We start from the raw sequence: 72,089 nt of genomic DNA on the forward strand, positions 1-72,089 counted from the left end.
TCCACCCCTCTCCCATCCCCTTTCCTCCACGCACATTTGGTAACATGACATTTTCCTCCACTACCGGTCTTATTTTCTCCAAGGACTTAGGGTTAGGGCTAAGGTTTTGACAAGGTTTTATTAGTTTGATGTGAGGATTTGGATTAGGTATGCAGATATTTCAAGGCTGCAATTGTCGCAGGAGCAAATGTCGTGGAAACCATATGTACTAATTGAACATGTTACATGAAACAACAATAACAAAATCGGGATAGCAGTGATTATACCATCTACCTTTCTAAATACATACATGTATATGTCATACCTACGTGTAGTAAACAAGATATCTTCGTCTCACTTCTCGAATTCAAATCATGCAGAATGAATAATGCTCCAACATCCGAATTCGCTGCTGACGTGGGAAGGAAAACAAGTCAGATGTCTCTCACAGGGAAAAGTCTTGCCAAACTAAGGTGAACCTTTGCCTAAGACTTGCCTTTCAACTGTTGGTCTTGATATTTACCCGACAAACCCACTCTGGGGTTATCATACATCTATACCTGTATAATAAATGATGGCAGCGTCAGTCAAACGCGAGGTCATGTCTCTTTACACGCCTACACTCTCTTTTCCCCGGTGTTCTAATTGTTGTTTTTGGATGAGAAAACATCACGATCTTCTTTAATAATATACACAGAATCACCTCAAGTTTAACGTTTATAAAGTAGAGCTACGGAAATGTCTCCACATTCTCTTCTTCTTCTTCTTTGTTCTATTTCATGCAGTTGGCTGAAATCTTCAAAGTTCAAACCATCGTGCCAGGCCGACCTTGAAGACGTCTCATCTGACAACGTCACGTACTCCCACCTGCCACTTCATGTAGTTCGTCTTCCCACCTACCCAGAATCAAAGTTCATGAGACTTCTTGCCCAAGGCTGCCAAGTCTTGCCAGAGTCTGAGGGAAAGCTTGTACTGGGAAACCCTCGGTTCAGTCCTAAATTGAATGGGTTCTGGCGTCAGCACGGCATTCCTTTAAAAGTCTCTTCAGGTGAATAGATAATCATAGCACTGTACATGTAAACCTGACACTGCTCGCGAGATAGTAGCACTAGGTTCGCACCACCCTTCCCTTCAGGGAATTTTGTCCGCATTCGCGTTCGTCTTTTATGATTTCTATTGCTTTATGTACACTTTGATACCATAGTCGCAGGATTCAGACATACGGTTCGGGTGCTACATTACAGTAAACAAAACGTGCACGTCAGACATTTGTTGGTGTGTTAACTCGTTGGAAAGCAATACTCACTTCCATTAATCAACACCATCTGCATAAATCATTCACACTTTAATAAGATTCATTTTATAAATGAAATGAGAATAAAAATAGTAAGAAAAACGATGAAATGAATAAAAACTGGAAAAAATGAAAATGAAATATGTACAGGCCTACAATAGGCAAATATGATTTGTAGGTATAAAATATACATTTTGTAGGTGTCAGTTGCCAAGTAGGCCTAATGCTCAAATTTTTGGCCACTGAATATTTTCTGATTATAAAAACAAGCAAGTTCTTAGTTACATGTATCTGTACTTGAAATCTGTTTTTTTTTTTTTTTTTTAACACGATATTTCTACAGAGATATACATGTAGGCCTACATTGCACAACAATCTACACACATCCATCTTCATTCCTGCAGAACCAACAAGTCGCAATACCATTGACGGGCCATGGACTTTTCCCATCCGCCCCGCCCCCCCCCCCCTCCCCCTCTCTCTCTCCCTCGATCTTTCTCGCTCACGTCCACATAGCCTCGCCTATTCAGGGTTGATATCCGTTTATATGTAAACACAACGAAACCTTCAGAATTTCCTTTACTAATGTCATTTTTATTCTTTTTGTCTTTTCATCTCTTAGTGGAGGGTGAATTGTGATAGACCAGATTTTATGTGATTCAAGTGCTAACAATATCGCACCATTTCAGAGTTCTACAATAGAAAGAAAACTGAGCTTGATTGAAGAAAACACCATAAGTAGCCACATCATGACTAGGGAAAGTAGAACCTCTCCTCGTAGGACACATCAACAACATGCAGAGAGTCAAGTGGAGTCATTTTAGATGATGTTTCTTTAACTCAATTTTGCCCCTATGTCTCCCATACAATTAATGCAGGGCTCTACTCGGTTGGGATTGCTATACATCTCTGCCAGCGAGTTCATGTGTACGGTTTTTGGCCGTTCCAGTTGTCTGCAGAGGGGAAAGCCGTTCGGTATCACTACTACGACCATCTCATCACCTCAAGAATCATTCACGACTTTTCAAATGAGTTCGGCGTACTAGTGAAACTGCACGAACTAGGAATCATCAAACTTCATGTCCAAAAATGCAAAGGAAATAGGTAGCTGCATATATGAGGAGTGAAATAACATAGTGTTATCAACAGGTAGGACATAATACACAGGTATCATTAGTTTTGGGTTTTCTGGGTACATTACAAAGTGGTTCTCTCAGTGACTCCTAATGTCACATGACTCCTAATGTCACATGACAAACAGCCACTCCTAATCGAAATTCTTTCCGACCTTTCACTACATACCAATAATATCCAATATGGGGTGGAAACTGGTGGTGATGATATAGATTTCATAAGAAATTAAAAGATTTTCATACAACAAATTACTGATTGTTGCATAGTGATATATACATACGTGTATGATTATCACATCAGCCATGATTATATTATTTCAAATTTAATGTAAACAGCCTTGATATGATTAGATGTACCTTCGAATGATTATGCCTTGCCATGAAAAATTGACGGGGTGGTCCATTTGTTTTCTTTAGTGTCCGTGTTAGATGCACTATGTAGGCTGCTTCAGTCTTTCATTGTTAGTACACCACATGCAACATACTTACATCCTAGTGAATGAAAAAAAAAAAGCAAAACGTCAATACAGATCTCTTTCTGTCATTACTCCTTGGTGTAATACGCAACAACATTTTCAACAATTCCTCCGTGACGTAGCATCCAAAATGAATAATTCTGGTGCATCTCCTTGTAGATGGTAACCATATCCCAAAGAGGTTGTACAATGTGTTTTAATAACAACTTAATTTATCCTCAAATCAGACAGAAAACCAAATCTTTTTCCATCACACATCTTGTTGCTATCCTTTGCCATTTTTCTGCATGGACAGGATGACTGTCGAAAATTTACTGTGCTTACTGTGCTTATTTAGACTTTGCCCCATCAAAAATCAAAACAACAACAAAAACCCACATATGAAGACTGAGACAGGAACATGAAACAAAATGAATAAAATCATCAATTCTACGTTGCCAGCACTTAATTCATTTCTTTTCTTTTTCACAGAAAAATATAGACATTTCACTGAAACACTTCATTACTTTACCAAGTTTGATAGAAACCATGATTGATGCTTCTAAGCCACCACAAAAACACTTGCCTTGAAGCAGTCACAGTGATTATAACTGGAATCTCCCAATCAGGTGAAAATCAAGTTTTGACTCGATTTCACCTTCTGTATAGGCCTAACTGGAAACACATATCATGCTTCCTTACGATATTCCCTATGATAGACATGTAGTGGTTTGCTTTGTGCATTCTACACAAATATACTTAAAAAAAAGAAGCAAAACCTTAAAATGCTGCACTTTCCTAATTAAAAGATTGCACAAGCTTGGTTCTAATTTACACATATGCAGTGGTGATCTTGGTGGCAATTTATTTCATCAGCTTTTGGGAGGACGTCATCCCTTAGCAGCTAAAAAAATGAGGAAATCCATGCTACCTACTGACAAATATTGTGTAATTTTAAGGTCTTTACAACTCCTTGAACTTGGGCAGGAATACATGCTCATGTCACTGAATGTTCTGCAAGCCATACTGTAGAGCAATCTTGTTGACAGCATTCCTAGTTGCTTCACATTCTGCTTATTCTGAAGTAAAATAATATTTCCATCTTGTGTTGTTTACCACTGCCTGACTTTATGTGTCACCCTTTTCCTGTGTGTGTGTTCTTTGTCAATTACACATCTTTAGTAATTTGGCCCACGTCAGCATTCATATCTGAATGCAGGGAGTCCCACAACCTTCAAATAGAAATACACTGTAGTTTACACAACTATCTTCTATCATCTACACAAAGCAACAGTCATATGAGTTTTGGATTTACAATACATTTAACTATTTTCCCCAGGGTAGCATCACACGACATCTGGCAGTGACCTGGTGACACTGTAATATAGGCACAGCATCCCATTTGCCATCTGTGGGTTGGAAAGATATAATTGAAGACAATAATAAAAAAAGACTTAACCAAAACATGGGTTGGCGCATTTAGTTAGTATTTACTATAAGAACTCATTCAAGTAAAAATTTATGGAATAGGGTCGTGTCTTGTGGCACAGAATGGAAAATCACAACAGTACTGAAGACAAGTTTGGATGAATTCAGTAGATGTCTTAACACTACAACGGCTGGGGGGGGGGGGTGCCTTGAATCACCCCCCTCGTCATTTTCCACGACCATTCCGCTGCACAATTTTTTTCTGACTGTGCCACTTGCTGACTTTTTACTTTCAAGCCTCGCACATCTTATGACACCATTTTCGGGAAAATTAGACATACTGTGCAACGCTGCACCACATTTTATAAATGCTTGTCAGACCGAAAATGGCTCAACAACGTGATTTTGGGTAAAAAGTCTAGGCAAATAGAGTTTACTCATATTATTCAAAAAGATCTGATTATTTTCACTTTCAATGGCTGAAATCAATTAATTATAGCATAATTATGCTTGAATTAGGTTCTGTAATAAACTTTGTGGAAAAAATATTAAAAAATAAAAAGTTAAAAATAAAGAAATACATAAAAATAAATACACAATAGAATACATAAGAAATTAATTCTTATACCAGATTTTTATTTCAAGTACATTGTTAGGGATGCTAGGTTAGAGCAAAATTTATGATTTCATGCATATTAATTTATATAAAATATTAGAAAATAAAAAATTCAATATTTTCTTTTACAGTTTGGTAGATTACGTGACAGGTAATGTGTGTGCCAATTTTCATGGTGATTGCGAGATTGACGGCCGAGATCTGGGGGGGGGGGGGGCAGTTGAATCAACCCCTCCCCAGCTACAGAACAGCCCAAAAAGCCCGGCCTGGTTAGGGTTAAACAAAGAAAATGACTCATATGGGTCATTCTTCTTAGCTCTTAGCTTTCAATTAGTCAAAGAATAGTTACCACTAAATCAACTTCAGAGTCTAGACTTTTATTCCACAACATTTCCCAAGAGTTTGCAAGAATGTGAAAATTTTGTAGGACTAAATGTTTTAAAATGATAGTGAGCTTTTCAATATACATGTACCTGTGTTACCATATGTATAATTGCTGCTGCTCAGTGAGGACTTGAAATAATGGAACTCTTCTCATATTGGGTGACACAATGTATTTTGACAAGTTTACTAAGATGTGTTTACATAGACAGAATGAGACAGAGGATACACACAACATATTTTTCATCAGAGTTTTACACAATATAAACATTGCCAAATTCAACTAATATACAATGTACAAAAAATCATTGCATATTATGATGACATGAAGTCAAGGGTATTCAAATGCATAAAATCAAATCTTTAGGCAGCCATGGAGACTATGTTCATTAAGAAATTTAATACAGTTAGCTAGTACAGACTGCATTATATTCTTCTGGATACCTGAATATCGCAAGCTAACCTTCCATGAATTCTTGCAGAATACTACAGTGCACTCACATTAAAAAGGAACACAGTTATGACGAAATTCCGGTTACAACTAAGTAAAAATTCAGGCCACAACATTACCCACTCTATGTGTTTTTATTGTTAACTTGTTCGGTTACAACAAAATTTCGATATAACGCAAGGAAAGTGCCGGTCCAGAGGACTTCGTTATAACGGGAGTCCACAGTACCTGAGAACATTGCAAACTTGGGGGCAGGGGGCAGCTTTGAGGGCTTCCATAGGAGTGTGATGTCCATTTGCATATTCTATTACACTGGTTAAAATACCTGCCAAGTACCCTGTATAAAAAAAAAAAAAATGATTTGGTAGTTTACAAAAGACTGAAATGTAAGAACTGCCCCCTCCCCCAATTGATCCCTTCCCAAACCCTTGATCTACCATAAATAACATTAAAAGTGCATTCACTAATGTATATACTATAGATTATTTCTGGTTTTTAAAGGGCAAGTTCACCTTCACATACATGTGGATTGAGTGCATGCAGTAATATTAGTAGAACACATCAGTGACAGTTTGAGGAAAATTGGACAACCCGTTCAAAAGTTATGAATTTTTGAATTTTCTGCTCAGTCACTGCTGGATGAGAAGACTACTACAGCTTGTGATGTCACATGTGTACAACCATATAAAGAGGACATAAAGAAAATTCAACATATTTTCACTTTTCTCACATAATAAAAGAACGCTTGACTTGCCTCTTTCAGAAGGCAGGGGGAATAATATTACCCCATACTTCAGTGACAAGTCAAGGAAATGTGCCCTTTTTTCAAAAAATAAAAATATGTGAAATTCTCTTCATATTTTCCTTATATTGTTGTACGCATGTGACATCATACACTGTAGTAGTCTTCTCATCCAGCAGTGACTGTGCAGACACTTTAAAAATTCATAACTTGTAAACAGATTGTCCGATTTTCCCCAAACTTTCACTGATGTGTTCTACTAATACTAGTACAGGGGAAACTTGATATAACGAGATGGTCGGGACCGAGTCGTTTTCCTCGTTATAGCCGATATCTCATTTTACCAGTAGGCATAAAAGAAAGCATTACATAAAGACATTAATTTGCACATGTGGGACAACCCATCATCTTTCAATCAATACTGATAACTTGGTAATGTGTGTGAGGGAATTGCTCATCTTTATGGGTAGGAAGATGTTTTTCGCCAATGAAATCCAATATCAAGAATGTGTTTCTTATTAATTGTAGATGTTTGAATTTGTAAATCTATATAGCTTGCGATTGTGTCAAGATGGTCTGTGGAATGGTGCATGTAGGAATAGCATTTGGTATGTGGTTATGGTATGGGTGTGTGTTGTGTGTGGAAAGCTAGAATATGCTCTGCACAATGCTGTATGTGTATGTGACACATTCTGTATGTACATTATGACTGTGTGTGTGTGTGTGTGTGTGTGAAGATGGGGAATTCCCTATACGTAGAAAGCCAATCACAGCATCAGATTGCCTCACACCTGCTAAACGTCATGATGTCTTGTATACATATGGCCGTCCCACCACATTTTCTGCATGTATCAGTGCGCGCGCACACACACACACATACACTTACAACATGCTGTGCTAGCTGTATAGTGCACTGAAGAAAGTATGTGTGTACAAGACAGTTTTTGGCGCACTGAGCTTTACAATCTCGGAACATGATAGCACAGGCAAAGTAAAGCTTTACCCGAAGAAATTTTGCTTTACCTCGCTATAACAGGTTTGATTGATGGCTATATTTTTCTTTGTTTGGAAATCACAAAATTTATCTCGTTATAGCAGTTATTTCGTTATAGCCGATCTCGCTATAAGAGTAGCATTTTACATAGACTTGTGTGGAAGGAAATTTGGGACCGGGAAAATTTCCTCGTAATAACCGATATCTCGTTGTAGCAGTGTTCGTTATACCGAGTTTCCCCTGTATTGCTGCATTCACTCATTCCACATGTATACGAAGGTGAACTTGTCCTTTAAGTAATTTATTCTATTTTGTGTAGTTTTGTTTTGTTTTGTTCAAATAGGGGGCTGAGGGGATGATACCCAAATATACATGTGGATTGAGTGATTGCAGCAATATTAGTAGAACACATCAGTGAAAGTTTAAGGAAAATCAAACAATCCATTCAAATGTTATGGATTTTTGAAGTAATGGTGACATGACCGCTGGATCAGAAGACTACTACAGATTATGACATCACATATGCACTACAATATACCGGTATATGTTTTTTAACTGAACTATATGTTTTTTAACTAAACTAAACTAAATTATGGCCTACTGTGCAAATTGAGATATTTGTATTCCTGCCTGGAGAGTGAAATAGAAAATGGCTAAAAGAGAAACAGAGCAACATACAAACCTGATCCTCGGTGCTCTGGGCCCATATACGTTTCAGCGAGACTTCAGGTTCTAAGATCTCTTCATCACACACAATGTCCACCTAGAGAAAGAAGATGATGGTTAGACTGACATATTCACTTCTCAGGATACCAGTGATGTAGAGTTGTTTGACTTGGAACTGCAATATGTACCATCCAAAAATCCTATGAAATTTGCCAGTGTGCACAAGGTTCCACTTCTCAGATTGCAGCAGAAAATACATCCACATATTCCCTACTAAAAAGTGGCAAAGACCTCATCAGTGCAGAAAAAAGGACACACCATTTACCCTAACCCTTAGTATACCCCCAAGAATGCAAAGATTAAAAAACAGCTACCCATCTTCCCTCAAGGAGTTGTATCACACGTTATAGTCTCATTGCTTGAGGTTGAACTTTGACCATACGATGCTTTATGAAAAAAAAAATATACTGTACTTTCACACTATTTCAAGGGTGCTGAATCCTAAATCCTATGATACATCTCTTGCATCCTGGAGGATTTTAGAATATTCAGATGCTGTCGACAATTAAATTATCAATATAAGTATTTCCTTATAAGCGGTTGAAAAAAATATCAGTATTTCAATCTTTGGTGACCATTCTGGATATCTAAATCCCTAAAGGATGTGAGTTTTGCTTCTCTCAGGTTTGGATTCAGCACCCTTGAAATGGGGGGAAACAATATTTTGTTTTTTGAATTGTTCCCTATTCATAAGGAATATCTAGGAATATCAGAAAAATGGTAAAACAAGGTTTGGCCCAAAACCTGACTTTGGCACCTAGACTAAACCTGTATTATCAACAGTGGTTTGTATCTGACATAACAAATATCCACCAGTCACTATGACCAGCAATCTTAGACTAGATATCAAAATGTACCTGTCCTTGCGAAAACTTGTAGCCTCTTTATACCAATTTACTGGCTGGAGTCTAAAGACATACACAACATGCACACACATATCAGCAAGCTGATGTTCCCGCACAAGATTCATACATATTTGGTGTTATTACTGAATATCCTGAACTGCACACAGAGTCTAACAGCTAGAACAATACTGGTTGAAATACTTTTGAGCTGCATTTTAACCATTTCCAGCAGCTGTTTTGTAAAAAAAAAGAAAAAAAAAGAAAAAAAAAAAAGAAAGAAAGAAAGAAAGAAAAAACCTTGCTAATTCATTCAGCTGCCTCTTACCTTGGAGTTCTCCCCCCCCCCCCCAAAAAAAAGTGTGCCATACTACTCCAAAAATTAATCTAATATCATTTATGGATTTTTATGTGACCATGCTGAGCTCAAGATCATTTGAAATTGTTCAAAGAGGTTAAGAGGGGTAAGTACATGCAAAAAAAAAAATAAAAAAAAAATATACACTCTTCAATAATTCCTGATGTCACAGTAGAAAATGAGAAAGGAGTATTTAAAGAACTTCACAAAGTTTCAAATGATAAGCATGTGATTTTTAGACCTGTGCTACAGAAAAGTTTCGGGAAGATATCCTTTTCCATACCTTTTGGAGAAAGTATGTTAAATGCTCTTTCCCTCTCCTGGACACACAAGTTTTGCATAAACTCCTTTCATTTTTTACACTATTCTATGTAATCAATGTATTATAACTTTTTAAAAGACTGTATGATTTCCTTCAAATTTTCACTGTGTTACTGAATTGTCTGCATTTGTTGAATCCACTTACTGGTATGTTTAGAAAAACTTTCCAATAAACGAGGCAAATGTTAAGAGATGTCTTGCCTGCATATTGCAATTTGTGTACATTGTATGGTTTGATAACTTGATGTGGCTTCCAAGGTGGGAAATATCAATAAGATCTGAAGAGCTGACCTTTTGACCATTGACATTGTCAAACCTGACCCATATTCACACTTGACCATCATCTTTAGGTAATGTACATATGGTACATTTCATGGTCACACGCAGCTCAAAGCTGTAGAAAGTTATCAAGGGAACACTTCAATATTGTATGTTTTTTTCAATGTAAGTTAATTGACCTTTTGACCTTTGACCCTGTCAGACTTTGCCACTATTCAAATTTGAATTGACCGGCATCTTTAGGTGATGTACCTGTGGTGTGAGTTTGGTGGTCATAGCTCAAAGCTGTGGAAAGTTTATTGAAAGTATACCAAATTGTCGCCGCAATCAACAACAACGAGCACAGAGAAGTGATGGCTATGTGCTGCTTCCGTTAGGCAGGTGAGACAAAAATGGTCTTTCTGCATCCTCATCAATCATTCTGTCTATTAATTCTGTCAATTAATTTTTTAACTGTAACTTGTACGACGCCGAAGGTGAAAATTAGACCAAATTTCAGCTTTTGGAGGACTGTTGACATCAGGAGGCAGTCTATCTTGACCGTCTGGCGCAGCGCAACTGAGAGAATGAAGAACTAATATCAAGTTTGCTGCTGAATGGAGTAGCTGAGGATCTCAAATATTGAGGTGACTATGTTGACGATGTATACTTCTGCCTTAGTCCCACACGCTGACATTACACGTTGGCTACTTGCATCTAACGTGGGATGGGCGCTGGTTCGTACCTATACCAGTTAAGTAGCCTCTAGGCTCTACCATTCTATTGCTACGAATCGCATGTGCTCTATTCATGATGTCTAGTTCCAGCACACCACCTAGTACCAGACAAACAGCAGCCATTACGTGTCAGGTCATGAAAGACCTGCTCAAGAACCAAGAATTTGTCACTCTCATGGAGACGATCGTCTGTAATGCTGTGGAGAAAAAAGTGGGTGAATGGATGAATAGACTTGAAGGTGAAGTGTTCGACCTACACAAAAAGCTAGAAAGGAAGGACAAAGAAATCTCAGCACTGAACAAGACCGTTTCAAACCTAGACAAGGAAATAAAGGTCCTCAACAACAGCATCAACGACATGGAGCAGTACTCCCGACGCTCAAGTATCCGCATATTTGGTGTGGAGGAGAAACCTGGCGAGAACACGGATGAGATTGCGGCAGATGTCATCAGGCACCGGAGTGGTGTTGCCCTTGAACCCAGAGATGTAGACCGGTCCCATCGCACAGGAAAGACAAAAAAACCACCAGCGGGGACAACTGATCGGGAAAACGCAAAACAACGCCATCGACCAATCATCGTGAAACTCGCTACGTACAAGAAGCGCCGAGACATCCTAGGAAACAGAAGGAAGCTGAAAGGTTCAGGGATATCCATCGTGGAGGACTTGACCTGGAAAAATCAGATCCTTCTTCAAAAAACACGTGAAACAAAGAAAGTCTTGTCAGCATGGTCTTCAGATGGTAGGATCATCGCTCTTCTGCCTGCAAGTGGGGGGAAAACTGTCAAAAGGGTGATAAGAAGTGACCACGACCTTGACATCATTTAGGTAACAGCACAGCAATGTATTGATTCTTTAAATGCAAGAAATTATTACCGGTACTGCCTTACATCATGGTACAGCTGTATCTTTATCTGTTCGATTTATAATCCTTGCTACCTCCATGCTACATATATTGTAATTTTATACTCTCTTTTTTTTGCAACTATTTTTTTTTCCTTCGTTTACTGTTAAACAGACGTATGTGTGAGTGTGTGCATTGCTTTACAAGTATTCCCTCTTCTAGTCAGTCATGTCTATGTGTAAATTGTAATTCCAATATTCTACCATTTAACCATATACTTGATGATAATGAATTTTTCTGGACAATGTATCAATTTTTTCACCTGTCTAAACATGTTGATATTGCCAAACTACAGTCCCTGAAATTGAATCCCTTTGTCATTAACTCAAAGCCACGTAATTTTGGAAATCATCACACCCTTGATGACGTAGAGAACAGTATTGACCCAAATTGCAAGTGTCAATATTTATTCACTGAAAATTTCTTGACTAAATATGCAAGAATCCAATCTCAATTGTCTTTATTTCATACAAATGTTAGAAGTCTTCAAAGGAATTTTGATCAATTTATTATGTTATTGTCATCCCTTGAATATACATTTGATATTATGGCAATATCTGAAACTTGGTTTACCCCAAATTCCAACACTGACTTATATCATATTCAAAATTATACCCTTGTACATTTATGTAGACAAGACAAGATCGGTGGAGGAGTAGCACTATATATTTCCACAGAAATGCAATATGTAACATGATTTATCTTGTTCTACCACAAATTATGAAATACTTTTTGTAGAGGTTACTCATTATAATAAATCTATTATTGTAGCCTGTGTATATAGGCCACCGAATACTGACATTTCTTGTTTTACTGATAAATTGAATAATGTTTTTGAATTATTGCAAAGTGAGAAAAAAGATATGTATCTTTAAGGGGATTTTAACATTGATTTGTTGAATTACGGTTCTCACAGCAAAACAAATGAGTTTGTAGATATGATGTTTTCTTATTGTATGTACCCATTGATAGACAAACCAACTCGTATTTCAGTAAATAGAGCCTCTTTAATAGACAATATATATACAAATAGATTTGAAAAGCAATTTCACTCTGGTATAGTTTATGATGATCTATCAGATCATTTCCAAATATTTTGTCTGTCTGAAGAGAAATTTCAGTGTAACAATAGATCATGTAAGTCTGAAAGATATCAAAAACAAATAGTCACTAAAGCTAATATGTTATTGTTTAAACAGGCATTGGAGTCAACTGAGTGGTTTGATAGTTCTGAATGTTCCCAGTATAATGTTAGTTATAATATTTTCATTGATAAGTTTTGTATTATATATGATAAATGTTTTCCATTGCAAAGGATTCAACACAGGAAAAGTGTTAAGTTAAAGCGACCTTGGATTACAAGTGGTATCGTTAAATCCATCAATCATAAGAATAGATTGTATAAAAAAACTCTGGGAAGCCACAGGTCTCAGTATATTCAGAAATACAAATATTATAAGAATAAGCTTGTTAATATTATTCGTAAATCAAAACAAATATATTATAAGAATTTATTTTCTTCACTGAAAGGCAATATGCAAAAAACTTGGAAAGAAATTAATACCATATTGGGCACTAAAAAACAACACAATTTTCCGAACCATATGTACATTGACAATATAAAATGTACATCAAAAGAAGATATAGCCATGCAATTCAATAATTATTTTGTAAATGTAGGTCAAAAATTAGCAGAAGCAATATCAATCTCGTCAAGTTCATTCAAAGATTATATTGCTTCAGGAAATGTTTCCTCCTTTTTTATGTCACCAACTTCTATTCACGAAATAATTGAAATAGCCTCTTTGTTAGATACATCAAAAGCATCTGGGCCAGATGATATACTTCCCCGAGTAGTCAAGGAATGTATTCATTATTTTGCCAAACCTTTGTGTGATATTTTCAATGCATCATTTAGCTGTGGTATCTTTCCAGAAAAATTGAATTTTGCAAAAATTATTCCATTATTTAAAAAGGGTAAGCCTGAGTATATTTCAAATTACAGACCTGTTGCAATTATTTCAGTTTTTGCCAAGCTGTTAGAAAAAAATTATGTATAAGAGACTTTATACCTTTCTGACAAAGAACAATTTTTAAATTCCTGAACAGTTTGGATTTATAGGAAAACTTATTCCACCTCATTGAGTATTATTCATCTCACTGACTATATATTACAGGAATTTGAAAAAGGAAACCTTTGTTGTGGAATATTTATGGATCTATCTAAAGCATTCGACACCATCGACCACCACATCTTATTAAAAAAATTGCATTTATATGGTTTAAGAGGAGTGGCATTACAGTGGTTTCAAAGTTATTTACATAACCGGAAGCAGTATGTGGTGGTCGATGGTGTTGAATCTGAATGCCTCAGTGTGAACATTGGTGTACCACAAGGCTCAGTTCTAGGACCTCTATTATTCTTGTTATATGTGAATGATATTGTGAATACCTCAAAGATTTTAAAATTCTCATTATTTGCTGATGACACTGTTGTGCTTTTCTCTCACAAAGATATATCCTCATTAATTTCCACAATGAATAATGAACTTGAAATATTAAGTGAATGGTACAAGAGTAACAAAAAACTTTTTTTGAATTTTAGTAAAACAAAATATATGATATTTCATCCAAGAGGTAAAAAACTGTTGTTTCACGACCAAAATGCTATGATTGATAATACTTCCATAGAGAGAACTGTGTCGATATTTTTTCTAGGCGTACTCATTCATGAATCCCTTGACTGGAAGTATCATGTTGCAAATATTTGTTCTAAATTGTCAAGAAATGTAGGTGTTTTATCCAAACTAAAAAGTGTATTGCCTTCCAATATATCTTGGTAAATATTTATAATGCAATAATTTTGCCTCATCTTAATTATTGCAATGAAGTATGGGGAAACACATACAGAGTACACATTAACAGATTATACATGCTTCAAAAACGAGCTTTGCGTAGTATAAGCAATAGTCATTTTACTTGTCCAAGTTCACCACTCTTTGTACAATTTCGGATACTTCCAATTTTTGATCTGGTCAAGCTGAATGTTTTGTTATTCGTGTTTAAGTATCACCAAAATATGTTGCCCGATGTGTTCAGAAACATGTTCCATATGAATTCCTCATTCCACTCATATCCCACCCGGTACCGCTACAATTTTCGTAAACCTTTTACTTATTCCACTCTAAGATTGCAATCCATACGTTTTACAGGTGTCAAGGAATGGAATTCTATTGATGGTGACCTTAAATCTAGTACTACATTTTCCAGATTTAAAGTATTATATAAACAGAGTGTATTTAGACAGATGGTATCCATGACTGACTAGACCTCCTTTTTTCCTCTACCTTTCTCTTTCTCATCTCTTTTTCTCTGTATACTATGGATGAATGTGCGAGTGTGTGCGTGTGTGTACTATGTCTGCCAACAAATTAAGCAAAGATATGTTTTTGTGTCAATAACAGATGACTTGAGTACACATTGTGTTATTTTAATTTGGACTAATCTTCTGTGTGTATTAGTCCATATCACAAAAAGTGCTTGGTGATTGTATGTACAGTATTTTATCCTTTTTGGTTTGAGGGCTCCAGCCACAAGCATAAATTTGCTTCTTAGGAGTCCTGGCATGTATTTGTTTCTTGTTTCTTGTACATTGTTTTATATTCTGCCAAATAAAATGAAATGAAATGAAATGAAAATGAAGATAAAGTTTATGGGTAAAGAACCAAGAGAGCCTAGTGCTCACCTGTATATTGCAAGTTCACCTTCCATGCAGTCTTGCAGACCATTAACTTTAAAACAGAACATAGCAAATGAGGGGGGGGGGGGGGAGGGAGTGGGCTTTTGGGGCCTTTGGGGGCATGGTGTCCATTGAATTGTACATTCTCATACTGTTAGTATATGCCTCTTTTTTTTTTTCATAGAAATTTTGCATGCATTTTCAAAAAGAAGATCAAAATGTGAAAGGCCACCCCTGGATCTGCCATTAGAAACCTGAAAGTACACTCACCAATGTAAAACATTACTATAATCATTTTTAGTTTTATAATGTATAGCACCAGGATATCATATCTGGTTCCACAGAAAGTTTTTTTTTTTTTTTTTTTTTTTTTTTTTTGGGGGGGGGGGGGGGAGGGTATGGGGGATGGATTGTTTGTTTGTTTGTTTCTGCAATCTTTTTTTTTTTCACAGCTCCTCTAATTTTGGGGTAAGTTTAGAGTCCCCCAGAGGGGCATTGTGACTCTAACTGCTTATTATCACCTCCTACATTAATAGGTGAAATTTTGACCATGCATTTCCCATAGTAACAAGAAGATGAAAAAGTAAAAATTGGTCGTGCATTTGGCATTTGGTCTATGACAGCAACCCTTGGATGTGTCATTAAGAAACTTGAAAGTACACTTATTAATGCATTTTCTCAAATTATTCCTGGATGAGTAGAAGACTGCTGAAGATTCTCCCTGGTGGAAAATGTGCTCAGTTCTATGAATAAAGATAATACTGCCAAGTTTGGTGACAAATTTGACAATGTTTTCTTTAAGAAGAAGATGAAAATATGACAATTGGCCCCACTTTTCTCCATTCATACATCTTTAAGACATTTGAAATGTAAAAAGTATGCATGACTGACACTACATGACAACTCATCGAAAATAGCTTTCTTAAAGGTAGGGAATCCCATTTGCATGCCTTAAATGAAGAGTTGTATAAACACAGTGGTATGTTGAAGAGAGTATGATTTTAGAAACTCCCATAAAGTATTGAAAGTGGAAGGTAACATTTAGTACATTTTTATTGACCGTTAGATTTTGAATTGAATTTTTTTCGGGGCTCACCGTAAATTCCAGTACATTACTAGGCTACCTTTGCAGACCCATGCACTGCATGTGTGTCCATCATGTATATTTTGTGAATAAAGTTCATCAAAACTTACAAACATTTCTATATACATTCTTGCCACACACTCTATATGTTATTACATCAGCTCTTATACTTTTAGATTTGTGTTTATAGATAAAAAAAAAAATACAGAAGACTGCAACAAAAACGCTTAAGTGTGGCTGACACACAGAACTACTGAGTAGTTGAGTTTTGTGCATTATTCACATTGTAGATAACTGTTGACTTCCAAATTTCTAAGCAGTGGCCTAAACAAGTCCACTGAGGTTCATTGTTTTGCTGCATTTTAGTTCTGTAAAAGGTATCCCCTACCTTTAAAGGACAAGTTCACCTTCATTAACATAAGGATTAAGAGAATGCAGCAATATTAGTAGAACACATCAGTGAAAGTTTGAGGAAAATTGGACAATCGATGCAAAAGTTATGAATTTTTAAAACTTTTGTGTTGGAACCGCTGGATGAGGAGACTACTAATGCTCGTGATGTCATATGAGTACAACAGTATAAAGAAAACGTAAAGAAAATTCAACATATTTTCACTTTTTTCGCATAATAAAAGAGCACTTGACTTGCCTCTTTCTAAAGGCAATGGGAATAATACTACCCATAACATATGTCAGTAACGAGTCAAGGGAATGTGTACTTTTTCCAAAAGATGAAATTTTGTGAAATTCTCTTTATGTTTTCCTTATATTGTTGTACGCATGTGACATCATACACTGCAGTAGTCTTCTCATCCAGTGGTGACTGCACAAAAACTTCAAAAATTCATAACTTTTGAACGGATTGTCTGATTTTCCTCAAACTTTCAATGTGTTCTACTAATAATGCTACATTTTCTCAATCCTTATGTTAATGAAGGTGAACCATAGAGCTCTATTATACGTACTAGAGTGCGGACTCGTCATACGCGCGCACGTTAAGGCTCTGTGATCGCATGGAGCACAATCCGCCATTACTAAGAGTGGCAAAACTTCAGTACAGTGCGAATCTCTTGTGTATTAGCAATGTACCGTTGCGTTGACAACCGAGGTTGACAATGCCGGATTTGCTCCTTTGCAAGACGTACACACAATGAAAATCAACAATTTGAGTGATGATTTAATAATTTCATTGAAAAAACCACGCGTTACACAATATAATTGCTATTTTTAATGTAAATCAAAGCTAAATAATTATCTCCTCAGTAGTGTATCAATGTTATTTTCATACGCTGAGCGCTGATTGTTCATTGCGGACATTCAAGTGCAGCTACGCAGCTTAATAGATCTGATTGATTGAGTGGTGAACGCGACTTGGAGATAACCCCGGGGGCGGGAATCAGTGGCATAGCTAGGATTTCTCTAGTAGGGGGCACTGGGTGACTCGCAATTTTGTTGGGGGCACCCTGAACTGCTACTGTGATTATTTCTTTATTCAGCTTATTTTTTTATTTTATTTTTTTCAGGGGGTGGGGGTTGGAGGCACATGGTGGCAAACGTTTTTTTTGTTGTTGTTGTTGGTTTTTTTTTTTTGGGGGGGGGGGGGGTAGGTCTCCAATACCTCCAGCCCTGGGGACATGCACTGCCATTACACTGAGTCCTGTATTAAACAATGCGTGTAAAAGGGGTTGTTTTTCATGGACGGACGATGTACGCGCGTATGTGAAAAGGGTAGCAAAATCGCTGAAATCAGAGGAAAAGGCCATACTTTTACATAAGTAGCTAGGCTATTTGAAAAAAAGGTAGCTTCAGAGTGAATTGGGTGTATTTTGAGATCAAAGGATCATTACTTGTACACCCACACACACACACACGCGTGCGCGCGTGCGCACGGGTGACACAAACACACACACACATACATAACAAACATAAATACACACACATACACATCCATAACACATCCATAACAAACACAAGTAGGCCTACACACACACACATACACATCCATAACACATCCATAACAAACACAAGTAGGCTTACACACACACACACACACATACACATCCATAACACATTCATAACAAACACAAGTAGGCCTACACACACATACACATCCATAACAAACACAAATACACACACACACACACATTTACTGAAGGCCCCCACCTCAACCTTAATTAGAAATACAATAATTTGAATGGGACATAGTGAATATGCCTGCACACACAAACACACACACACACACAGACACACACACACACACACACACACACACACACAGTCCTGAACATATCACACAAAATGAATGCATGTACTACATGTACAGAGTATATATTCTATGCATTTAATCTTGTCATGGGATATTAATTCTCAAATTATTCGACATAAATCATAAATGGCTGATAGAAAATCTGTAATACAAAATAAAAAATCATTTAAAGCCCAAGTACGCACTGGCAATATCGTCTGCATGCACAATTTTGGCAGATGCAGTGCGCGTGCATATGCACTTGCCACTCTCACTTGCCACTCTTAGTAATGGCGGAGCTCTCCATGCGATCACAGCGATTTAAATGAGTACGCCCTCTAGCGATATGTAAATACAGCTCTATGAGGTGAACTTGTCCTTTAAGCCCAAGCTCAGATAAGCTAAACAGCATGATTTTTCTTTATACATTGTATCATTTTTTTTTTTGAGAGGGGTGGGTATGGAGAAAAGATGGAAGTGACATATATAATACAATATGGCACAACTATTAGAAAAAAGAGAGAGAGATGAAAGACTGTGGGGGTAATAACAACAATGTTTATAATTATACAGTTTACCTCTAAGGAACTCTTCAACTGTAGCTTGAGGGAGATGAACCTTTGAATCTGCCGAACGGTGACACGACTTGGAACCAAGATAAACTTCCTATCAAGAGGCTAGTAAAAACAGTTATTGTAAATTGATGGAACACAGTCAGTATCAAATCAATACAAAGCAAAACTCAAGACGACAAAAAGGTTATCAGAATTGGCAGCATTTACCAGTAAGACATAAACCACTCAGATAGGAGTATAAAGGAATCTTCCATACAACACATTTTAGTCTCTAGAAGAAAGGCTGCAAACTGACACACAGAACTTACATTTAATGTCATATCTGAGGGACAGATTTATAGAGAGCTTATTATGTGGTAACTGCCCCACAACAAAGCCCGTTGTATTTTCAACAAGAACAATTCCTCTTGAAACTGAGAGGAAAGTTTTCAAAGAAGGTAAAATACTAGTAGTTCATGCAATTTGGAATGGTAGCTTTATAAAGAAAATTTATAGAGAATACAGTTGAACCTCTCTTATCCCGCCTCCCTTTATCCGGATCTCTCTATTATACGGACGCAATCTGGCCGTGATTTTTTTTTAATTTTTTATAATTACGGGAGGAAAGGGGGATTCCCAGCTCCTTGAGAACTCCTACACAAACACACATGAATTACATATTACACCTCTATTTTGGGGTCTGTTACTGAGTGTAACAATGAAAAGGTTGCAGTATACACATTACTACATGTGGTACTACATGGGCTACATCAGTACATGTGTATGTATATGTACATGTATAAAGCATTGAGTCTCCCGTATCCGGCCAAATCCCTTATCCGGATGAGCCCCGGTCCGACTTGTCCGGATACGAGAGGTTCAACTGTAGTACAGTTCAACAGTGTAGTTTATCATAATAAAGGTTAATATGAAAATATCTTTAAAAATATCAAAATACTGGGTCTCATCTTTTATTAGGACCACTTTGATTTACTTTGTTTTTAAATAACGCATCCATTTCAAAATCGAGTTTCATCAGATAGACTTTTAATTCCTTATAGAATAGAAAAGAAAATGGTTTCTAGTAATATCTAACAAAAAGTTAAAACATGATTCCTGATGTAAGCAGTTACCCTACCGGTACCCTCTCTTCACTGTTTTGGTTAATCATCATTAACTTAGAAGCTTAAACACTGGTTCACATAGAGCCTGTACCCCACTCATCATAAGCTGATCATGGGAGAGTTGTGCTCCTGTTTTATTTCATCACAGTGCACTTCAAAAATTATTTTGCATTGACCTCAGTGGGATGAAAAGATAAGCCAGGTGAATTGTGGGAGTTGATGGATATAATCCTATACAGAACTAATTACTTCCCCACATGGGATCCAAAGATTCTTTATAACCACTCTTGTAACATGACAGACCCTAATTTATAACCTCCACCAAGGAAGGAGGTTATGTTTTCATTGGTGTGGTTTTTTTTTTTTTTTTTTTTTGTTTTTTGTTTTTTTTTTTTGGTCTGTCTAAGCCAAATACCTCAAAAAGTTGTAAACATATATGGATGAAATTTACAGGAAATGTTGAGAATGACACAAGGAACAGATAATACAATTTTGGTAGTGATCCAAGCTTTTTTGTGAATTTTCAATATTTTCAATATTTTGGCAAGTAGGGTCAATGACCTTTGGAGTTCAAGCTGCACATGTGCGTGCTTTGCTTGGGCGAGGTGCCGCACAGCTGGAAGCCGATGATGTAACAAAAGGGTGATTTTCAGCATGCATAAGTAGAGTGGAAATCACTGATCTTATTTGGAGAACAAGATCAGTGGTGGAAATGAGCTGATCGGTGGAGGTCTGCGCTGTAAGAGTGCTTGTGTAGTGTTTAGATAGATTTGTTTGTGTCAAAAAACAAAAACAAAACATCTCAACCTTGGTTAATGCTGGTACAAACTTTGTAATAGGCAGACTTATAAAATATATGTATTCTTACCTTGATATCACTGCAACCAACAGCAGCTCTACAGAACAGCCATGATGGGAAATAAATACAGCAGATGTGAAATAAGATAATTACATGTATACCTGGAACCTCAAAAAATTTCATCAATTTCACCTCATTGAATTGTAAGTAAACAAAACAGTGAAGTCATTCATAAACTGAAAATGTGTAATAACAAACGGAATTTATTTTGTGGAAGATGTTTTGCAGGAAATCGGTCAAAATGAAAGCAGCAGATTTGCAACAAATAATTGGAGTACCACAGACAATGATTGAATCAGTTGGTGTCATTCATCATTCTCTTTCTATCTACTCAGTCAACAAATGTTCTTTAACATCATGCAATTAGCTGTTACTGATACACTAAACAACTTCAGTTTACACATCTCACAAGCCTGAATAGGATGACCTTGGTGCTTTCTGAAAGCTTGAAGCTGTACTTCTTGATGTTGAGTCTTCACATCACTGAACACTCCATGATAAATGACCTCAGTTTCTATGCACCATTGAGCAATTATTTATTATCCATGGTGTCCCATCCCACCAATACTAAAATGTTATAGTCTTGGAGCTGTTTTTGATTGAACATTGCCAATGTCTACCCACATCATCTCTTCATACATCAGTTTGCACTAAATACTGTAAGCAAATTCATTTTCACTGCAAATAGTAGCTCATTAAAAAGCTTGTACATTTTTTCCCCCATCTCATCTACAAGTTACTTTGAGATGCACATTCTGCCCTTGTTGCAAAACAAATTACTTTCCCACTGGACATTTCTGACTAAAATTATGATTAAACAAATGACAACAATGACATTTGAACAAAAACCAATGACCTTTCAAAACATTTTTGTTGGTTAGAGCTGAAACACTCCTTTTACCATTTATCTTTTTCAACCTTTCCACAACAGGTTCTGGGACAATTACCCCTGGACAATTACCCCAGACCCTTCCCCTGACCCTAACCCTTATCCTAATCCTGAACTTAATCCTTACCCTAACCCAAATTCTAACCTAAACCTCACCCTTATACTAACCAGGATTTAGCCAGGGGTAATTGTCCTCTGGGGGTAACTGTCCTTATCAATATGCTACCACATTATATCATGATGGAAAAAAAAAATTACAAGAAATTATGGCTGGAATACTAATACATACAAGTGTAATTTATCATCTGTGCCTGGGAGACTTTTGCACAATCTCCAACTGATATTGCATACCTGGGAAATATATATATATATATATATATATATATATATATATATACTCCTAGATGGGTCATTTGGAAGACATTTCCATTTGTTTTATATGCAAATTTATTATTACATGTTCAATGGCAGTTTACGCAATGGAGACACGAAAATTGTCTCCTTAATGACCAGTTGTCTCCCTAATGAAGACACTTCCCCCCAATATGTCTCCCTAAGGTGCCAACTAGGGATATATATATATATATATATATATATATATATATATATATATATATATATATGTGTGTGTGTGTGTGTGTGTGTATATATAATACAATATATCATAAAACATTCAAGAGTTCTTCAGGTCAATATACTGGAATAAATGGCAGTCAAATAGACATGCTGAAGTGCATATTGATGGATGGGTGAATGCAATAAACCTAGAACTTGATGCCTCAAATATCCTTCAGAGGCAAAGCAGCACAATATATAACAAACAAACAAATGACAGAGTAAATACACATTAATAAAAAGCAAAGCTATAGTGCCTTCATTAGGGTAGTAATAGGACCACTGGAAGTACATTGTAGAAATTGTGAAATTGAAAAAAATGGAGAGGGCTTAGCAAAGAGAACCAGGAAGAGGCTGACACCATGTACTAACCCAGCATATTCCAGAACAATTGCAATGTGAGGCTCTGCACTCATAGGTGACACAGGCTCAACAACAGCAGCTTCTGGAAGGTCACAAAAAACAAAGACACAATTTTCTGTATGGATATGAACTTCAAAGACAATAGGTACCTGTAGTTTCATATTCCAAAGACTATCACACTTTCCAATACCTGTATTCAGTGATTATCATGAAATTTTTCATGAGACATTGTGCATGTTGGAAATTCACATGAATGAACAGAATAGTGGAGATTACAGAACAAAAGAAAATTGACTGCCTATACAATGTTACATGACTTTACTATCAAGACAAAGTTGTCAGCAATGATTGTGTCTCACCCACTTCATCCTAGATATTTGATCACACTTTATCAAACATCTTTTAAAGTTATTAATTCTTACTGGAATTCCAAAAGATGGTTTATCTATCCCAAACTATTGTGGGCCTTGTGGCTGTGCTTTTCATTGCCTCTCTGGCAAAATAAATTTGCCTACAGTTTGACCAATAAATCTCACTTTGTGTTTTCATTCTTAGCAAAGTCATGACATCAGTTCTTGTCTTTAGATCAGTATGTGAAGGAGATGATGGTTAAGCTGGGATTAATATTTTATAAACAACGATGATGAATAAAACTTATTAGATTTTTTTAAAAGAAAAAAAAAAAACCACCCAAATCAGCACACTTGGTTCTAAATGGAGAAGCTATATTCATACATAGCTTGCTACATATAATAACAATGACACTACTGCTGCTACTACTACTACTACTGACAATAGTGGATACTTGTATAGTGCACAGGTCCACCTATTGGTGCTAATGGCAATTAAAAAAATGAGGAGATAAATGTATTGACATATGTACAAATATGTGTAGCAACAGACAAGAAAATACAAACAACAAACAAACACATACCAGATAAAGAACACAATTGTTCTGAACATTATAACTGCAGTTACATGTATATAATCCTCAGTGTGAGAGGAACAGATACATTTTAAAGGACAAGTTCACCTTCATTAACATAAGGATTGAGAGAAAGTAGCAATACTAGTAGAACACATCATTGAAAGTTTTAGGAAAATCGGAACATCCGTTCAAAAATTAGGAATTTTTGAAGTTTTTGTGCAGTCACCGCTGGATGAGAAGACTACTGCAGTGTATGATGTCACATGCGTACAACAATATAAGGAAAATATAAAGAGAATTTCACAAAATTTCATCTTTTGAAAAAAGTACACATTTCCTTGACTCGTTACTGACATATGTTACGGGTAATATTATTCCCATTGCCTTTAGAAAGAGGCAAGTCAAGTGCTCTTTAATTATGTGAAAAAAGTGAAAATATGTTGAATTTTCTTTACATTTTCTTTATACTGTTGTACTCATATGACATCACAAGCCTTAGTAGTCTACTCATCCAGCAGTTCCAATACAAAAATTTTAAAAATTCATAACTTTTGCATCGACTGTCCAATTTTCCTCTAACTTTCACTGATGTGTTCTACTAATATTGCTACATTCTCTCAATCCTTATGTTTATGAAGGTGAACTTGTCCTTTAATTATGAATTTTAAAGGATGGTGAACGAGACATTAAAATCAAGAAAATCATACAAAAGAAGGTGTCAAAGCAGAGGGAAATGTCTGTTAAAACAGATTTTTTATGTGACTTTTTAAAATATATTCGTACCACTGAAAAATCGCGATTTAAAACTGACTGATTTACTTCACCGATTTTTCGCTCCAGAACGGCCGTCTTTTTCGGGGGCCCTAAAATATGACGTCATGACGTGGACGAACGTACCCCTTACGATCGAGTGTGCAGCGCTAGCTAGCTCTACATCGAGTCCGCCATTCATAAAGCACGTAGTTCTTTGTGAGCGGATGCAATACAATACTGTACCTTGCCTATCTTTAGTCGCATCTGCTTTATCGGCAGAAACAGCAGGGTAAAATGTACCATTATTTAAAAAAAGAAGAAGAGATGAATGAATAAATAAATAAATAAATGAATAAATAAATAAATAATAGCCATAATAATACTAATAATACATGTATAGTCTGAAGCAACGTCAGTAGCGAACCGCCGAGTACCCGCCGGAGAGCTAGTTTGGTGTGTATGGTAGCCCCACTACATATCGACCACATTCTTTTAAACCGACCGCGTATAATTCGCGCACTGAACACTTAGTACGCACTTCGTCTGCGCGCAAAGCACATAAAAATGGATCGGCTTTGAATGTAGATGAGGATGGTGTGGGAAAACGCGATAATTCACTGTTCATTAATGATTTAAACAAGGACAAAATTTTGAATGAATATTTTCACCGAATCGTAATGAAAGCACAATGTAATGTCTATGGAAGTTCCTAAAAAGCTTCGCTGACGTTTTCTACAACACGGTGTTCAATACAACTCGGTTTGCGTGCATTATCAATGCAAAAAACAGCGGTCGATCCTGATAACGCGATTTACCGCGGGGAGTTGAAACGAGGCCATGCTAGTTCGTCGGCGATATTTTTGCATTGAAACTTCGAATCGAAAAGGGAACAACGGCATTTGATAGAGCTGGATTTTCTCAATCACGTACATTTTTTGTAGGTCAAGTTTTTTTACGTGAATTTCAGTGTTAAATATTCTTATCAAGCAAATAAACATTAGGCGGTCGATGAGTAGTAGGTCCAACCCTACATAGGCTACTCCACTACGTAGATCCTTACGTTAGCTAGGTCAGAGTTCTTGTTCTACCGTAACGTTAGGCTCTACTACTGTACTAACTAGGCCTATTAAACGGTTACTATAAGCTGTTTAAGAGTAGAGACTGAGGCGCGAAAGCGCAAGTAGAAATTTAAAAAGGTATACTTCATGGTAATTCGAAGGAAGATGGATTCAATAAGTGAAATTATAACTCAATTTTGCTTGATAGAGTAAATAAGACACGTACAGATACCTCGGTGCACTCAGGTCATCATGCAGAATGCACGCTTTGAATGCGAACCACGGCGCGCGCGGCGTGATACAGAGCGCAGCTTAGGTGCAAAGTTAGCTAGCGTATCCAATCAGCAAGCGCAGGGCTGATTTGTCCATGTCATGACGTCATAATTTTGGTCACCAAAATTTCGCCATCAGATCGGGTTCAGGTGGTCTAAAAAGGGCCTCAAAACACCATCTCTCAATCGTTCTAAAGACATTTTCACCTTCTGAAAGTTAACTATTCATATTCATAGAGACTTAAGCTTTGCAGAAATATATAAATCACTTTGTTTATGAATACCGACATTTTTTTCTTGTTCACCATACTTTAATATTTCCGTAGATGACAGTTGGAGTAACTAAATAGGTCGCTGATACCACAGTTCTGGTCCCATAACAGAAAAAGCATGATCCCCATTCTTGTTTTTTTTTCTGGGTGTTTGGAGTAACAATGCATTTGATGATGAACAGAGACTTAGTGTTGTTGTTGTTGTTATTTCAAAGATTGAAAGAAGAGAGAGAGAGAGAAATGGGGCCCTTAGTGTTGATTTGTAGTGTTGATTTGTACTTGGGAATAGAGTCATGTAGAAATATATATGTGAGATGCTGGACATCACAACACATATGATCGTACAGTGTACTTACCTTGTTGTGGTGCCTCTAGGTTCCTCTCTTTCCAAAATCTTCTTTGACGTGCCAACTCATCTATTTTATTTTTTTTTAAAGCAAAACAGGTAAATGCATAGTCATCACCAATCAGTGTTGCTAATCATTTACAAAACAAAAATGAACTACTATGAAACAGCAGAAGCTTGGTACTATTTTGATAAAATAACCCCCTCATGAATCACTAAATGTGACCATGCATCACAAAACGAACACAAAGTCGCAGCCCTTGATTTTGCGTGAGGACCTTAAAAGGGTGAAACAGGTCAACCAAGTCAATCTTGAGTTTTTCATACTTTCTGAAAGAGCTATTCTTCGTGTACATTATTCATAAGTTTGGGGTCATGAAATAAACAGGAAAGTGTGTTTTCAACAGTTTTTCTACAACCACTTTTATTGTAGAGTAGTGCAATCAAGTACATCTTCAGAGGTACTTCTAAATCATTGGATAATTTGTAACGTCTGCAAAAGAGCAGCAAGAGTGGTGAAAAGCAATTACGATTACTGTAAAACATGATATATTCGCGGCATGAATTTTTCGCGAATTGGAGCAGACAGCCTTTTTTGCGGCATGAAATTTTTGCGAACTGCCACTGGCATTCAATGCATATTGTGTATAAAAGAATGTTTGCATGCATTTTAATTTCGCGAATCTTCGCGCTCGCAAAATTCGCAAAATTAAAATGCACGCGAACATTCCTCGTTTTACAGTATGTTAATAGTCGTGATGCTAATCTTATCAAAGAACTTAAATGGCAATCATTTGAGCATCGGCGAGATTATTTTTTGGCAACATTAATGTACAAATGTGTAAATGGTTTAGCTCCCACTCATATGGTTAATGAAATAGAAATGGTCTGTGAAAGGCATTCTCATAACACTCGTTCAGCCGACTCACTGAATGTGGTCATTCCAAAACCAAATCATGCCATGTTTCAAGAAGTGTTTTCTTTCCTCAGGAGCACAAGTATGGAATTCATTACCAGACACTTTACAAAATGCATGGACTGTTCAGAATTTTAAGCGTGTATAAAGCAGTTATATTTTTTGTGATGTATACTGTTGTTGTGACCATCTCAGCTGCAGATAATCTTTCCTGTTACTTTTATTCCAGTATTGAAAATTGTTGATTGTTGGCTTTTTTGTAACCTCTTTCTGCAAGAGACTGTGAGGGAATATTATCATGTTTCTTATGCTTGTGAATCTTATGATTATTCTTTGGTGTGTGTGTGTGTGTGTGACTGTGGGTGTGAGAGTGGGTGGATATGTGTATGTCATAACTGTGTGTGCTGAACTGCGTATTATTCCCTTTGAAAAGAGTGACATGTATGCCGGCATTTATGCTAACATGTTTTCTGATGCTAGGTTCGTTCAGATTTTTTTCTTTGTCTGTCTCTGCAGTCTTCTTGCCACAGGATTTGCAAAAGCGAATTTGAAAATAAGAATTTTACGTTGTTGATAATTACCTATTTATCTGATTTGTTATTTCAATTACTGCAGCTGATTTGGATTTTCATACTGATGACAATTAACTGTAATGATTGAATTTTTGTCTGTATTTTTATGTTTTATCTCAGGACCTTGATGAAAAACAGCTCATGCTGATCGAGCAATCCTGAATAGATAATTATGTTTCAATAAAAAATAAATAATATATATCAGGGCCCAAAACTAGTTTTTTGTTTTTGTTTTTTGTTTTGTTTTGTTTTGTTTTTTGTCTGGTGGCCTGTTTGGGCCACTAAGGTCTTGAAGTCTGAAATTTTTGTGGCCCCCAAAAAGATATGTAGTGGTCCGGAATAAAAGCATACGTAACAATCCATTTTGAATCCTAGTTGCCTGATCAGGCCACCAAATGCAGGTATAGTTTGGCAACACGACAACAATTTTTAATGACCCCAGGTCACCAGGACACTGCTAATTCTGGGTCCTGACTACATACTAGTGCATTGTTTCTAAAATTGCCAGAGATTTAGAAAGCTTTTCTTGGAAACACTTGCTGATCAATAAATGATTTAAATAACCTGGTAGCTTTGCTGTCCTAAATGTGTAAGTTGACAATTCCATTTACTTTAAAGGTACAAACTGAACTCATTAAGTGAAAACATGTGCAAGTACCTCAGCAGATACACAGAAATGGAACATACCTTCTTGAATATACGGCAGCAACTTGTAGACAATATCTTGCATTGTTCTGTCTAGTCTGTTTAAAGTATGAAAACAAATAAGAGGGCAGTCAGTAAACTACTAAACAAAGAGTCGCACCCCTTGATTTTACGTGAGGACTCAAGAAAGGTGAAACAGGTCAACAAAGGCAATTTTGAATTTTTCATATATTCTGAAAGAGTAAGTCTTCTTCTACATTATACTGAAATTTGTGATCATAGAACAAAGAGGAAATTATGTTTAAAAGGGATCATATAGTTTTGGTTGAGAACTAATTTCAGGTTTCTAACATTTTTTTTTTTGTGAGATAATGAGAAACCTCTTATAAAATATGAAAGAGCATGTAATTCACTGAAGAATTCAACATTTATTTGATGAAAATTGGTTTTGAAATGGCTGAGATATCCAAAACAGAGCGATTCTAATAAGGTGTGGGACCCACCATTTATTATGATCGCTTTGTTTTACTTTGTTTTTGGATGTTTGTCATTCCAAACCCGATTTTCATCAAATAAACTTTGAATTCCTCTTAAAATGGTACGCTCTGTACGATTTTTCTTGGTATCTCGCAAAAAGTTAAAAGCCCAATTCTCATCTCCACCAATACTGTACCATCCCTTTAAGCAGTTTTTCTCCAGCACTTTTTGGTAGAATAGTGTGATTAGGTGTTTCCCAGAGTCCTCTTTTCATTTCGTAAAAACCCTGTCTATTCTCTTCACTTTCAATTCAAATAACTTTGGAAAAAATCATGCTACTGCTTTGAAATCTGGCATTAATCATGTACATAATGTGTTAATGAAGCATACTCAATTTCAGCTTGATCCGATAATCCCTTTATTGTTGTTGCTCCGGTGGTTAACATCCCATTTTTTGTTCCATTCATCCCACAGCTAGCATGGCTTAGTAAAGAATAAGCACTTGAATAGACCCTGTACTTCAGGGGAGCCTCTTTTATCAGTTCACACTTTCCAAAGTGTGTGCTTTCTTTCCAATATTAGGATAGGTTTGGCGAGTTCATTTGAATTGAGTTATACATTATTTTAAAGCTTAAAGTCTGCTCTTTAAGAATCTGATCATAACTAAAAATCCATGTCTTGCAGCATTTTGTTGTTTTTTTGATGCAGGGTCACATTTACTACATGAATGAATTCAGGAGTCAATGTGTCAAATAATCTTAAGATAATGTAGGGAAACAATGTATACCACGCTGCAATTAACATATCCTCATAAGATTGACATCTCAATGAGCATTATTCTTATTTTTTGATGTACTTACAACCATACAATGTTGTCTAATGGTGTAAAACAGAGACTGAAAACAAGGATTTAACTGTAGATATCAGCAATAGAGCAGTGAAGATGGAATGAATTAATAACTAGATTCAAGAATTTGTCAAGACTGACAAATTAGGTGATCCGATATATAAATGATTTCTGAGATTCTCATCGAAGAAAAGGGAATCAAACCTGTCATGCCTACATATTTAAAATGGAAAGGACATATGTGACCCTGCACCTCAAAACAAACAAAAAGTCGCCAGACATGAATTTTTAGTTAAGACCATATTCTGAAAGAGCAGACTTTAAGCTTTAAAATGATGTATAACTCAAATCAAATGGACTCTCCTAACCTATCTAAATATTGGAAAGAAAGCACAAACTCAGGAAAAGTGTGAACTGAGAAAAGAGGCTCTGAAGTACAGTGTCTATTCAAGCGCTTAATCTTTACCAAACCGTGCTGGCTGTGCGATGAATGGGACAAAAAACAGGAAGTAAACCACCAGAGTAACAACAATGAAGGGATTATCAGATTAAACTGAAATTAAGCATGCCTCATTAATACATTCTGTCCATAATTAATGCCAACTTTCAAAGCAGTAGCTTTATCTTTTCAAAAGTTATTAGAGTTGAAAGTGAAGAGTGTGGACAAGGTTTTTCAGAAATGAAAAAGGGACTCTAAAGACACACCTAATCACACTATTCTACCAAAAATGTTTGAAATAAACTGCTAAAAAACTACTTTCCTGCCCGTTTTATGATACCAAATTTTAGCATAATGTAAAAGAAGACCCACTCTTTCAGAAAATACGAAAAAGTCAAGTTCGGCTAAGTTGACCCATTTCACTTATTTTCAGTCCTCACGCAAAATCAGTGTGTGCGACTTTATGTTCGTTTTGAGGTGCACAGTCACATATTATGTTAACAAAGAGACAAAATGAACCTCATTTTGACATGCAAAATGTCGTCTGAAGAAAAAGCAATTATCTTATGAAATCATTCTTTTGACAAGGTCTATATCTGTGCAAAATACGCAGTGTATCTAAGAAGATACAGGACGAAAATTCTTTGATCCTTGACCCTACTTGTACTTTAGAAAGCCAAGATGGAAGAAAGAAAGAAAAATAAAGAAAAAGTTAAGGTATTGTATAGAATTTAAAGGAGAAGAATAAAAGGACCAGAAAAAGATAAAGCAAGGAAGGGAGAATAAGACTTACTAAAGAAAAAGAGAAAAATATAAGGGTTTCAAAAAAGCAAACGAATTGGCTGGGTTGAGCCTTGAACATGGGACCTAAAATGACGCTACATCGAAGCCAAGTGCCAATTTCAACCAATTTTTACAACGTGATCTCGATGTCCGATGAAAAAATGGAGGGCACAGTAACGATAACCCAAAGTCTCAGCTACAGCATATTAAAATCTGGGAGAACTTCACCGAAGGGTAGGACCTAAGTGAGCTAGTGCTCGTTAAAGACAGTCATGTCAATTTTCATTTCCAGAAAAACTGCACTCCCATAGAGATGACACGTAAACTTGTCAAATTTGACAAGGTTACTTTCAATCCATTTTTACAGGTGATGACTTAATCCAATTAAAATTTTGTTATCACACTACTGAAAGAGCATTTCATAAGCTACATCATACTGAAATCTGGGTGAAAATCGGCAAAGATAAGTGAGATACTCTCGAGTGAACTTGAAATTTGATGATGTTATTTTGACAATTCACTTTTCTTTAATTTCATTAAGGAATTTGAAACCTTTTAATCATTTTTCCAGCATCGCCCACCCATGAAATGTTATGTACAACTCATCAGCTTTCAGAATATGTAAAGAAAATGGGGGGTCACCCATTTAACAAGAGTTAAATCGGATTTAAAGTTAGCGGTTTTTTGGTATACAGTATGTCCCAAAAAAAATTACAACGGGGCCCTCCGCAATGATATCTTTAAAAATAGTGAATCAATCTAAATACAAATTCAGGGTATGAAACTATAACTCATTGCCCACATCTTACAGAAGACCCCATTCGATTTGCTTCAGTGGTCAAAGAGAAATACGGAATTTTGTAGAGGATGTCGGGAATTTCTTCTGTCCAAGTTCTGTCTATTGTTCACACACAAGATCATCGAAATGCTTAACTCGGAAGAATCTGATTCATGACATGCTTTACAACAATCCACATTTCTCTGTGACCGCTTAACCAAATCGAATGGGGATTTCTGCAAAATAGAGCTAAAATGTTATATTTCAAGACCGTGAAGTAGCATTTGAAAAATTTAATCATAATGGGCATTATCAATGCGAAAATCTTATTGTAATTTTTTTGGGGACATACTGCAGTAAGTCGCCCCAAAAATTACAATCAGATTTTCGAATTGATAACACCTATTATGATCAACCTGTGTACGTGCTACTTCAGAGTCTTAAGGTATAACATCTTAGCTCTATTTTGCAGAAAACCCCTTTCAATTTGGTTAAGCGGTCACAGAGAAATGTGGATTGTTGTAAAGCATGTCATGAATCGGATTCTTCCGAGTTTAGCATTTCGATGATCTTTTGTGTGAACAATAGACAGAACTTGGACAGAAGAGATTCCCGACATCCTCTACAAAATTCCATATTTCTCTTTGACCACTGAAGCAAATCGAATGGGGTTTTCTGTAAGATGTGGCCAATGAGTTATAGTCTCATACCCTGAATTTTTATTAAGATTCACTCACTACTTTTAAAGATATCATTGCGGAAGGCCGCGTTGTAATTTTTTTTTTGGGACATACTGTACAGTGTATATGAACTGTACAGTGTATATGAACTGTGTATCACCATTGAGTTTGACTGGCCCGTACGACATCATATTGAGTCAGATTGACTTGAAACGTGATAGAATTATTCCTTGACATTGTAGACATCCGATCAATGTGAAAAACCAGGGAATTTCTACTGCGCGTGCGCACACATCCTTCGATTTTTTTTAATTTTCAAAAAATGCTCCAAATGATCTGAAATGTGTGCAAAAAATTCTGAGCTCGATTGGAGCATGTCAACATTTCAACGCGCGTGTATGCGTGCATTTTAAGTGTGGAGATGAATTTTGATAATATGAGTAGAAAGCGCTTAATGTGAGCTATATGAGATGTAAATTTCATTGAGAAATTCCATTCCATTATTGATATATGAATAAAAATGTGATTTTAGATAATGACATCATAGTGACGTCACGGTCGACCAATCACAATGATATATTAGATCTGTCGTCTTTGGGACATGATATGGTGTAAGTTTGAAATTGATAGTTGAAAAACTTTTCGAGTTAATCTCTGCACAACTTTTGAGGAGAGAGAAGAAGAAGAACAAAGAATCCGTACAGATACAGAAGGTGATCCGAGAGGATACTCGGATCACCAATAATAATGATAATATTATTACTACTGCTACTACTACTACTGATAATAACATTAATTTATATTGTGCCAAATCCACTCTGTAGATCGCTCAAGGTGCATATACACACTAGTATTACCCTGGTCACTGGATACATTAGTTCCAACCAGCAATGAAAGTGCTCACTCTCCACTCCATAGGGAGCATTCTAGCCAGTCGCCATTTCACAGGTGCCACATGCTGATCAACTATTTATTTTAAATTTATTCTTTTTTTTTCACTATTTATTTTCCTCAAACTTTCAGTGATGAGTTCTAATAACATTGTTGCTTTCACCAAACCCACATATTATATTTGGGTTTTGGTTTCCTTTAAAGGCATTATCATTCCCTAGCTGCTTTCTGAAAGAGGTAAGTCAAGTGATTTTTTTTTTAATTATGCTAGAAAATGAAAATTTTTACTTACATTGTATAATAATTCTCTTCATCTTTTCCTTACATCATTGTACTTCCAAGACCACATATTGTTGCAGCCTTTTTATCTTGTGCTGACAGGACATTAACTTTTTATCTTTTTTTTTGTAACTTAAAAATGTATACATACAAACTTTGAATGGATTGTCTGATTTTCCTTAAACTTCATTGGTGTGTATAACTAATATTTCCATCTTCATGGTATCCACACAAATATCTAAGTATTACCCATAACATTATGTGGGGCAGCCTCAGAAAGCATAAAACCCAGAACATTGAAATATGATGAACACTGAGTTTCTGTTTTCACGACATACCTTTCACAACACATTTTGGTCTGGTACTCAAAACTTTTGATATACACTGTACATATCGTACTGGTCATTTAAAATGTTGTAGTGCTTATAGTGTGACTAGAATCCATGAAGAATCTCATTTTGTAGTTGCAACAAATTAAAGCTTGCAATGTGAATTGATAGTCCAGCAATTCTGTGCAAGCAAAGCACACATTTTTACACTTGACTATTTTCTGTTCTACTATATGAAATACTCACTTAATACTGAGGAAGGGGTTTGAAGGGTGGATGAGGATGTCACAAGTCGGGCACAGTTCATGTTTCTTGATATACGGGATTAGACAACTCTTGCAAACTAGAGCAATAGAAAAGACCAAAACATTACAGAAAAGAAAAGAAAAAGTATACTTATTTTCACAATATGAGGCAAATATTAAACTTTAATATAAGAAATTTTCTAACAGATACTGTTCAAGTATTGCATTATAACCAGAGGTGTGATTCAGCAAAAGGATCTATGTTTTTATTTTAATGTACTATTACTCAGTGTCCACAAGCACACAATACATCTGTCTACTTAGCCAATTGCCCTGAATAAACATGAGCTGTAAAATTTGATATCTTTCTGCAATAAGAGAACTACAGAATTTAATTGACAAATGATATTCATCAGATTTTTCCTTATTGTACAAATCATTCAAAGAACGTTGATTATAATGCAGCTGTTTTATCACTGCGCTATACACACACGTAACTGGGCCTTGCCCCCCACTATGTACACTGTACATCAGTGTATAATAGCCATGAGTATGACTTTGTCAATGATGTACTAAATGTGGGAATGTAGACAATCATGTTGCACTATTCCACTCAGTTTTATATTTTCTTCACTTAGTTCTGTGCTTTCATACTCACATGTGTGCAGGCACTCAGTGATAGTGGTAGCATCAACCAAATAACCTCCACACAGATGACAAATTATGTACTGGTTGACATCAGTCAGGCGTATGTATATCTGGCAAAGGAAACACAATTTAGAACAATTCACTCAAAACGGAGAACATACGCATGGACAGCCAGCCCTTCATTGCTATTGAGTATTTCATAATCTTTCTTTAATTGCATAAACTCATAAAAAAAAACAGGAAAGTGTCAAGGATAAAACTGCTATCGCATTGCACTAGATTTATTAGCAAGAGTATACAACTATACATGAACAGTGGAGATTGCACATAGCATTTAAATATTAGCAACAGTATTACTACAATGTATAGCCTGAGTAAACATGGTATACATTATGTACATTGTTCATACAACTTTGTAAGGTTTGTAATCTGATACCATACTAGACGGTTCTTTACATTACGCCCTATCATTTGCCTACAAGAAGTAAAGATTAGAATAATAAAGAGAACGCAAAGAGGCTGCACAGACAATCCTGGGTTTTAGGAGGGTGAATTATTTCAGGCTTCTAGATTCAGCACAGCCATATGTACACAACCTCTGGTGAAGGAACAAACCTGGATCTGAATATAGAGGCTCAGCCTGTGTTCAGAATCATCCATTGGTAGGTAAAACTGGGAAAAAAGTGATATGTGCAATTGGATCAAATTAATATGATTTGCCTTAAATTTAGGTGGCTTCAAGGTTTAATAGGGTTAGGATGCAGGATTAGCGTTAGAGTTTAGGGTTAGGTTAGGTTAGAGGCTGTGCTGAAGTTAGAATCCCAAAATAATTTAGCCCCCTATTAAAAATCAAAGCCCAGGATAGACCAAATACAATTCAATACTGCATAGAACTACTACACAGTAAACCTCTATAATTTAAAATGCATACTATCCTGTCAGTTTGCGGGTGAATGCCATTGAGAGTGTCAAAATTTGACCTGACTGATTAACAAAAACAATTCAATAACTTACACAAGGTGGATGTTCCCGTTTCGTCATCTTGGGCTGCACTTTCAGAGGTGTCTGCTTCCTCGGTGAAATCGAATGTAGAGATGAACTGGATTTCCCATTGTCATTGGAGGTATTGATGGACTCTGTTATTGTCGAGTTACTGGAACCTAAAGATCTCCTACGCATGGCCACACTTTGAGTGCACTTCGATTGAATATCTGATTTGCACTTTTTCCCCACTAATAGTTTATGTGCGACTCCACGTACTTTACCAGAAGTGACATTCATATTCATTAGTTTAGTTGGAGCCTTTAATGTTGGAAGTGATCCAGTCCTCAGGATGCATTTTCTACGGTATTTCCCTCTGTTATAGACAGTCACCTCACGCTTGCAATCACATGTGAAATGTCTGCTACATATGTACTGCCAGTCCGAATTTTTCTTGAAGTCTTTTCGCGTCATTTTTACAAATCGGATCCAGGCGTTGCGTATTTTTACATCCTTTGGAAACGAAAAGAAACTTAAATCGGGGTTAGTTATGGTACTTTTCATACATCCCCCAACAACGCATCTTCTTACGGTAGGCATCTTGCTTCGCGTTCTTATAGAATATATCAAACTGGTGTTCCGAACAAAAACAAAAATAAGTGTCGGTGCTGGAGATCCAGCGCTAGCAAAGGGCAAATGCTGGATTGAGATCAATCGAGTCTACAGTAGGTCTACTCAATTTCAGCAGACGCAGACATAACATGAATCTTTACATGTGGGACTATGACCTTGCGACACTACGTGTTTTCATTGAGAAACCTCGATCAGCTGTGACGTCGGCATGGAATGATAGGTGGTGGTCAGGCATACCTCTCAGTGAGCCAGTCTTTTGGAGGAGAAGTATTAAGATTTTCCAAAATGGCACGTAGCTGTCCCATAAATAGGTCCAAGCTTCTCCCAACACGAAGGGGCAACCGCTGCGCTGAAGCAATGCCAGGTGGTGTAGTCTTGGTGCAGACTCCTTTACGACTAACAAGGGTTTGTGTCAATCGGGGCCTAGAAGGTAGACACCATAGAGCTCTATTATACGTACTAGAGTGCGGACTCGTCATACGCGCGCACGTTAAGGCTCTGTGATCGCATGGAGCACGATCCGCCATTTAATACCAAGGAGGTACTAGGCGAGCCTAGTACCTCCTTGTTAATACTAAGAGTGGCAAAACTTCAGTACAGTGCGAATCGCTTGTGTATTAGCAATGTACCGTTGCGTTGACAACCGGGGTTGACAACGCCGGATTTGCTCCTTTGCAAGACGTACACGCTATGAAAATCAACGATTTGAGTGATAATTTGATAATCTCATTCACAAAACCACGCGTTACGCAATATAATTGCTATTTTTTTATGTAAATTAAAGCTAATTATCTCCTCAGTAGTGTATCAATTTTCATACGCTGAGCGCTGATTGTTCATCGCGGCAGCTGGTGACCGCGACTTGGAGATAACCCCGGGGCGGGAATCAGTGGCATAGCTAGGATTTCTCCAGTAGGGGGCACTGGGGGCCTCGCAATTTTGTAGGGGGCACCCTGACCTGCTACTGTGATTATTTTTTTATTCAGCATATTTTTTTTTTCAGGGGGTGGGGGTGGGAGGCACATGGTGGCATACATTTTTTTTTTTTTTTTTTTTTGGGGGGGGGGGGGGGCAGGTCTCCAATACCTCCAGCCCTGGGGACACTGCCATTACAAGTCCTGTATTAAACAATGCGTGTAAAAGGGGTTGTTTTTCACGGACGGGCGATGTAGCGCGTATGTGAAAAGGGTAGCAAAATCGCTGAAATCTGAGGAAAAGGCCATACTTTTACAGAAGTAGCTAGGCTACTTGAAAAAAAAAGTAGCTTCAGAGTGAATTAGGTGTATTTTGAGATCAAATGGTCATTACTTGTACAAACACACACACACACATACCTAACAAACATAAATACACACACATACACATCCATAACACATCCATAACAAACACAAGTAGGCCTATACACACTGTCACACACACATACACATCCATAACAAACACAAGTAGGCCTACACACACATACACATCCATAACAAACACAAATACACACACACACACACGCACACACACACACTTACTGAAGGCCCCACCTCAACCTTAATTAGGAATACGATTTGAATGGGACATAGTGAATATGCCTGCACACACAAACACACACACACACATACACACACACACACACACTCTCTCTCTCTCTCTCTCTCTCTCTCACAAAGTCCTGAACATATCACACAAATGAATACATGTACTACAGAGTATTATTCTATGCATTTAATCTTGTCATGGGATATTAATTCTCAAATTATTCGACATAAATCATAAATGGCTGTTAGAAAATCTGTAATACAAAATACAAAATCATTTAAAGCCCAAGTACGCACTGGCAATATCGTCTGCATGCACAATTTTGGCAGATGCAGTGTGCGTGAATATGCATTTGCCATTCTCACTTGCCACTCTTAGTAATGGCGGCGAGCTCTCCATGCGATCACAGCGATTTAAATGAGTACGCCCTCTAGCGATATGTAAATACAGCTCTATGGTAGACACCAAAGAGTATAGAGCGCACGCAGTGCGCTAAGAGGGAACACTCTCCCGATTTTACACGTAAACGGGCGTAGTACGCAATGGAGCCCAACGGCGGCCATTTTAGGATGCAAGCCGCTGGATCTTCCAGAGCGTATATCACGTGGCCGTATAGAGAAAATTCTGCCTCCCTTTCATTTTCTTCTTTTTACGGGGCATACAAGGTTTCAGATGTATGTAGGCCCTTGTTATATCATACAGAAGCACAATTTCTACTTAAGTATGATACAAAATTGAAGAAATGCCTTTTTTGTTCCAAATTGTTGTCCCTCAAAGTTCGAGCTAACTAATAAAAGTATCTGCAGGCCTTACTAAAACGTACTCACAATTATGTCTCCCTCTCCCCCCTCTCTCTCTCCCTCTCCCTTCCTCTCTCTTCTCTCTCTCTCTCTCCCTTTCTCTCTCTTTCTCTCTCTTATCGGGCCCTGTTGGCTGTAGACCCTATGTAATATTATTCGAATGGTATGAATATCGATTCCATTATTCATATTTTTAGGTCGTTCTCTTCTTTTGATAATAGATAGGATATTATGGTATATACCATTGGTATACAATACCATATTCTCCCCGAGACTTTAAGGAACGCAATTTCCTAATATAACAAACTGAATTTTCCGTATTATATGTTAGTCGTAACAAAGAGTTATTTTCATATTTATATGTTTCATGGTCAATCTGCACACATAGTAAAGAGGTGTTGATCGTTTGGGTGATGCCTGTCTCCCGGCGCTCCCCCCCCCCCCCAAAAAAAAGGATTTTGGCAGCCTTTCTGTACAAAGCCTGCAATGATACTAAAGATATGACCTGTATTGATTATTATATGGATGAGGGTTTAAGGGGTGACCCCTCCCCCTCTGGCGAGCAGGGTCCGCTTGAACAAGGAAAGGAAAATAAAAGTAAAAAAAAAAAAAAAAAAACTAAAAAAAAAAAAAAACCAACAACACCAAAATCTCCAAATGCAACAGAAGAGCTAATGTTTGAAAATTATGTAAACCACACACACACAAAAAAATCCAGTCTCTACAACATTTTACTGTCATCACAGGTTGATTCCCCGCCTGTACCAGGCGGGTATCCCCCCTTCTCCCCCGTTTCCCCCTTCATCGGCGTCACAGCTGAAAATCTTGACTCCAAGAAACGACTGAGAGAGCGAGTCAGGTAGGAACCATGGACGTCTCATTTACTGGCGGGAGGACTGGTCTGGAAGGGTTTTCAAATCCCTTTTTTCCCCAAGAATCAGATGATGGATTTTAAGATGATTTTGATCAGTAAAAAAACGTGAAACAATTACAGATTATACTCTTCTTTTTACTGGTTGCATTTCTCGTGATCCTATTGTGAGAATATTCACCTCTGAGATCGTAATATGTATATCACCATATACACTCCATTCAAACTGCAGGTTTTAAAATTACAAGTGAGCGCTATACATCCACCCCATAGACTCCATGGGCGTAAATCCCGGGGGGGGGGGATGGGGGGGATATATCCCCCCCTGAAATGGAGGAGGGGGGGATGGCCTGTACAATCATCCCCCCCTGAATTTTGAAGAAAAAAAATGGAGGAAGCAGAAATATGATTGTATCAATTTTGGCATATTGCATGAAGTTTGTACGCCGGCCTTCAGACAGTTAACAGAGCTGAACAGTATTCTATCTTGTAGGAAATCGAATGCATAATTTTCTCAAGCGCTCGCTCGCTTCGCTCGCTCGCGGACATGGACATACACCGTAAGGTATGGCTCAGACGTTGACAACGTCAAATAGTGTAGGCCTACGTGTAAACATGCTAAGACGAGAGTAACTTGGGACCATCTGCAAAATATGTACGAAAACAAACAAACAAACAAACAATAACAAAACTATATTGCCATAATTGAACCCCCTCCATTTCCTGAATCATTCATGAGGAACGACAGTGACTGATAATTCAGTCAAGATACATCTATGGGTATACCCAGGGAAGATCAGGGGCGTCAAAAATATCTCGGGGGGGGGGGGGGGGGGGCAAAGGGCATTCGCCCCGCCCCTACGAAAGTGTTTAGGCAGGCAAATCATTTATCCCCCAAGCAATTTCCAAGATGAGGACAAATTTCGAACTTTCTTAATGGAATTATTGTCCAAATACCGCCAGAACTATGCACGAAATCGTTGAATTGCAATCATAAACATGCAAAAGCTCCGCTATACCGGATCCCTTTCGATAAGTACACTGTTGAGATTGACGTATATTTCCCTAATTTGTCAAAGAGTGTGCAGCATATCTTTCACTTAACAAATTACTCCCTCATATGCAGAGGCGTCGATGGGGGGGGGGTATGGTTCCCCCATAAAAGTGGGACAAACCAAATCGCAAAAATATAGCTAAAAACGGCAGTCTTTGGGGGTGTAAAATGTCAAAATTTTAAAGCTCGCTCGCTCCGCTCGCTCGCATTTAAGCGCTAAGCCATTCCCCTGATGTTGCTACCAGTGATTGCAAGCAGTTGCGCCCGGTGCGCCCCCCCCCCTAATCTCCAAAGCAAAAAGTATAGCTACAAATGGCAGTTTTGGGGACTGTAAGATGTCAAAATTTTTCAAGCTCGCTCGCTTCGCACACTCGCATTTAATCATTATGCCATTCTCATGATGTTGCTGCCATAAATTGCCAGCAGTTCTTCGCCCGGTGCTCCCCCTTAATTTCCAAAGCTAAAAATAAAGCTATACAAACGGCAGTTTTGGGACTATAATAAGTCGAAATTTTGAAGCTCGCTCGCTGCGCTCGCTCGGATTTAATCATTATGCCATTCTCCTGATGTTGCTGCCAGTAATTGCCAGCAGTTTTCGCCCGGTGTGCCTCCCCTTAATTTCCAAAGCGAAAAAAATACAGCTACAAACGACATTTTCTGGGATTGCAAAATGTCAAAATTTTAAGGCTCGCTCGCTCCGCTCGCTCGCATTATTTTAATCGCTATGGCATTCTCCTGATGTTGCTGCCAGTGATTGACAGCAGTTGTGCCCGGTGCGTCCCCTTTAATTTCCAAAGCGAAAAATATAGCTACAAATGGCAGTTTCGGGGACTGTAAGATGTCAAAATTTTCAAGCTCGCTCGCTTCGCACACTCGCATTTAATCATTATGCCATTCTCATGATGTTGCTACCAGTAATTGCCAGCAGTTTTCGCCCGGTGCTCCCTCCTTAATCTCCAGAGCGAAAAACATAGCTACAAACGGCAGTTTTGGGACTGTGAGATGTCAAAATTTTGAAGCTCGCTTCACTCACTCGCATTTAATCATTATGCCATTATCCTGATGTTGCTGCCAGTTATTGCCAGCAGTTTTCGCCCGGTGCTCCCCCCCCCCTTAATTTCCAAAGCGAAAAATATAGCTGCAAACGGCAGTTTTGGGACTGTAATAAGTCAAAATTTTGAAGCTCGCTCGCTTCGCTCGCTCGCATTTAATCATTTATTCATGCCATTCTCCTGATGTTGCTGCCAGTTATTGCCAGCAGTTTTCGCCCGGTGCTCCCCCCTTAATTTCCAAAGCGAAAAATATAGCTACAAACGGCAGTTTGGGGACTGTAATAAGTCAAAATTTTGAAGCTCGCTCGCTTCGCTCGCTCGCATTTAATCATTATGCCATTCTCCTGATGTTGCTGCCAGTAATTGCCATGCAGCACTCAATTCGCCCGGTGCTCCCCCTTAATTTCCAAAGCGAAAAAATACAGCCACAAACGACAGTTTGGGGGACTGTAAAATGTCAAAATTTTCAAGCTCGCTTGTAACAGTTTGTCAGAAATATATCACTCTCCTCCCACTTTATATTTCACGCAAAAGAGTGAGACATCCGATCCCTGTAAAGTGTGTGTGTGTGTGTGTGGGGGGGGGGGGGGGGGGGGGGTTACCAAGCTTCTCTCACCCCCGTCCCCCTCAAGGCTGCGCCGGTTCGGTTATGGGCTTGTAATCGTGGTGATGGTGACTATCGCCGATCATCCCCCCCACTCCTCAGTATGGATTTACGCCGTTGATAGACTCACAAGACGCATGATAAGAGGTGACAGATGTACAATTATTTACCTCTTCATCATCCTATCAATAGAAAAATTTTTCTCATTTTTGATTGAAAATATTTGAGTGTGTGTTTCGAAAGATTTGTAAGATTTGTAAGATTTTATTGACTCTACATCGACCTCCTCTCGGGGTATGAGAGTACAAACATATTTACAATATATGAATAAAAAAATATAAGTGATAATGTACTATGTCATGTGAAAATAACAGATATAAATAAACATGTTTACAAAACATGGCGTAAAGGACGTTTAACTACTCTACCACTACGTGTACACACATTCACAGCTACTTTATACTTTCCATGAAAAGCGTGTACCCAGATTTGAATTTCAATAACAAAATAATGCAAAAGCGTTCATGTGTTGGAGGGGGTATCCCCATCCCACATCTTCTGACCGTCTCGACTCATTGTGTGCATGATCAAGAGGTTCAAACAAATTTTGATCTGTAGATGAGAAAATCACCGAACAATCACAGACTTCAGTTTATTTCTGGACTCTTATTCTTCAAAATACTTTCATTTATAGACAACCGACAAAAATGGTACTATACTAATTTCATTTCAAAATTTCCATATCATTTCACCAAGAGCACATCCTAAAATACATAATTGACATATTCCGCAACACAAATCCAAAAAGGATGATAAGATGCTGAACTTGGTTAATTATAGGTCAGAGCAAATCAGTTGCATAGGCACAAGGAATATAAAAGACAACACTTTCGCATGCTGATGGCTGATTCATACGTCAACTTGGCAAAAATACAAAAGTGAAAAAAGTCTGCTCTTACCAGTTTTGAATCATTCATAAAAATTTCATTACGGATCTGTTTTATTTTGTCCACGGAATATATTTCATCATGGGGATAATTAGTCTATATGTGAAAAAAAAAACAAAAAAAAAAAAACACGGGCGACTTGAAAACATGAATGACGGAACTGAAATTCTTTTCACGGCCCAAACTGTGTAACTGAAGGTGGAAGAAAGAGAATAAGGAAGAGGAGGAGGAAGAGGAGAAGAAGAAGAAGGAGGAGGAGGAGAATAAGAGAAGAAAGAGAGAGAGAGAAGGGGGTCAGAGGAAGAGAGAGAGGGGAAGAAAGTGCCCTCGATATGATTATGAGCTCCCCACGTCATTCTGTACTATAAGCACTACTTGGCTTAGGACATAGGCTTGCACACGGTCATAAATTAGCCGGCGAACATTGATGGATTATAGGTTTGGAAAGTTAAAAACATTATTCTTCAATTCTATTTCATAATTAGGCAGGAATTCTACTTGTATATGCCATAATAAGGTCCTGAATTCATCTTTTATCCTGTATGCCCCATGAAATGAAACGGAGGCAGAAATACGCCCTCTATCGATCACCCGGCGCTTTGCATCCTAAAATGGCGACCGAGCAAGCCCATTAGCGTACTACGCAAAATCGGAGAGCCTACTCCCTGGAAAACCACCCTTCGGATAACTACCACCCCGGCCACCCGGATAATTACCCCCCATTACAATTCCCCGTTCTAGGAACAGTACCCTCTGGAAAACCACCCTCCGGATAACTACCACCGGATAATCACCCCCCAGGGAAATTCCCCCTTAGGGCAACTGCCCCCCGGACAACTACCCCCCTAGGGCAATCACCCTCCAGGGCAATTACCCCGTAGGACATCTACCTCCCGGACAACTACCCTCCTAGGGCAATCACCCCCTGGGCGATTCCCCCTTAGGACAATTACCCCACGGATAACTACCCCAAGGATGACTACCCCTGGATAACTACCCCCCAGGATAACTACCCCCTGGATAACTACCACCAGGAAAACTACCCCCTGGATAACTACCCCCCGGATTACTACCCCCTGGATAACTACCCCCCGGATTACTACCCCTGGATAACTTACCCCCCGGATTACTACCCCCTGGATAACTACCCCCCGGATTACTACCCCGGGATAACTACCCCCCGGATAACTACCCCCCGGATAACTACCCCCCGGATAACTACCCCCGATAACTACCCCCGGGGTAACTACCCCCCGGATAACTACACCCGGGATAACTGCCCCCCCGGATAACTACCCCCCCGGATAATTACCACCGGGAAAAATACCTCCTGGATAATTACTCCACTCCCCCCCCCCCCCAAAAAAAAAAAAAAATAAATAAATAAATAAATGAAAAAAATAGATGAAATGAATAAATAAATAATAAAAAAAATAAAAAGACCTGGATGCCCCCGGATACTACCCCCAATTACCCCCTCCCTCGAAGAATACTCCCTGGATAAGTATGACCTGTACCCCCTAGATAAATATCTCCCTCACCATGAAAGACAGTAGGAGTTATTGCCACGTTCTTCGACATTTGTGTGCATTTCGTGCGATATAAGACTTTCATGTACTAGTATATCCTAGACGTAGGCCTACGCACACGTTGTTTAACCCATTGAAAAATGATGGTTATTGAGCTCTTGCAGCATAGAATTCTGTCAGGATTGGCAATGGTTATTGGTTATTAGTTATTGGTTATTGGTTATTGGTATTGGTTATCTGTTATTGGTTATTTGTTGTTTGTTATTGGTTGTTGGTTAATGACTTTCGGTTACCCCAGGGTTCTGTTGGAGGCCCGGGTTTTGTTTTTGTTGTTTGGTCTGTTTTAGGAAACTAATCACTAAATTATTGCGCAAGCATTGTATTGGTTATTATTGTTATGCATGTGATACACAGCCTAATTTTCTTTTTAAACCTCTTCTGTCTTCACTGTCACCCGCCATAATTGCAGAACTTGAAGTGTGTTGGCAAGACATGAAGAATCTTGCTGGCATCCAATGGTCTTAAACTGAATGATGATAGATTTTAGAGTTTATTATTATTATCATTATTATTATCATATGTATATATTGGTTTCAAGCATAGGCGTACCCAGGATTTTTTAGAGGGGGGTGTTCAGTGGCGCACCGTGGGTCAAGACATGGGGGGGGGGGGCGCACCTCATGGAAGCAACATCAGAATTGCATAACTGTACAATTAAATGCGAGCGAGCGGAGCGAGCGAGCTTGAAAATTTTTACATTTTACAGTCCCCAAACTGCCGTTTGTAGCTTTATATAATAATATATGTATATATGTATGTATATATATAATATATATATATATATATATATATATATATATATGTATTTGCTTTGGAAATTAAGGGGGTTGAACCGGGTGCAACTGCTGGCAGTTGCTGGCAGTAACATCAGGAGAATGGCATAAACGATTAAATGCGAGCGAGCGAAGCGAGCGAGATTTTGACATTTTAAAGGGTGTGTACAGTTCTGGTCGAGGTGAGGATTTAGCTTTTAACATTTTGCGAGATATTCAAAAACCACTCTATGAGATGTCAAAGACCATGTACTTCTAAGAGGTATCAAAAGTTTATTTGATGAAAATCGGTTTTGAAATGGCTGAGATAACCAAAAACAAGGTGAAACAAAGAGATCCTAATAAAGTCGTGGCATGTCGCCTTTTATTATTAGCACTTTTATGAATATCTCAGCCATTTGAAAACCAATTTTCATCATATAAACGTTGAATCCTTCTTAAAATTACCTGCTCCTTTATATTTCATAAGAGGCTTTTCATTATCTCACTCAGGAATGTTCAAAACATGAATCCCCACCTCAACCAGTACTGTACAGTCCCTTTAAGTCCCCAAACTGCCGTTGGCAGCTATATTTTTTCGCTTTAGAAATTAAGGGGAGGGGGTGCACCGGGCGCAGCTGCTGGCAATTACTGACAGCAACATCAGAATTGCATAACAATTAAATGCGAGCGAGCTTGAAAAATTTGACATTTTACAGTCCCAAAACTGCCGTTTGTAGCTATATTTTTTCGCCTTAGAAATTAAGGGGACGGGGCGCACCATGCGCAACTGCTGGCAATTACTGACAGCAACATCAGGAGAATTGCATAACGATAAAATGCGAGCGAGCTTGAAAATTTTGACATTACCCCAAACTGCCGTTTGTATATAGCTATATTTGTTCGCTTTAGAGATTAAGGGGAGGGGGCGCACCGGGCGCAACTGCTGGCAGTTACTGACAGCAACATCAGGAGAATTGCATAACGATTAAATGCGAGCGAGCGAAGCGAGCGAGCTTGAAAATTTTGACATTTTACAGTCCCCAAACTGCCGTTTGTAGCTATATTTTTTGCTTTGGAAATTCGGGGGGGGGGGCGCACCGGGTGCAACTGCTGGCAATTACTGGCAGTAACATCAGGAGAATGGCATAACGGTTAAAATGCGAGCGAGCGAAGCGAGCGAGCTTGAAAATTTTGACATTTTACAGTCCCCAAACTGCCGTTTGTAGATAATATATGTATATATGAATATATATATATATATATATATATATATATATATAGTATTTGCTTTGGAAATTAAGGGGGTTGCACCGGGTGCAACTGCTGGCAGTTGCTGACAGTAACATCAGGAGAATGGCATAACGATTAAATGCCAGCGAGCGAAGCGAGCGAGCTTGAAAATTTTGACATTTTAAGTCCCCAAACTGCCGTTGGCAGCTATATTTTTTCGCTTTAGAAATTAAGGGGAGGGGGTGCACCGGGCGGCGATTTTTTTTTCCGTAACCCTAACGCGTCGAAATTGCCAATTGTGGCACTTGAGCAAAGACTATCAGTGTACTAGTTGGTTGCGATACTTGCGTTGCTTTCTTGTATACAGTACCATGGTCGTCTGCTAACCACAGAATCAGATTAGAATGAATGTGAGAATGGCACGCCGCCTTGTGAACTGTCATAACAACGGCTTTGTGTGTGTGTGTGTGTGTGTGTGTGTGTGTGCGTGTGTGTGTGTGTGTGTGTGTGTGTGTGTGTGTGTGTGTTGTGTATGTGTGTGCGTGTTTCCACTTCGCCATCGGCATCGCGTTCTGCTTTGCCGTCTGCTTACACTACTGGTATTCCTGTGGTTTTGTTCGCCGTCTGCTGACACTTTTCCTTTGTCTCGCAAGACTTGCGTTGTTAATGATAACAATAAATATCATCTATAAAGCGCTTATTACAATGTTTCTAAGCGCTGAGCGTCTCGATGAAAACATTAGAAAAGAGAAATTCAGTCATGGAGTACAAATTGTTGTTAAGATGCAAACTCGAAATTTTCATCAATATCTTGCAAAAGTAAATTGGAAATCTAAGCTTGGAATGAATTATGATATAAGTATTATATAGGCCTATATAGGCGTACAACTGCAGCAATTGCTATCGTTAACATTGATTATGTTTATTAAGCCATGCAGAATCAGATTCGAAGTGGGCATTAGGTCTAATTGGGTAACATGAATACACTACTTGGTTAATTTGGGTTTATACTTCTCCAACCTCACGATGATTGTGCTTAAAAAAAAAATGATTCAGAAAGGCGTAGTAGGCTCCTTTTTAGTTCAGGTTCATGTACATCAAGATATATATGATTAAATTCTCATGCACTAACATCCAAGATGAAGATGGGGAGGGAAGAGAAGCTGGGGGAGAGTAATCATCGATTTCGATCGATGAAATCTCTATTTTAATAATTATATTAATTCAATCAGCTTTATAAAGGCATTTTGAAACAGCATTTATAAAGCAAACAGCAACTCATTTTCATTCTAATATCACGTACGGTTTGAATTGATCTATCAATATAGATGATAGGTCTATATTTTTTGATGTTCACTTTATCATTGCCAACCCTATTATAGTTCTCCTCATCAAGTGCCTCGTTACCTCTACCAAAACGACCATCAGTGAAGGAAACCCAAACCCAAAGAGAAATGTGGATTGAGTGAAAGCAGCAACATTAGTAAAACACATCAGTGACAGTTAAAGGAAAATCGCACAATTGTAAAAGATGCAAAAGTTATGCATTTTTAACGTTTTGATGTTGGTACAACTGGATAAGGGGATACTATAAAAACCGCTTTCAGCAATGTTCAGAAAGTAGGAGGAATGATTACTGCCTTTAACATAACTTATGTCATTATCAATTAAGTTGATGGAATGTGTAATTTTCATGAAAAATGATTTCTTTGTGGAATTCTCTTCATGTTTTCTTTACATTGTTGTCCACATATGACGTCATGGACTCTAGTAGTCTCCTTATCCAGTGATTACAACACCAAAACTATAAAAATGAATAATTTTTGCATCGATTGTCGGATTTTCCTAAAACTTTCACTAATGTTGCTGCGTTCACTCAATCCATATTGCTCTTTTGGGTTTTGGTTTCCTTTAATATCAAGCAATCATACCGTCATTGCTTCAATTAGATTATAAAACTGAGGGATCGATCACAGAAAAGAGATCTGTGGGATCGACCATAAATATCATTACTATCATTTCACAACTGGATAATCATCTTATCATCATCATCATCACCATAATTGCTACTCGTATTACCATCGTATACAAATTACCACAAGCAATCTTCCTCCACCATATTGCACTTATCAATACTTTTTTTTTCATGTCACCAATCCATCAACAACTTCACGAAATCTCTTGCATATTTTCAGCTTCATCATTTTCATCAGTCTAAATACGCATTGCGACTATCAATATATTCCTACTCGATCCCTCCCTTCAATGCCCACATGGCCTAGCACCCTTATTGTAAGTCGATTCAATGAATGATGAAGATAAATTATTGAATATTAAAACACTGATTTGTTTGTTTGTTTGTTTATAAGAACACTAGCCGCATCCACACGTGTTAGCTGGTTACCGAGCGCGCTCCAAAACTCGAGTTCTTGTTATACTCGTAACTTTTTATGAAACTTCATGATCGATATATTAGATATAGAAACAATCACCTGGCATAAACTGGTATCAGATTCCCAGGTGGGTTCATGAGTTTATGAGTAATACACATTTGTGGAAGCGATTTGAAACGATCGTTTTATAATGTGATGTTATTTGGCACAAATTAATTTCATTTATTCTAATGGTGAAGGATAACCAAAAGAAAATTAATCTACCCGATATTAGCCAAATTTAAGGTCTTTTCATTAAGTTGGAACATCAAGCATCTGTGCAGAGTCACAGATGCTACTTACGCGTTTTTATAATATGCATTAATAGGAAACTGATATACGTTTAAACGATGTTAGCCATCATATTATGGTGTCCTATATAGCTCCATACCAAGCCTGGACAAAAGTACGGAATCTATCAGCAACGTTGCAATGTGTGTGTGTGTGTGTGTGTGTGTGTGTGTGTGATTTCTTTGCACCGAAAACTCGACGGCGGGCGCCTGAAAGTGCAATGATTGCACCTTCCATGCCCTTTGTGTGTGTGTCTTTGTGTGTATGTGCGAGTGCGTGCAATGTGTGTTGTGTGTTTGTGTGTTTATGTGTTTGTGTGGGTGTGGTAGGTGCGCAGTATATCGTTACTTGCAAAGTTTCGTGTATGCTAACGTAAAAATCGTAATCAAGAGTTATTCTGAAAGAAAATGAAAGCGAGGTCACAGCTGGTCGTTGTTCACGTCTGAAAAAGTAAACATTCTGGTTATAATCATAAAAGTGTCAGAAATTGCGCACTCTATTGTTAAAAAAAATGTTTGTTATTCGAACTTCAGCGTGTTTTATGAACACATATTTATATATTTCAAGATTGAGCCTGCTGTGACCTAGTTTAGCAACCATGTCATAAAGCATTACAAATTTTTCCCCTTAAACGTGATACAAGAATGCTAGCAACTATATATGAATAGGTGGCAGACGTAAATATAAGGCTTAGGACATTTGCAGGAGTAGGGTAGGTTAGATTTTTATCATGATTTGTACCTTGAGGTGCTCACAAGCGCTTTATTAGATCTGAAACTGAAATACTGATAAACCAACTGGCCACGATTTGAAAATGACGTCAAAATCACGTCCATTTCCCTTGTTCTTGAAGAAAAGGCGTCTTTCAGATGTATTCCTTGTTTTCTTTTCAAATATACGTTAAAAAGTCATGAATTGACGTGTAAACGACGTGCTCATGACGTTCTGACGTACATCTTGTCTTTAGAATTATTTACACGTCATTAAGAAGACTCTTATATGACCACCAATGACGTCTTTTGGACAACTTCCATTTGAGCAAAAATACGACATATTGACGTCAGTTTGAAACGTGAATATGACGTCCAATATCTTTGTTTATTTTCGTCTAAAAGATTTTTTTGACGTCAGTCTCGTCTTTAAATTAGTAATTTACACGTCTTTATGACGTCTTTGTATAACAACCTAGACGTCAGAAAGACGTCACAAATATGTCGTCTTTTAGACGTCATCCATTTGAGCAGAAATATGACTTTCTGGCGTCAGTTTAAGACGTCTAAATGATGTCTGATTTCTTTGCTTATTTACGTTAAACAAACGACAATTATTGCGCCTTTCTGAAGTCTAAATAATGACGTCATTTTTATATCTTCCATTTGAACAAAATTTCGTCTTATTGTTGACAGTTTCGACGTCTTTCTGACGACAGTAATGAGGTGATAATGTCGTCATTCTGACGACAGTATGTCACAAAGCAAACTGATATAACTCTATAAAACTCTATAATTAGTAGGCCTAATTATAATATGACGTTATAAAGACGTCGCAAAACTGACGTGAACATAACGTTCATATTTCGCTAATATAACGTCATAAATACGTCCCAAAACAATGTAACCTAAATTTCACGTTATAATACGTCATTAATATGACGTGATAAATACGTTGCAAAACAAGCTGATATAACTCTACAAAACTATAATTCGTAGGCCTAATTATATGACGTCATAAAGACGTCACAAAACTGACGTGAACATAACGTTCACATGTCGTTAATATAGCGTCATAAATACGTCGCAAATCAACGTAAATTTAACGTTATGATACGTCATTGATATGACGTGATAAACACGTTGCAAAAAAACTGATATAACTATAAAACTATGATTCGTAGGCCTAATTATATGACGTCACAAAGACGTTGCAAAACTGACGAGAACATAACGTTCACATGTCGCTAATATAACGTCATGAATACGTCCCAAAACAATGTAGTCTAAATTTCACGTTATAATACGTTAATATGACGTGATAAATGCATTGCAAAGCAACGTAAATTTTACTTCACTTATGCGTCGTAAATACGACATGAATAATACGTCACAAAATTGACTTGTATTTTACGTCTTTAGTTCTTCGCTAATATGACGTCATAAATACGTCGCAAAACTGAAGAAAATTTCACGTTAATACGTCGCTCATATGACGTCATAAATGCGTTGTAAAACAAAGTATATATTACGGTATTAAGACGTCATTTAAATTACGCTATGAATACCTTGCAAACCAACGTAGATTGCGTCATTAATACGTGTTTATGACGTAAAAATTACGTCGCAAAATTGACGTAAATTTTACGTCATCAATATGTCACCAATATTAGGTAATAAATACGTCGCAAAACTGACGTAACACATCAAGAGGTCCATAACATGACGTGATAAATTCGTTTCAAAGAGACGTTGAAATCACGTCATTTTCTGGTCATTTTCAGACTTGCGACAACTTTGACCATGTAGTTGCGACCAAATTGAGACGTCTTTTTGACCTCCGTCTGCTAGCTGGGATGTTCATAAAGTTTGTTCCATCCCTTTCTGCCAATTCAACCGTTCATATGACTACTTTAGTATTAGTGATATATGTTTTTCCTAACCAATTTCTGTGCATTTTCTGCACGCATCCTAATGCATCCAGGCTGTAGAAATCGACAACTTTTGCTGATCTGAGATACAACGTCAAACGTTGAAATAGATGAATTTACAGGTCTGTATTTGAAACCTAAAGTAAGGGGAAGTCCAAACTAAAGATAACTTCTTTAGAAAAAAAAAAAAAAACCTCAAGTGGCAAATAAGAAAATATTATTGGTTAAAGATTGAGGAAAACTTTCTTAAGAAAGGTATCATTCTAATTTTCAACAAATTATAATCGATCAAGAAAATCAGGCAATCTATGACGTTTCCAGCGACTTCCTATACAAGAGAATAGAAAAGAAAGTACATGTATGCAAAATTTCATATTCTAACGTAAAGGCATCATTTACCTTTTGTATATGAAACAAAAACCCAGCATTGGTGCTTCAAAGTAGTTCTTAAATGTGCGTTGGGGATAGAAACAACCAATGTAAATATTTGAACCATTATCATCGATGTTATGTATTTTTAGATATACAAAATGTGTACAATAGTTATAATAAAAATGTTTCCAGATTAAACCGTCTACAGTTATGGTTTGGTGAGAAAAATAGTGATCTCTCCTTATATTTCATGCTTTATTGAAAACGTTTTATATGGTGGGATGTGGAATGACCTACACATGCATCAAAAGTGATATCTTGAACATTTTTTAAATCACTGTTCTCAACGGTAAACAGGACCTTTAAAATACATGTTTGTATTCCATTTTAAATTCATCCTCTTTAGTAATCACTCCAAATATTTTACAAATAACCTCTGTGACATCAGTTCTATTACTTCATCAAAACATCATGGAAAATACATTTCAAATAAATTTCTCAATATCTTTACAAATGCCTACGAAGGAGAAAATTATTAGAATACTCTTCATGAATTAAGTGACGAGCACATCAAAACACCACTTTTCTGCGGGGGAGGGGGGCAGAATGAATTTTTGAACACTGTGTAGGTGATTAATTCCTAGTGGAGTCAACATCTTGGTTTCGAGCCAATGTTGGCTCAACCTTATACATGCACGTAGTTATGTCGTGCCACGCTGGACTAACCATTCATGTAAACGTCACATGGATGTTGGCACGATGTTTCATTGAATACTGTCATTGCTATTAACATCTTTAAACCGTAGATTGTTTATGTTATACAAATGCGATCCTATACACTAACCCGGCCTTCACAGACAGCTGTTAACGCCATCCTAACAGTTGACTAGCAAATTACTATTATCTCAGCTGTTGTAAAACAAAAACAAAAGAACAATCGTATGGATGTAATTTATATGGTTTTGTCAAAAAACATAGACTTACATTTTTGTACGTTCACACACGTATACACATATACACGCACACACACGCACGTAAATAGCCTTCGAGATATACACAATCACTTATTTAGACGTAAAGATGTATTAATTTATATTGTTTAAAAGTTTTATATAGTTATTATAAATCTGATACATATTTACACACTTGTGTATGTTAATGCACACCACACCCAACACAACGTTGATTTATACAGATTAATATTTCTTTAATGTCATATATTTCTGACAATGACATTGACATAGTATTGCTGTATATCTCTTGTGTGTTTATCATGTCTATGTATCCATGTTAAACGTGTGCTCTGTATATATTGTATGTATCGATGTAACTTGTATGCATGCTAACAAAACAAATTTCCAGAAACGGACAATAAAATCGAATTGAATTGAATTGAAATGAAATTTCTTTTACCTCACGGCCTATGTACACATCATTATATCAAGCAGCACTATTATCCTACCCCCCCCGCCCCCCCCCCCAAAAAAAAAATCATTCGTGGCTTGTCAACGGACACCACCTGACGCTCACTCCACTTTTGAGGCTGCCGCGTAAGGCAGCCCATAAATAATCTGAACACAAGTGATCGCTGTCAGTGAAAGTGACCAGTGATTTGTAACTTTGATTGAAAAAGGCACCCTCCCGTGTACCAGGGAGGTGAGAGAATTTTAGTCTCACCTCCCTGCTAATATACCAGCAAGGTGAGTCACCTCCCTGCTTATGTTGTACACGATATACTGAGTGTTGAGTTTTGTAAAATGATATACTTGCTAAATGGCTTGCTCATGTGAAACGTCTTCGAATAAAGCTCCAATTTACCATGTACGACTTGTGTCCTCACTTCTCATTTTCCTCTGGAACTTCGATTAATGGGAACGTGTTACTGTTGAGTGTATACTACTTGCAGTGCGAACAGAATAATACAGAAATGATATTCTTCATTAGAATTTCATCTATATTTCAGGCCCATGTGTACAATGAAATTAATTTGAATAAAAATAAGCAGCTGAATTCTTATCTCTTGTGCTTCTAAATCATATTTTTCTTACACACAGTAAAATATAGGCCTATATATACACATCATACCATGCGTAGCGTATTACTTGACATAGAATTCTGCATGAATATCTCAGAAAAGGCTTTCTGATTACTTAGTAACTTCAAGCCAATCCATATCTGCCTTACGCACACACTTGTGCTGCTGAATCACCTTCTTTTTTAAACACACACACACACACACGCACACACACATACACACACACACACACACCTACACACAAACCCGTTGTAATGTTTGAAGGGCGTGCCATTCACATTCGAATCTGATTCTGTGTTAGCAGACGACCATGCCACTGGTATATGTGTACATACTGTACAGTAGAAGTCCAAGCGCATGCGTACAAAACCAGCCAAGTACACTGATAGTCTTTGCTCAAGTGACACAATTGGCAATTTCGACGCGTTAGGGTTACGGAAAAAAAAATCGCCACCGGGCGCAACTGCTGGCAATTACTGGCAGTAACATCAGGAGAATGGCATAACGGTTAAAATGCGAACCCCTAGCCCCCTGGATCCACCACTGGTAGTCAAGGGTGTGGGTTTATGTTCATGATTGGGGGAGGTATGACCAGCGAGGGGGTGTCGAAGTGACCAAGCGGGAGAAGGATGTCCAAAATCTGCACTTTATATAGAGCATCCCCTAATTTGTTTGTGTTTGTGAGTGTGTGTGTTTCATATAGATGGAAAAGTTAGGAAATAGCCAAGGCCAAATCTTATTATTGGCAATGCAAGGCATCTTAATATAGACTAGTATGTAAAGCAACACTGCAAAATCAATGATCAAGCTTTGATAGCAAATGTGTACAACCTATTAAACATTGCGCAACATTGCAGCGACTCTTTTTGCCATTCCGATATTCTGAGTACACTGCGCACATCCTGCTTGTATTCAAAATGCCAACCAGGAATCACGCTGAATCACAATCTTTTGTCGTTTCCGGGCTTTTTGAACAATGTTATACCTCTTTAAGTATATGGTTAAAATAAATCTTAGAAAAATATCTGTTTTTTCTTGATCATCCTTTCATATCGATTTCAAAAGCAGTTTACTAACCCTTGAATTACCATTTTCGTAGGTTTTTTTTCTTTTTTTTCTTTTTTTTTTCTTAATCAGCCCCCGTAGTTACATGCCACTGTTCCTAGACCTAGATATCTAATGAATTTTAGGCGCAATAAAGTCATCCAACCACAATTTGTAGACTCACACTCAGTTATCTTTCAGTTTTAACTTTCAGTCATTGAAAAGATTCATATCTACTATTACTAAAGGTTAACCAAGTCCATGTGCTATTACTAATTACATTGAGTAGCAAGTAACTTGCTACTCCCAGAGCTTCCAGAGCTTGCTGCTTCCAGTAGGCTACTATACTGACTGTACTTGGTAGTCAGTGGCGTATCTAGGGAAAACGGCGCCCGTGGCAAGCGCGAAAATTGCGCCCCTAATTTCTGAAAAAGTATTCAACCCCAACCCCATCCCGGTAGGGACTTTAAAAAAGTCCTCATGATAAATGCTTTTTGAAGCACTTAAGTGGGGTCTTTTGAGGGTGATTTAAATGTATAGGCTACCCTAAATTTTGATATATTTTGGCGAGCGAGCGCAGCAAGCGAGCCGAAAATTTTTATATTTCAGCTTTATACATAACATGGAATTCTTGTCATTTTTGGTTATTAAATCTTCGAATTACAATTCTAATCATAGTGACGGCCTTATAGATAACGATTTGTACCAACATTGTCCAACCCCATCCCGGTAGGGACTTAAAAAAAAGTCCACATGATGTGCTTTTTCAAGCACTTAGAAGGGGTCTTTTGAGGGTGTTTTAAATGTTACAGATATTGAAGAATTTTGGCGAGCGAGTGCAGCGAGCGAGCCGAAAATTTTTGTATTTCAGCTTACAAAACATGGAATTCTTGTCATTTTTGGTTATTAAATCTTCGAATGACAATTCTAATCAAGATATAGTGACGGTCATAGATAACGATTTATACCAACAGTGTTCAACCCCAATCCCATCCCGGTAGGGACTTAAAAAAAGTCCACTTGATATGCTTTTTCGAGCACTTAAAAGGTTTTTTTTTAGGGTGATATAAAATCTGGCGAGCGGGCGCAGCGAGCGAGCCGAAAATTTTTATATTTCAGCGTTACAAAACATGCTGATGGAATTCATGGAATTCATGTTTTGTTTTTATCTTGTTTGATTTGGTTTTCTGCCCCCCCCCCCCCCCCATTCTCCTTCCCCCCGTCCGGGCGAGATTTTTTTTTTTTTTTTTTTCTCGTGTTTTTTTTTTTTCACGTGCCCCCTTCCCCCCCCCCCCCACAGATATGCCACTGTTGGTAGTTGATACTACTGACTTAGCATGCAATGTGCCCATAATAGGATGCATTGTACGCATTGTACAGCATGCATTGTACACACATAATATTACGCATCATACACAATTTGCGGTATACCGCGTACGGTATAATACCGGTAAACGGTGAACATTATGCGCAATGTATCTTCGCGATTCAGTCAGAAAGCAAAGCAGGGATCGGGAATGTCTATTGTTTGCGCGTCAGCTTCGCGCGCGGTGCAGTAACGTAGTATTAACACGTACTGTACACGAGTTCTTAACTCCATAATGTATCATCATCCACACAAACATTAAAACAAGGAAGAGAGAGAGAGAGAGAGAGAAAATGAACGCAAAAGAAAGGAAAGGCGGAATTCAAAACGGAAATAAAAGCGGTAAAGACAGCTTTTGTTTCATTTGTCAACATCTAAGCATTGCTGAAGAGGGGTGTTGAATAGCTCAAACACCTCCCTTTTGCCCAAGGGGGGTGTTTGAACACCTTAAACACCCCCCTTTTGGCAAAGGGGGGTGTTTGAACACCCAAAACACCCCCCACCCCCTCGGTACGCCCTTGGTTTCAAGAATGAAATGTTAAGTGAAGTTGATCATCAATGATTGTCCACATCAGTCCTGTCTGTAGCACTGGTATACTTCATCAAAAACAGCCCGTAACTCCAATAGGTGTTATAATTCATTATGAAATCTCATTTCGAAGTCATGTAACTCAAGTTCAGCGGAATGTTAGAGATGAGTTGTTGTTTTTTTTTTTATCTGCAGCTGATATGCTTAATCATGCTTTGACTTCTTCGCGGTCGGCTTATTTAAATTGGTTTCTGTGTATTCTTCAAAAAAATCACAAACTTTCAAACACAGACGGTGAATGTACGTATCATCGACTCGAATGCGGCTCGGGCATACCGAAATCATCGAAAATAAACGAAGAATCACTGTGGTTGCTAAGACTTTGTCGATACCCGTTATTTTTCGCTGTACAGCCAAACATTGTATATTCAATAACATCTGTCAGATGATTTATTTATTATTTGTAAGGCATCATTTACAACATTTTGGCATCAAATAATAAAATGTAATATATATACAATAATATGATTCTCATTATAGCTAGTTTCTTCAATTTAAACGATATTCATTATCCAAACATCTGTGACATAATTACAGTACATATATATGAGATTACTCTACAGAATATGATATTATATTCTGTCGGAAGAGAAAATACATAATTATCTGAATGTATAGGTAAGCATATAGCGATACGTATTTTGCACACGTGTGGTTCTCTCTATGTGTCTACAGGGAGGCCTACGTCGTTGATACAGATCGGCATGCTACATTACACAAAGCCATGGGCGTAAATCGGGGGTGGGATGGGGGTATACATCCCCCACCCCTGAAATGGAGGAGGGGGGATTGCCTGTTCAATCATCCTCCCTGAAATTTGAAGAAAAAAACAACAACAGAGGAAGCAGAAATATGATTATATCATTTTTCAGCATATTGCTTGACGTTCATACACCCACCTTCAGAGCGGTAAGAGAGCTGAACAGTATTCAATCTTGTTGGATGATGTATAGACTATTTCAAAAAAAAAAAAAAAAATCCTGAATACTTCTGAGTGTACAACACTTATATCACTTATATTCGGAAAACTCGAAAGTTATTTCATGTACAAAAGGAAATTCCCTTTTAATTAACACTTTCCTCTCTTATTTTCACAAGATCAGTTGTTTATTTCTTAATTTCCCAAATATTTCTTCAAACCGTATTCGAGATATCTAAATTGTAACTTTAAAAAGGCAAAAGCTCCCTCGAACCGGAAGTGTGGTGATAGCTCGCCCCCCCCCCTCCATGCATGCAAGGACAGACAGTTTTCCAAATATGCCACAAAATATTTGCATCAAAACGTTTAAATGCAAGCAGAAAATGCAGAATGTCCCTCGTGCGAGGGGGGGGGGGCTGGATAGCGCTTATCCCCTTCCACTTTTTTTGATTGACAATTAATTTCCAGACATTCAAAAAAAGTGTGCTACAGATTTTTGAATTTCAGTTCTAAAACTAACTAGAGATTGTAATTTGTCATTACTGACAAATTAAGGTGATCCGATTTTTTTTTAATCAATGATTCAAGTCCTGATCGCAATAGGCATGAACATACAGGTTTCATCTGTGTTTAGAGACATTGGCCGTGTGATGTCTGGATTCTCATTTAGAAAAGGGAGTCATATCTGTCATCTTTGGTACCAAATTCTGTATACACTAGATAACGAAGATACAGCAACAAATACATAATTTAGGCATGACCATACAGGTTTCATCTGTGTTTAGGGACATTCGCCGTGTGATATTTGGAATCTCATTTAGAAAAGCGAGTCAGACCTGCCATCTTTGGTACCAAATTCCGTATACACTGTAACGAAGATACAGAATGAAGTATATTTGACCATTGACCCCACTTTGCACAGCCAGGATGGCATCTAAGCAAAAAGTGGTTATTTCGTAAAATGATTCTTGTAACATGGTCTTTGCGTGTGCAAAATATGGAAGAGATAGGACATGTATTCACTAAGATACAGAATGAAACATTTATGACCTTTGACCCTAATTTACATACCCAAGATGGTGTCTGATCAAGAAGTTGTTATTTTATGAAATAATGTACGTGACATGAACTAAACATGTGCAAAATTTGAGGGTGATAGACGCTGTTTTTCTTGAGTTATTGCAAAGAAAGTTGCAGAAAGAAAAGAAACATCTCAATACATTGAAGATAAGTTTTAAATTCAACCACGTTTTTTTAACGTGATCCCGACATCGTATGAAAAAGACGAAGGGTAAAATACGATAGCCCAAAGTCTCAGCTACAACATATTAAGATCTGGGAGAAATTCACCGAAGCATAAGTGAGCTATTGCTCGAAAAAGATAGTCATGTCAAATTTCATTTGCAGAAAAACTGCACTCCCATAGAGATAACACGTCATAATGAAGATACAGAAAGAAGAATATATGACCTTTGACCGCACTTTGCACAGACATGGTGGCATCTGAGCAAAAAGTGGTTATTTTGTGAAATGATTCTTGTAACATGGTCTTTGCGTGTGCAAAATATGGGAGAGATAGGACATGTATTCACCAAGATACAGGATGAAACATTTATGACCTTTGACCCTAATTTACATACCCAAGATGGTGTCCGATCAAGTAATTGTTATCTTATGAAATAATGTACGTGACATGAACAAAACATGTGCAAAATATGGGATTAATAGCCATTGTTGTTGTTCATCTATTGCACAGAAAGTAGTAGAAAGAAAGAAAAATAAAGAAAAAATTATGTTATTTTTATAGAAATTTGAAGAAGCATGAAAAAAATCAGAAAAAGATAAAGTTAGGAAAGGAGATTAAGACTAACTAAAGAAAAAGAAGAAAAAATAGTGTTTAAAAAAATTTAAAAACAACTGGCAGGGGAGAGCATCGAACCAGGGACCTTAGGATTACGAGTCGGATGCGCTATGCAATGACCTATTTCATGCTCCATAGGCCCTGTGTATTAAGCAAAATGACGCTGCATCGAAGCCACATGCAATTTTCAACCAAGTTTTTCGACGTGATGCCGGCCTCGTATGAAAAAATGGAGGGCACACTCACGATAGCTCAAAGTCTCAGCTACAACATACTAAAATCTGGGAGAAATTCACCAAAGCATAAGTGAGCTAGTGCTCGAAAAAGATAGTCATGTCAATTTTCACTGCCAGAAAAACTGCTCTCCCATAGAGATAACACGTAAACTGGTCAAATTTTACAAGGATACTTTCAATCCATTTTTACGAGGTGATGACGTTATCCAATCAAAATGTTGTTTTTACATTAATGAAAGAACATTTCATAAGCTACAACATACTGAAATCTGGGTGAAAATTGGCGAAATTCAAGTGAGATACGCTCGAGTGAATGTGAAATTTGATGACGTCATTTTGAAAATTTACTTTTTTTACTTTATTAAGAAATTTGATATCTTTTAATCATTTTGTCAGCATAGCCAGCCCATGAAATGACATGTACAACTCATCAGCTTTCAAAATATGTAAAGAAAATGGGGGGTCACCGTCCATCCTGACGAGTAAAATCAGATTTAAAATCATCGGTTTTTTGGCATAGTTGCACTGTATATCGCCATTGACGCGCGCGCGGAATTTCAACTTTGACGGGCCCGTATGACGTCATATTGAGTCGGATTGACTTGAAACTTCGTAGAAATATTTCTTGACATTTCAGACATCCGATCCGTGTGAAAAAACTGAAAATTTCTATTGCATATGAGCTGTGCGTGCGTATATGCGCGCGCGCGTACGCGTCCGTCCGATTTTTTCAATTTTTCAAAAAATGCTCCAAATGGTCTGAAACGTGTGCAAAAAAAATTTGAGCTCGATTTGAGCATACAAATATTTCAACGCGCGCGTACGCGCACGTATCAAGAGAAAATGTGAATTTTGAGAATATGAGTAAAATGCGCATAACTTGAAATATATGTGACGTAAATTTCATTGAAAAACTTCATTCCATTAATGAGATATGATTGAGAATGTGTTTTCATATAATGACGTCATAGTGACGTCACGGTCGACTGATTACTTTGATTTTAGTTCGATTGCCGTCTTTGGGACACGATACATACATGGTATAAGTTTGAACTTGATAGACATAGCACTTTCTGAGCTAACCTCTGCACAACTTTTGGGGAGAAATAAAGAAAGAAGAAGAAGAAGAAGAAGAAAGAATCCGTACAGATACAATAGGTGATCCGAGAGGATACTCGGATCACCTAAAAAGAGCTCCCTCGAATATGGGAGAGCTACTTTGCCACCCTCCCATTGCTTGGTCCCCTCTATAGACTTAATACACTTCGGGAAATGACAATTTCCTAATTCTGCACAAAAAAGGGTGCTTCGGATCGCTTTATTTCAATTCTAACAACGCAAAAGCTCCGTCGAGCGGAAGGGGAAATCCTTCTCCCTCACCCCAACCCTAAACTCTACTTCACTAGAGTTTGTTCATACATAGAGATGATGACTCGGAATAAGAGCTAAATTCCGTGATTGTAACACTTTCCTGAAAGAGCCCTATTTATTCCATTATTCCTTTTTTTTGCACCAAAAGTTTGCACCAGATCGCTGAATTTCAGGTCTGAAAAGACTAAATCACCTTCGTGTGAAAGGACAAATGCCATTTATCTACCCCCTCATTAGCCTTTTGTCAAGGCCCTCTCGCTGTATGGTGAAGAGAGCCCAGCGCGCTCGGCTGGGCTCGCTTCGCTCGCCCATTACAGCGAGAGGGCCTTGACAAAAGGCTACTCCCTCATGTGCTTGCTTTTTCTTTTTGATTGTTTGACAGACACCGTTCATGATATTCATAAAAATTAGTTATCCGGGGGGCAGTTATCCTAGTGGTAGTTATCCTGGTGGTAGTTATCCGGGTGGTAGTTATCCGGGTGGTAGTTATCCTGGTGGTAGTTATCTGGGTGGTAGTTATCCGGGTGGTAGTTATCCGGGTGGTAGTTATCTGGGTGGTAGTTATCCTGGTGGTAGTTATCCAGGGGGTAGTTCTCCGGGAGGTAGTTATCCAGGGGGTAGTTATCCGGGTGGTAGTTGTATGGGTGGTAGTTATCCTGGTGGTAGTTATCCAGGGGGTAGTTCTCCGGGAGGTAGTTATCCAGGGGTAGTTATCCGGGTGGTAGTTATCTGGGGGGCAGTTAACCGGTGGGTAGTTATCCGGTGGGTAGTTGTCCTAGGGGGAATTGCCCTGGGGGGTGATTGCCCTAAGAGGGTAGTTGTCCGGGGGGTAGTTGCCCTAGGGGGTAATTGCCCTGGAGGGTAATTGCCCTAGGAGGGTAGTTTTCCGGGTGGTACTTGCCCTAGGGGGGAATAGCCCTGGGGGGTAATTATCCTTGTGGTAGTTATCCGGGGGGTGGTTGCCCAGGGGGTAAGTGCCCGGATACGCAATTCCCCCTAGGGCAACTACCCGCGGACAACTACCCCCTAGGGCAATTACCCTCCAGGGCAATTGACCACCTAGGACAACTTAATAACCCTCGAGACCAATTCCCCAAGACAATTCCCCATATGGCACCCCTGAACCACCGGCCCAAGGCAACTACTCGGGGGCAATTCTGCCTGGGATGAAAGGTCATCAATATCCCATAATTATGTCTACTTATAGGCCTACATATTACATTTAATTTATAAATTAATGAATACATTACTGTATCTATTTTGGCAATGCCTATACCTGCCTCCAGGGAGATTTTCGATGCGACTTTCTGTTTATACCGCAACACTCTGACTCATTTCAGTATTGCCCTGTTACATCATTTTTCATTAACCACTAGATTATAGCTACCACAGAACATTTTCCATTGAAAATTGCCCCTTTGTGAAATAAGTCAACAAACAATCACCTCTCCGCCATTTAATTTGCCACAAAAAATTACTCCTCCCCGATTGTCATTTTCTAACATCGTTTGTTATTTCAGTCGAAAAACTCATATTCTGTATAGTATCAACAACATTTAATTTGAAAATTAGGACCACCAAATGTTTATGGACAATTTGCTGCAATCGCTCTCTAGGACAGATCAGGACACCGTTGCATGTGAGTTGTCAGCCCTGCCAAAGAGTAATATTCTGGTTTTTGAATTGTTGAGAAGCTCTAGTCACTTTGTCACCATGGACCTACAAGGCATACGGTTACTGGTATAATAATAAATTGTCAGAGACTGACAACTTTCAAAATTTTCAAATTCACATTTAGAGTCATTTTTATTTCCATTTTCGACAATAAGAATAACGCAATATAGGCTACATGTCACTTTCTGCACTGATAGAAATCTTACCGACAAAACAATGTGAATTTAACAAACTATGCTTGTAAACCTAGAGTAAAGATACATTGTTTAAAAAATGCCTCAACAAACTTGTCAGAGCTGAAAACTTTCGTGAAGCGTTGCCTAAGTCCTTTCAGAAACTATGGCGTTATGTCATAATATATGGTGAGGGAGTAATGGTTTTCAGAAAAATCAACTCACATTTTCTTATCTTTATAGTTTTATGTGATATACCCGTAACTGATAAAACTCAAAAAGAGTAAATAGTAGACGGCGAGTTGTCACAATATTGGGGTGTTCTTAAAATTTTCTGTAGATTTTGATTTTCTGTGCTTTTACCCCTATTTTGGGGGTGCTGAACACGAATCCACCTGTTGCCATTTTTCTAAGTGACGTCTTCACCCGTTGCCATGGCAACGACTTGTTTTCTTTAAAAGAACGTATATTCTTCACTAAACATCATAAAAACATGTTGTAAACACCAAAATAAGTCAATATAAACATCCCTTTAATCAAATAAAAAAAAATCACAATACTTATCATGCCATGGTTACCTCATAGCGACGATGGTTGCCATGGTAACAACTATTTTTAAAGAAAATAGTGATATTTTCACGAAAAAGCAAGAACATACGACAAGATCGAGTGGAATATTGATTACTAACAACTATCATGATTATCAGCTTTTTTCCCACTATGTCCATTTCACTTCCTTTTTGTTGCTATAGCAACAACATGACAAAAGCTGCCTTTTAAAGAAAAAAAAATAGGCATTTCAATTAGAAGGAAAGCAAGAATGAAATAAATCAGTAGGCCTATATAATACATTTCTGATGAGTTAGATTGTTTGTGCTCTTTCCCTCATTTTGGGAGTGCCGTACACGAATCCACCTGTTGCCGTATTTCTAAATGACATCTTTAGCCGTTACCATGGCAACAGATTATTTTCTTTAAAAGAACATTGTATTCTTCATTAAACATTATAAAAACATACTGTAATTTCAAACAGATGTCAATATAAACGTATTTCTTTGATTAGATTAAAAGTCACAATTTCCGAATGTCACAGCTACCTCATAGCGATGACGGTTGCCATGGTAACAGCTATTTTTAAAAGAAAATAATGATTTGTTTATGCAAAAGCATGAAAACATGAAAAGATTGAGTAGTTATTCGTTACCAGTTAGGGTCCTATTATGACTATCAGCTTTTTTTTTTTTTTTTACTATGCTCACTCCTCATTATTATCGCTGCTATGGCAACGACATGAAGAAAACTTTCTCTCATTGAAAGAAGAATAATATTTCATTAAAAAGAAAAGAAAGAATAAAATAAACAAATGATCAATTTCTGTAAAGTTTAAATCTTTTGTGCTTTTTCCCCTATTTTGGGGATGCTGAATAAGAATGCACCTGTGGTCATTTTTCTAAATGACGTCTTCAGCCGTTGCCATGGCAACAAATTATTTTCTTTAAAAGAACTTGTGTTCTTCTTTAAACATCATGAAAACATGCTGTTAACATCAAAATGTGTCAATATAAACATGTCTCTTTAATTTATTCAATTCAATTCAACTCAAAGGCTTTATTTTCACTTCTTTCTACAGATTGTACAAAAAGTTTAAATTCGACATGCGTTTGAAGGAATGATACATAAATAGCAAAGAAAAACATTTATTTATTCAATTAATTTAGTACAACATCACAATTTTCCAATTTCATGGTTGCCCCATAGCGATGACAGTTTCCATAGCAACAACAATTTATTACAGAAAATAATATTTTCATGAAAAAAACATGAAAAAAATGACAAGTTTGAGTAGCATATCTGTAACAAACTACTGTCAGTTCTTTTTTTCACTATATTCATCCCACATCGTCTTTTTTGCTATAGTAATAACATGAGAAAACTGTTTTTTTTAAAGAAAAAAAAATAACGTTAATCATTAGATAAGGAGGAAAGAATATACTAAGCAAAAAACAAAGAAATAAAAACACAAAAGTTTAGTCAACGTCCTGAATTTCTGATCACATTGCACCCTTCAAAACCTTTAATATCCGTGATAATGGTTAACATTTAACATGGTTGCCATGGAAATGCATCAATTTTTAAAGACAAAAATATCTTTAAGAAAAATCTTGAAATTATGGCCTAAAATTTGTTTCTATCGCAACAATTAACTTGTTAAGGAATAGTTTTTTTTTTTTTTTTTTTACCATAGAAACACCTAGGGAATATAAAATACAAATAACAAGCAATTCGCATGTGTAAAAACCTCTCCAAAATTTCAAATTTTCTTGTCATGATGTACTCTGTTTTAGCATTGATGCCTCCAACACATTTGACCTCACCTATAGCAATTTCCAACAGATTGCTATAGAACTTTTATCCCTGAAAAAACATTTTTCTTATGTTATTGCTATAGCAAGAGAAATGATGTGGAATGAACGTTATAAATAGAATAAGCTGCTTGATAGTAATTTGTAATGAAAATGCTCCTCAATCTTGTCATTTTTTCAATTTTTTCATAAAAATATCAGTATTTTCTTTTTAAGAGCAGTTACCATGGCAACTGTCATTGCTATAAGGTAACAATGAAATTGGAAAAGGGGATTGTTTTTAACTGAAGAGAAATGTATATATTGATACATTTTGGCCTTAACAACATGTTTTGATGATGTTTAATGCAGAACACATGTTCTTAAAAAAAATTGTTGCCATGGCAACGGCTGAAGACATCATTTGTGACAGTGCACCTCAAAACAAACAAAAAGTCGCCAGACACGAATTTTTAGTTAAGTCCATATTCTGAAAGAGCAGATTTTAAGCTTTAAAATGATGTATAACTCAAATCAAATGGACTCTCCTAACCTATCTAAATATTGGAAAGAAAGCACAAACTCAGGAAAAGTGGGAACTGAGAAAAGAGGCTCTGAAGTACAGTGTCTATTCAAGCGCTTAATCTTTACTAAGCCGTGCTAGCTGTGCGATTAATGGGACAAAAAACAGGAAGTAAACCACCAGAGTAACAACAATGAAGGGATTATCAGATTGAATTGAAATTGAGCATGCCTCATTAACACATTCTGTCCATAATCAATGCCAATTTTCAAAGCAGTAGCACTATCCTTTCAAAAGTTACTAGAGTTGAAAGTGAAGAGTGTGGACAAGGTTTTTCAGAAATGACAAAAGGATTCTAAAGACACACATAACCACACTATTCTACCAAAAATGTTCGAGATAAACTGCTAAAACAGCACACTTTCCTGCCCGTTTTATGATACCAAATTTTAGCATAATGTAAAAGAAGACCCGCTCTTTCAGAAAATATGAAAAAGTAAAGTTCGGCTAGGTTGACCCATTTCACTTATTTTCAGTCCTCACGCAAAATCAGTGTGTGCGACTTTATGTTCGTTTTGAGGTGCACGGTCACATTTAGAACAGTGGCCACATGTGGATTGCTTTTCAGCATTCCCAAAATAGAAAAAAAAAGAGCCGAAAAAATTAAACTGTACAAAAATTAATCATTTATTTTTTCCTTTTAATGACGTACTTCTTTCTGGGAAAAATAATGTTGTTGCCATAGCAACGATAATAATGTGGCATGAACATAATGAAAAAACTGATAATTATCATAGTAATTTGTAATAAGTATGCTGCTCTAACTTTTCATGTTTTCATACTTTATAATGAAAAATCATTTTCTAAAAAAAAAAAATAGCTGTTACCATGGCAACCGTAATTGTTATGAGGTAGCTGTAAAAGTCGGAAATTGTGATTTATAAGTTGATTGAAGCAATATGTTTATATTGACATATTTTGGTGTCTACAGCTTTTTTAATGATTTTAATAAAGAATACATGTTCTTTTACAGAAAATAATTGATGACATGGCAACGGCTAAAGATGTCATTTAGAAATATGGCAACAGGTGGATTCGTGTTCGGCACCACAAAATGAAGGAAATAACACAAAAATCTCACTATACAGAAATTTATTATCTACCAACGTATTCTATTCTTGTTTTTCTTTCAATCTCAATGCTTATTCTTCTTTGAAAGGTAGATTTTATAATGTTGTTGCTATAGCAAAATGATGTGAAATGTACGTAGTAGAAAAATAAGGTGGTAATCAAAATAGTAAGTTATGATAAATAATCCACTAAATGTAATGTTTTCTTGATTTTTTCATGAAAATATAATTTTTTTAGATAGTTGTTGCCATGGTAACCGTCATTGCTATGAGGTAGCCATGACTTCACAAGTATTGTCACCATTTTTAAAAGATTTGATAAAAGAGGGTTTTATAACGATATATTTTTGTGTTTACATGTTTTTATGATTTTTGATGGAGAGTACATATTCATTTAAGGAAAATAATGCGTTGCCATGACGACTGATCACGTCGGTTAAAAAAATGGCAACAAGTGGATTCATGTTCAGCACCCCAAAAATCGGGGAAAAGCACAAAAAATCAAAATCTACAGAAAAATTTATGAACATTACAACTCGCCGTCTACTAAAATGACGACAGTGCAAGAAAAAGAAAGTGCCTTCGCTTTTTCTTCTAATATGGTATTACACACCTAGAAAAATTACAACGCATGCGCGTATGCAGAAGTACATCGTATAAAATCATCAGGGTAAGGGTTGGGTTAGGGTTAGGGTTAGGGTTAGGGTTAGGGTTAGGGTTGGGGTTAGGGTTGGGGTTAGGGTTGGGTTTAGGGTTGGGTTAGGGTTAGGGTTAGGGTTAGGGTTAGGGTTAGGGTTAGGGTTAGGGTTAGGGCTAGATTTCAAATAAAAAAGGACCTCCGTAACCCCCGAAAAAGACCTTTATGTACCCTAAAAAAGACGGCCCCCATAAAAGACCATTATGTACCTGTCCTTTTTGGGGGATGGTCCTTTTTGGGGGACATAACGGTCCTTTTTGGGTTACATAAAGGTCCTTTTTGGGTTACATGTCCTTTTTGGGGGACCTAAAGGTCCTTTGTGGGGTACATAAAGGTCTTTTTTCGGGTCGACGGGAGTCCTTTTTCGGGGTACTTGGTCTTTTTTCAGGTACTCAAAGGTCTATTTTGGGGGACTTAAAAGTCCTTTTAGGGGGATGGTCTTTTTTGGGGTACCGAAAGGTCTTTTTTCAGGTACATGAGTCCTTTTTGGGGGACAGTCTTTTTTCGGGTACATAGGACCTTTGAGTCCCCGTAAAAGGACTTTTAAGTACCCTTAAAAAGACCATGTACCCGAAAAAGGACTTTATTGTACCTTTGTATTTTTTCTTAAATTCTTAAAAATCGGTGTGAGAATCCAAAATTGTTTTTTGGCAGATATGTACAGTTCTATCCAAAGAATAATCACACAAAAGGATTAAAATAAATTCTATCAAACAGAAAAAAGAGAGCAAAAAAACTAAAAAATCATTTTTTTTTATAATTTTCGTTTTTTAAGGGCATTTTCAATCATAAATATCTCGATAAGGAATCAATTTAGAAAAAAGAAAATTCTTGGATTCAATGCGGAAATTTCCCTTCTCTATCATATGTGCTGGGCATTTCCAGAAAATGAATAGTGAAAAAATGACAGCAGATTTTCTTCGTAAACCTCGTTTTTAGAAATTTTCAGAACTGGCCCCGAAATAGTGTATATGAGACCCGGCCTCTGCCAAAACCCGACACTTCTCGGCAAAGTGATTACGCACGACAGCCCGAAAAAGGTCAAAAAGTGACCTCAGGGACCAACTTGACATTTTGGTATCATGTTGTACGGGAAATGTTCTAGTTTCTGATGATATCAACAACATTTCGAAATACAATCTACAAAATGTGAAATTTTGAAGAGAAAGGTGGGATATCAGTCTCAAAAGTTGACAAAATCTTACGTCTGAGGACCAAATCGCCTTCGTTTACGGCGAAAATGACTGTTCTTTTAGCGATCGTGTGTAAGAAATTCTGCGTTGAACCCTAGTACACATTGTCATGGCGTACACGTGATCGAAATACGCGTTCACGATTGGTCAACTGCCCCGGAGACCCTTGTTTACAAGCCATCTACGTGTTATACTATGGGGATTGCTGCATAACAGCAGCGGCCGCGGTGTGTGTAGTGGTAGTGTAGGCTTACCGCATGCAACACACGTATCGTGACTACTGTTCAGTACGGAAATGTGACATTTTTCCGCTTTGTTAGACTGTTTTTTAGCAAGTTGAGGTAGAAATTGGAAGCCTTAAAATCAACACATAAGAGGAAAAGAAGGTCATATTTATCATCATGCAATTTCGAAGAAGGATCAAGCTGAAATCACGGCATCAAGGAGTACCTGTTCACTGTCGATTCTGCTGGTACTGTTGTGCGTGTTGTGCGTACACCTGATCACGGCAATCGCGAATCTTGAGCTGATTACGGTAGGTTTTGTGCTTTTCAAACGTCGTATTTCCGTAAATTTGTTGATGTACAAATGATGTCAAATCAATTACAGCTCCTTGGCTTACTTATCATCCTTCATGAGTATCTAAGTTACCTCAACTATACGCAATTTCCCCACAATGATCGATTTGTTGTGTCAGTACTGAAAATGTTAGTCTGTACGAAGGAACAGCTGATCACGACGATCGTGAATCTTGAGCTGATTACGATAGGTTATGTGCTTTTAAAACTTTGTTTTTCTGTAAATTTGTGGGTGTAAAAAAATTATTCCAAACCCATAATGGCTCCTTGACTTATTTTTTTTCTTTTCTGGGTACTTAAAATTGCCTCAGCTTCAAACGGAGATTCATAACGATATGGTCACGACATTCAAAACTGCAAATTTGTGTTATATCTTTAGGATAAACAAGCTACAGATCCTTAGGGTGACAATAGGTGGTACCCCCAACCCTACATTTTTTCTTCTTACTTTCAAAGTCTCAGAAAGAGCTCACTCAGATATTGGTCAAAGTAGACAAAATGTTGACTGGTTCATTTTGCTGTTTAAGTGAGATGCGAAATATCTCATAAATTTGATTTTTTTTTCCAGTGGATACATGATTACAGCTGTATGTGGCATTTTAATGTAAATAACGACACTGACATGGTGATAAATACTCTAATTTTTGCAGGTACACCTAAGTTTCCTCGACAAGAGAATCCCGTGGCTCTTCGCTGGAAAAGTGTGGCATCTCTCGAGGTTCCACGGCAACAATGAGCACACTACCAGGCAGCTTGCATGGCATCTTGAGACGTTTTGGGGAAGCTTAGAACCGCAGTCCTAATCTCAGGAACAGGATTCCAAGCATTATGAGCTGATTTCAGGGATTGTGGGTTGTAGTTGTTGCATAGTGGACTCCCATTGTCTATAACAAAGTCCTCGGGACCAGCAGTATTTCTAAACAATGAAATAACATAGGGAAGATAATGTTGCGTCCTGAATTTTAATTTTGCTTCACTGGAATTTCGTTATAGTACAAATAGGAGTGCACTGTAATTTTTCTTCTTCTATCTTTTCTTTTTTTGTCTCTTTCAAGTGTACTCCTTACTGGTCAATGTTCCTAATGCCAGTGATTGCCATTTGAATAGCATCATATACCTTGACCTTCACTCTCAATATTCAATCAGCGATTGTCCTTTGATATAAAAAGGCACGCAACATTTTGGTTTGGTAGATTTCCTGTATTCTTGTGTGAGGCTGTCATTTCTTGTTTCATCACTGCTCCCATGTAACAGACATGACTGTAGTTGCTTTGTCGGTTATTCATTTCCCATCATCATTCAACAAGAACTTTGTGCACTGGCAGATCCCGA

The 72,089-nt window shown here is 37.5% G+C and overlaps 2 protein-coding genes across 2 annotated transcripts; one reads left to right on the plus strand and one right to left on the minus strand.

The window, feature by feature from the left end:
* Positions 1–764: 764 nt before the first annotated feature.
* On the plus strand, positions 765–2,381 carry LOC140245927 (alpha-2,8-sialyltransferase 8F-like; the record flags this gene model as incomplete). Its single annotated transcript, XM_072325396.1, has 2 exons — positions 765–1,027; positions 2,152–2,381. Coding segments are annotated over 2 exons (493 nt in total), but the record flags the coding sequence as incomplete, so codon positions are not given.
* A 376-nt stretch (positions 2,382–2,757) lies between these two features.
* Positions 2,758–36,949, minus strand: LOC140245925 (polycomb group RING finger protein 1-like). Its single transcript, XM_072325395.1, has 10 exons — positions 36,265–36,949; positions 35,261–35,360; positions 34,604–34,700; positions 28,897–28,952; positions 26,732–26,791; positions 23,102–23,174; positions 21,235–21,262; positions 19,267–19,365; positions 8,156–8,236; positions 2,758–4,270 (listed from the first exon to the last, which is right to left on the minus strand). The coding sequence occupies exons 1-10, from the start codon at positions 36,829–36,831 to the stop codon at positions 4,208–4,210; spliced, it is 1,224 nt and encodes a 407-aa protein (XP_072181496.1). The 5' UTR covers positions 36,832–36,949; the 3' UTR covers positions 2,758–4,207.
* Between the last annotated feature and the right edge of the window lie 35,140 nt (positions 36,950–72,089).

Source organism: Diadema setosum, unplaced genomic scaffold, assembly GCF_964275005.1.
Source record: "Diadema setosum unplaced genomic scaffold, eeDiaSeto1 scaffold_65, whole genome shotgun sequence".
NCBI classification, from domain to species: Eukaryota; Metazoa; Echinodermata; class Echinoidea; order Diadematoida; family Diadematidae; genus Diadema; species Diadema setosum.

Bases quoted from the DNA above. Each gene is read 5' to 3' on its own strand.
- LOC140245925 (XM_072325395.1), bottom strand. From the start codon at position 36,831: ATGCCTACCGTAAGAAGATGCGTTGTTGGGGGATGTATGAAAAGTACC. The intron at 35,361-36,264 runs GTAAGTTATTGA...TTCCTTTGCCAG, and splicing joins AACGGGAACATCCACCTTGT to ATATACATACGCCTGACTGA. The intron at 19,366-21,234 runs GTAAGAATACAT...TGTTTTTACTAG, and splicing joins TTGGTTGCAGTGATATCAAG to CCTCTTGATAGGAAGTTTAT.